At 42.6% G+C, this 72,089-nt stretch overlaps 1 protein-coding gene across 1 annotated transcript; it reads right to left on the reverse strand.

Moving 5' to 3' along the window:
- Positions 1-5,483: 5,483 nt before the first annotated feature.
- On the reverse strand, positions 5,484-40,061 carry SLC22A15 (solute carrier family 22 member 15; the record flags this gene model as incomplete). Its single annotated transcript, XM_082011327.1, has 12 exons — positions 39,916-40,061; positions 26,645-26,857; positions 23,429-23,561; positions 22,236-22,400; positions 21,105-21,234; positions 19,231-19,446; positions 17,772-17,912; positions 16,872-16,957; positions 14,700-14,820; positions 13,677-13,749; positions 8,598-8,786; positions 5,484-5,570 (listed from the first exon to the last, which is right to left on the reverse strand). The coding sequence occupies exons 1-12, from the start codon at positions 40,000-40,002 to the stop codon at positions 5,484-5,486; spliced, it is 1,641 nt and encodes a 546-aa protein (XP_081867453.1). The 5' UTR covers positions 40,003-40,061.
- Positions 40,062-72,089: the final 32,028 nt, after the last annotated feature.

Consider the following 72,089-nt stretch of genomic DNA (forward strand, 5'->3'; position numbering starts at 1 on the left):
TAACCACGTTTTATCAGTCTTAGAATAGGCTTTGACATTTGCAACTCAGAAGCAAACAGGCTCTGCAGATTTTTCTGTAATGCCTACATGGTATAAATTCTGCATGTTCTACAAACCCTACACTTCATCTTAAATCCTTCATTTAATTTCTTTGGTTTCTCAGAAACAAAAGCTACTTAAGTGGACTGAGCAATGAAAGACAAGCAAAGGTAATGCTCCTTCTGTCCCCTAAAGCTCAAGAGATACTTGTTTTAGCAGATTGCATGGAAGAATTCCAAATGAATGCAGCTAGAACTAGTTTTGGACCATTGCTTTTCAGCAAAACCTGTCTTTGGCACTTATATAATGCAATTCTATGATATTACTTTACACACAGTCCCACATCAAGTTGACTGAGGAAATTAAAGATGATTTTTATAAAACAGGCATTTCAAATTAGAACAGAAAAATCTGCTCCCCATTAGGCAATACAGGAACTTTTTTCCAGAATGACAAAACCAGCAAGTATTACCAAAAATAAGAGCACTCAGTAAATTCAGACTGACAGGGTGAGAGTTTTACCCAGCTCTGTTAGACCTAAATAGTAGCACCTGGAAAATCTGAAGGCTACAATAGACTGGACAAGGCATTAAAAACATATAGCATGGAAAAATTATGTATAAATTTGTCCACTCTCCAGTTCTACATTTAGATCTGTCACAGAGGTTTTCTTACATAGGTAACTTTCTTCCACTTAACACATCTTGTAATAAGATACATGCAGTGAGACTCAAAATACAGCTATACCCTAAGTGTCCTGTTTGGTAAACAGCTCAATACAGACCTTTCTGACACGGGTGTTAATTGTGTCAGCCCAGGCTAACTTCTACCATCAAACAGCAGCACCGCTCTTGAGCTTTTCTGACATATTTACTGCAAGGCTCACAACTTGCAGACACAGATGCCTAGATTCAGTTGTGCATGTTCAAAGAAGCTCTAAATAGGGTGAGAAAAGATATACACAGCAAATGCTAAACTGCATTCCCCATGATTCTGCAAAGGATTTTCTGCTAACCTCAGTACATCCATACAGGCTGGAAACCCTGGCATGGATTGTGCACTGTGAGCTGAGGAGCATGTGGCTGCAATCCTTAAAGCCTTGACTGTAACCAAGGTGGCAACTGGCTACAAACTGCTCCATGTTAATTCAATGTCTCTGAAGAGGTGTGGACATGTTCTTCACTCAGCACCCTGACCTGAACACCAAGTCACCTGTGGCCCTCCTTTAACACAGAGCTAAGTTTCTGGTGTGTCAGGGAGTCTCTGAATAGCACTTTCCCAATCCCTAAATAGAGGGCACCGGCTTTCTTTTCAGGGGAAGTAGCGTAAAAAATAAAATTGTCAAATCACTTTCGTATTCTATTCCCCTCAGCCTATCAAAAATAGCCAGGTAGTAAAATCTTTTTAGAAGGGTCAAGCATCACTTCACAAGAAGTTGTGAGACAAACATGCATCAAGTAATTATAATCTTCCTATCTTTCTAAAGGGAAGCTGGCAAATTAAGCTGTGACCAGTTATACAGCATTCTCCAAAAGAGGGCTTTACAAACTTTCATTATTTCAGTAATATGTCATTTCCTAGAAAAGCCAAGTCCAAAAGAAAACTGAAGCATGCCATATTTTATACTGATCAAAAGAAATGTTTCATCACTAAAGTAGTGCTGAACAAAGTTGACATTAAAAAGGAAGTGATGAAACTGGTGTCCCCAGTGGGACATCCTGGAATCAATGCTAGCTCTGAAAGGAGAAGTCAACACCAAGCAGCAAGAAGGGTATTTTCACCCAACAACTACTATCTTGTGTTTCATTTCATTTGCCCTAAAGTGTTTCTGTTGAATCCTCTATTCTTTCAACTCCCTCCAGCTAATTCTCATCCATGCTGTCTGACATGACCTGTCACTGTCCTTTACTCCTAAGCGTATTCAAGTACCACTTGGGAGGTCTCCAGACAGTAGAATCCCAAACATACCTCACCTGAGACAGTATTAAGGTCTGACTAATCATCACCATGGGAAAGCCTCTCTCATCTCTAGCATAATCCCACTGAGCTGGCTGGAAAAAAACCAGCTACAAACCCAAAGGAATCCAGGGAAGGAATTCTCATCTTGGGGGTGGGTATCCTAGTGCCTGCACAACACAGAAACCAGTTAATAGCACAGGCTGCTTAATATAAAAAGCTGCTCTTGTAAAAAATGTGGGATGAGATTGTCATACTTCACTCAACTATAGCAAGGATATTGGGTCTCAGACTCTTAGCATTAGTAGGTCATAAACTGTGATATATCTAGTGCTTTATCAGCCTCTACTCTCCAGTAGCTCCTCAGGGCAAACTTACTGCCCAAACACTGAGATTTATTAATTGGGCCTATGCAGACTGCTTACATATAACTTCAAAGTCACAAGTTCTCTCTGACCTTCTGACTTGGGCTTTCAAGTAACATGGTTGTGAGACCCATCACAGCAGGCACTGTTCAACTGAGTAACTTCTGCTTAGCAAAAATGCTCCATCTAGATACAGAAAATACTGACCACATTGGCTACAAAATACTATGCAGCAGCTCCCCAGTGAATGCTACGTATAGCACAAGATATAGCACAAGTCTCAATATTATAAAGCATTACACTCTATAGGTAAGAAAAGTGATCCTACAGGTTTATCAGAAGGCCAGTTCTTATAAAGCAAACCTCTCTGAAAAGAAACTTAATGCACCTAACCGATTTGGACTTCAGACCACAAAGTGGGAAAGCAAGTAATTGTAAGAAGCCTGATACTACATTGCTGAGCTCCTCTTGGAGGGGTTCTTTCCTATAAAACTTCTGAATTAACTGGCATCGGAAAGTAACATCAGAGTTCCTATGGTTGACAGAAAAAAAGACGCTGTCTTTTAAAATTCTAAAGGTGTAAACATAGGACAGATTTAGAGTTAAAAAGAGCAGCAAGTTTTATGGAAAAAAATTGCTGATGTTTTCTTCAGTCTTGTTTTTGCAATTTTACATATGTATATTTATGATATAAAAGTGCATGAATGGAGAGATAAGTTTTAATTAAAAGTTGAGGATTGTCACAAAATCCATCTCAGGTCCTGCAAACAGTGATCTCCTCCACCTGAACCATTACAGCATGCTAACATTCTAATGACTATGTTGAGGTGTCCCATGGCATGACCAGGGTTGCCAGTAGCAGATATTAACAGTAAAGTTATGGAGGGAAGAAAGCTAACAGTTCTTGTCTGCCTCAGGTGACTTACTCCACCTACCGTCCAAAGAGAGACAGAGGCAGCAAACATCTAAAAACACTGTTGGGTCTTGGCAGCATGTTAATGCCACCAGGCTTATGACTGTTTGCTTCTAAACAGGTTTTATTTATTTTGTTGCTGATGGCTTCTAAAAGTAATTTTTCCAGCTGTCCAGAATTCAAAATGTGAGTGTAAAACTAAAAGAATTCTTTGAGCAAATAGATTCAACCTTTCCAGGTATTTCCAGCCACTTTATTTGGACCAATTTTCTTGCAGACAAAATGGCCAAATAAGGCAGAAAGACTACCCAGCTGGGTTTAAGAGTGCCCTGCCACATCCACCACAACTGTTCAACAGTCTGGAAACAAAGTGAAGATTGCCGGCTGGAGTTCTTCTAGTAGAGCTCATAACACAGGCAAAAATCACAACAATACTGACACATTGTCCATAGGGACTGAAGTTCCCAACTCTGCTCACAGTCAAGGCTTGGATCAACTTCAGGCCAAGTGGGAGTACTGCAAGCGTGAATCTGCGGTCTCTGGGCTGCTCTCTGCACCAACCAGAGTCGTTGTGCTTTGTTCAGCGTTACAGTTCCCAATGAACAAAATTGAAGCAGCTTGCTGCAAACTTCAGATGCTGTTTATTTTCACTTCTTTTGAGAGTAAAGGAACTTCCCAATTTAACCAGAAAATATTCAGCAGTCAGTTTTTTGGTTTATTTTAATTCTTTTTTTCAGTCTAACATCCACAAAAATGACCAGTGAGCCTGACAATATACTTGCTGCCATTGTGTGGCACTTTGCTAGGAACTCCAAGTATAAAGATTAACCAGTATTTTATGGAAATCAGTCTTAGAGAGCCACAGGTTAGAGGACTAAGATGATATACTCAAGAAAACTGAATCCTTGCAAGGCTTCACTTTTTTGTAGTTGGAACATTTAATGCGTTCATGTTTCAGATTTCAAGATTCTACATCCTTCTAATGAAGCACTTAGAGAAAGTTCAGTGTAAACAGGAGAATGAAGTTGTCTTAAGGTCAAGTAACCAAGTGTTTGAGCAAGCACCTGGTTAAGAAACATCATCAAGTAACCAAATGCTGTCTCAAATAGGTTTGCCCTTTTAAAAAAAAAAAAAAAAGAGAACTTTATCTACACACAAATAAATACTAGCAGCTTCCTGGCAATAATCCCAAAAATGTAACAGCAACCCATAGTTCCTCTTACCACTTCAGAGTTAAGTTTCTTCCAGAAATAAAGACACAGATAGGTCCACAAAAATGAGCTACATATTCTAACACACACCTCACACAATGTGATAAATACCTCACATATGTCCCACTCATGAAATTATATCCTTCACAGAATGGTTTCACTGCACAGAGAAGTTGCCAAGCTTCAATATTTATGGCAAAGTGAGGACACGATAGAAGTAGGCAAAGCTATAAACAGCCGTGCTGAAATGGGTGGAACATGTGGCAAATGTATAAGATAGCCCAAGAAAATGCCTGGTGGATAAAAAGAAAAAAATCAGTAATGTCCTTTACACCTGCAGGCATTATGGTTGCTCTTTTCTGTAGTCCTTCCTCCCAGCCTGCCATTAGCACTAAGTTAACACACAGCTCATGACTAACCAGCTGCACCCTGTAACTCTATACAGGTGTCTGTGTGCACAGAGAGAAACCTTATGTTCATAGTTGCCTCTCTCCTATTCAATATGCAGAAGCTATTTTAACATACAATTTCAGGAGTTTGTTCCCACTGGCGCAGCACAGAGCACATTCTGTGACCACTTTCACTCTACAGAAACAAACAGTGGATTCTTTCAAGTTTATCGATTTATACTGAATCAAAATCAACCACCTTAAAAATAAAATATGAACATTCATTGATGATCTCTCCAAATCTGTCTAAGCCTAGGTAATTTCCTAGGCTTCAGAAATACATGATCCCACCCTCGCTGACTCACCTGGCTTCAAGTGCTGTCTGTGCACCGTCATTCTGAACCACAAGAATTTGAACAGCTCTCTATATGAGAGCATCAGTGGTGTAATTAGTCTGAACAATACTCAAACCCCTCTCCTAGTCAGGAAAAACACAGGCACTTGCCCAATTACATTCCCTGACAGGCAAGGTCCTCAGTACTCGTCTTACAGCTGGACAGACTGAACAAGTAAGAAAAGGCATAAAATAGGCCAGCATTTCTTCTTTTCATTACTTGATCATATGAGTCTCTTCATCAGCATCATAAAACTCCTCATCTTCACTTCCACTCCCTGCAGAGCTGTCTTTGTCTCCAGACTAGAAATAAAAATGAAGTCACTGGTTAGCGCAGAAGCCACAAGATCAATCTCAAAATACATAAGCATGAACCATTACACCTCTGTTGGAATGCTGGTAGAGAAAAAGAAAGAAAAGACAGGTCAAATCACTATCTTAAAACTTTGTAAAGAAATCTTAATTCACATAATGTCTTTTGTGTCCTTGGTTCTCCAAAACCTCTTTTAAGAGATCGGCTTCTAGTGGATGGACTTTCTCTGCTCCATCAGTACACTTGAGAATACAAGCAGGAGAGAGACGGGCTAGAATGTTCTGAAGTGATAATCTACTCAGCTTTCCTAATGTAAGTCTAAGGTCCCTACTCTGTGGTAAGCTACTGGAAACAGGGGCTCAGAACACACAGGTTACTTGATTAGGTCAAAGCTTCTCCACCCTGAATTATTACTTTTCCATGCTTAGCATGAGCATTTTCCTATGCAAGTTTAATTAAAAAGATCCCCCTGCAATATTAAATGTGTTACAGAAAAGGGGAAAAAAAAAACTTTACCACTTCCTATGGTCAGAAAGTAAACTTTCTACTATAGGCATACCTACTCCAGCAGAGTCCTTTCAACAACATAATTTATATCATATACCCAAACTAAAGTCAGCTATTACAGCTAATTGATTTTTATTTGGCCAGTGTAGCATTTTTCCATGGAACCAATGCAAGTTATTGCAGTTCAAAGAATTTTCTTGATAGTACAAACTCCATCTAGTTTGAATATTTAGGATTTTTTTCCAGTATGCTTGCATCTACTCTAAGACTTCTGCCTGCCTAGTCGTATGCAAAGAAGGGTGAGAGAGGGTAAAAAACAGAGAAGTGGGAATCATGTTCCTGACTGACAGTAGCATGCAAGCAAAATCTGTAGCTTTAGACCTGTCTTCAGAGAAGTTTTGCTACAGCACTATGCGTTAACTGCAAAGGAATTTCAAACAGTTTGAGCACTAAGACCTGTCAGAAGATAAAGCAAATCATGTTATGCTTTTTTGTGGATTTCTAAAATTATTTGAGGAAAGTCAGGCTATCACTGGATGCTGTCCAACTTGAATATCACATTCATGTATGTTAACAGGGACTAAACCTCCATTCTGGGCAACCAGAATGCGTGTTAGTTATCCTGAAAGTGGTACAAAAGGACAATAGATTCCACAGGGGGAATTCAGAGTATGCCAAATAAATTCTACATCTTTCTTACAGCAGCTTTGTAAGGCCTCTCCATGGCCTTGTCAAATAGGGTTAATGTTTAAGAGCTTTCCATTTTATCAGCACTTTCTTTGTGAGCTTTAAAATAAACCCCTAATGTGTCACAGACATTCCAGATACTTCAGTGAAGTTGTAACAGGATTACTTCAGGCCTGAACCAACAACTTTTTCCTTTGGATTCAATAATTTTAATCCATCTGGGGAAAGAGTTCCTGAAGAACATTCTCAATTTTTTTTTTCTTTTGTGGATCCTGTTCAGCTTGGGATTTTTAAGAAGCCTGCAGAAGTGCAAACAGGGAAGATTGAGACCTGAGAAGACTGCTTGACATAAGTGAATCAAGTTGTACAAATACTGATAGGCAGACAATACTTGTCACTCCGAAGGGCAATACTGACCCTACTTGGTTAGAAAGGAAAATAAAAATGTGACTTTCCCCCACTCTAAGTTATAACACCTGCACTGTTTGCTAGCATTGTTTTTGTAAGCCATCTGTGCAGTTAAGGTGTAATAATGATGTAATTACCAAAATAACAGATGGTGTAAACTTGATTTAAATGTATATGATGGATTTATCTAGCCAGCAAGAATGTGGTGCCATGACACATTATCCAGTATGGTTAAAAATTTTTATAACATGTGCATGTAAAGTACCTAAAGTATAAAATTGTTACAGGGCTGCCTCTTTCAAGCTTTCTTCAAGGGTGCTTTTGTCACTAAACTGTCCTGTCAAGAATTATTACAGTTAAAATTGCTAAACAAAGCACCATGTTGAAGCCTTTGAAAGGGAGCAACTGTTGTCATTCTAGAAATGTTACCCTGCCTCCTGATTTTTATGAAAGTAAGTTTATGACTACCTGTGAATCTCAGGCTGCATGACCAAAAGTTAATCAAATGTAAGTAAAACATGTTATAAGAATCCTGTCTCATCTCAGCCTAATGAGACAACTAACATTTTTTTGTTATGAGTTTTCCTTCAAGTCTTCTGACCACTTTTTCAATTTTTATTAGTCCATCGATACTTAATTTTAGGACCAGGATTTAAACGTTAAATTTTACACAAATTCAAACACCCACTTCCAGCTCTCTAGCTACTTCTCTCCAATCCCACTCCATTCACAGGAGGAGCAGCCATGTAAAAAAGCTTCCACACAACTGGAAGATGTACGCACCTCAAGAGTGGTCCAGGAGTTTGACAAAATTAAATAAAGTGGTATGAAAAAACAACATTCAAACCTCACTGAAAAACATCCTGCTTACACATTTATTTATGCTTATGCCTCGGAGTTTTGTAGTTCCAACATTCTCAATGAATCTCATTTCCCAGAATCAACAGTGGGACATATCTCAGAGGTCAGTATAGCTTTAACCCATTTAAAGACTCTCTAGGATAGACTTAACAATTGACATTGCAGTGTACTGCCTTTGAGAACAGCCCTTCATAAACAGGCTTCTGTTTTCTTTAACGTCTAAGGTTTCTCAAACTTCAATGGCTGGCTTTGCATGAAGCATGCTGCAGCAATCCATCTTAGAGGTTAGAGAGCCACAGACATCACCGCATCATTTATCCTAAAGGAAGATTGTAAGCTTTTGGCCTTGAAGGGATGAATTAACACACCCATGTTTCAGCCTGCATTTCCAGACACCACTTCAGACACAATAGTAAGGTTACTAAACTATCTTTTCTATCTCCTTGGGGCCTGTCCTTCACAGGCCAAGAATCACTATCCTAATCTATTTAGAGTGGCATATTCAAGATGACAGCTGAAATAAACACAAAAGTACTAGGGAAAAAAATTTATACCTGTGAGCCATCTAGTGCTTGCAATGACATGGCTTCATCACCCAGCCTCCAGTATGAGCATACCTGCAGGTCTGAAATAGTTTCCAGCAAAGGGCTGTTTAAGGTCTCTGGCAACAATAAACTTAAGAGCCCAGACAAAAGACCAGTCGCTCCAAACACAATGTAAGGCAGAGACCACTGTACAGACTTCTGGAAAAAAGAACAGAGAGAGTTAGGTTGAGATTAGCTCCTTCTAGTTCATACTTGTACATTAAAGCACTTAACTTTTACAACCATTCCATCTGGCAAGTGTTTGTGTTCATTATTTAGCATAAGTTACCAATCCCACTGTTTCTTTTTTTAACCAATATTGTCAATTGTATCTTATCAATACTATTAGATCCATACAAATTTTGGTATGGACTTTAAAAGAAATGCCTGCTGAATTTATACTCAATTCTTGTCTATAACATATGTACTCTCAATGACTGACTCGGTCTTCAGTGGCAAGTGCTCAAGCCACACTGCCCAAGTCGCAGAAGGCAAAGGCAGGTACTGGGAGAATGAAGAACCGCCCACTGTAAGAGAAGATCGGGTTCAAGACCATCTAAGGAACCTGAAGGTACACAAGTCCATGGGGCCCAGTGAGGTGCATCTATGGGTCCTGAGGGAACTGGCAGAGGAAGTTGCTATGCCACTATACTTGAGAAGTTGTGGCAGTCAGGTGAAGTTTCCATTGACTGGAAAAGGGGAAACATAACCCTCATTTTTAAAAAGGGAAAAAAGAAAGGCCCAGGGAACCACAAGCCAGTCAGTCTCACCTCTGTGCCCAGCAAGATCGCAAAGCAAATCCTCCAGGAAACTATGCTAAGGCACATGGAAAATAAAGAGATAATTGGTGACAGCCAACATGGCTTCACTAAGGGCAAATTATGACTGACAAATTTGGTGGCCTTCTACAACAGGGTTACAGCTTTGGTGGATAAGGGAAGAGCAACTGACATCATCTACCTGGACTTGGGCAAAGCATTTGACACTGTCCCATCCTTGTCTCTAAATAGGAGAGAGAGATTTGATGGATGGACCACTCAGTGGATATGGAATTGGCTGGATGGTTGCACACAAGTAACCGTGGTCAAGGATAGATATCCAAGTGGAGACCAGTGACAAGCGGCATTCCTCAGGGGTTGGTATTAGTACCGGTGCTGTTTAACATCTTTGTTGGTGACATGGACAGTGGGATTGAATGTACCCTCAGCAAGTTTGTCAACGACACCAGTCATGTGGTCAACATACTGGACGGAAGGGGCCTTGACAGGCTTGAGAGGTGGGCCATGCAAACCACATGAAGTTCAACGAGGCCAACTACAAGGTCCTGCACATGGGGCAGGGCAATCCCAAGCACAAACACAGGCTAGGCAGATAATGGATTGAGAGCAGCCCTGAGAAGGACGCAGGGGTGTTGGCTGATAAGAAGCTCAACATGAGCCAGCAATGTGCGCTTGCAGCCCAGAAAGCCAACCATATCCTAGGCCGCAAAAGCGGCGTGACCAGCAGGTCAAGGGAGGTGATTCTCCCTCTCTGCTCTTGTGAGACCTCACCTGGAGTACTGCAACCAGCTCTGGGGCCCCCTCGCCTGTTGAAGCAAGTCCAGAAGAGGGCCATGAAGATGATCAGAGGGCTGGAGCACCTGTCCTATGAAGATTGGCTAAGACAGTTGGGGTTGTTGAAGCCTAGAGAAGAGAAGGGTCTGGGGAGACCTTATAGCAGCCTTCCAGTAACTGAAGGGGGCCTACAAAAAAAAGCTGGAGAGGGACTTTTTACAAGGGCATGTAGTGATAGGACAAGGGGTAATGGTTTTAAACTGAAAGAGGGTGGATTTAGATTAGATATAAAGAAGAAATTTTTCACTATGAGGGTGGTGAGACAGTGGAACAGGCTGCCCAGAGAAGTTGTGGATGCCCCATCCCTGGAAGTGTTCAAGGCCAGGTTGGGCAGGTCTTTGAGCAACCTGATCTAGTGGAAGGTGTCCCTGCCCATGGCAGAGGGGTTGGAACTAAATTATCTTTAAGGTCCTTTCCAAACCAAACCATTCTATGATTCTACTTCTTAACACATACAGCATCACTTTTTAGTAAGAAAGAGGTATCACAGAATCACAGACATGCTGGTTAGAAGAGATCTCTTGAGGTCACCTAGGCTAACCACCTACTCTAAGCATGACTACAGCCAACACTAGACCAGGTCAATCATAGCTTTGTGTAACCAACTATTGAAAAAACCTCCAAGGATGGAGATTCCCCCCGCCTCTGAGTGGACTGTTCCAGGGCTCCATTAAGCCTCAGAATATTTTCCAAATTTTCTATCTAACCCCCAAGCCAAAACTTGTAGCCATTGACCCCTGCTGAACTGTTCCACACTACTGAGAAGATCAAAGGTGCAATATTCCCTCAAGCTTTCATGTGAAGCCATGTGTTCTAGGCCCCTGACCACCTTGGCTACCCTCCACTGGACCCTCCCCAAATTTTTGAACATCCCTCTAGAACTGGGAGGGAACTCAATCTGTGGGCCACATACTGAATTTGGCCTGATTTAGTTCAGTGTGAAGTTTGCCTGTTTGTGATGAGAGGACACTGCTAGCTCCCATTTAACTTGTCATCCATTGTCATCCCCAGGCCTCTTCCAGCCAGGCTGCTACTCAGCCAGTTGGATCCCAGCCTGTACCGACCATGTAATTAGTCCACACGAGAAACAGAATTTTATTCTTCTTGTTGGCCTTCATGGGATTTCTGTTGGCTCAAAAGGTCCCACTGGATTAAAGATCTACTATTTGGTGTGTCGATCACTCCTCATTTTGCATTCTCTAAATACGAGGATGTATTCTGTCTTATCTTCCACTTGTCACCAGCCAACAAATACTGAGCCTGTCACTATCCTTTTCAGCCTGGTGGTCCATGGAACATTCAAATCTAATATTCCTTTCACAGCTTCCAAACAAGAATGCTGTGATAGTGTCAAAAGCTTTACAAAAACTTTTCCTACTCTCCTCCCTTTCACCACAGAGGGTAATATGGGTGAGGAAATGGCTGACCATCAAATAAAACTGGCTGAGAATGAACTGTCCTTAGTAAATTCATATTTACTGATCTCAGTTACCTTCTTGACCTTCACATGCTTAGAAACACACTCTGAAAGGTCACGTCCCATGAGACTGAGTTTGAGTTGCTCAGTCTGTAACTCCCTGGATCGACATCCTGATCTTACAGACACACATAGCATTAGCTTTTTCCCCCACAGTTATCAGTGACCTTTCTCTACATCAACGGTTTATCACAGATTGACACTTGCCTCACTATCACAGCCAGCTCTTTCACCACCTCTTAGGGAATCCTATCCCATGGAATGGAAAGCTTTCCGCTTTAAGTGTTCTTGAACCTATTGCTCCTCCACTGTTTACTGGCCCTCTGCCTCCTCAACTGTGCTGATATGCACAGAGTCTTGGGGTCAGGCTTTGCCTATGAAGACTAACGCAAAAGTGTTAAGTATTTTAGCTTATTCCATCTCATCCACAATAGGTCATCCATCCCATTCAACAACAGGCTAAACTTTCTCTAGATTTCCCTTAGCTGACAGAATCCCTATTTATATTTCTTGCTAGTTTTAGCTTCAACTGAGCTTTGACCTTCCTGTCATCATCCCTGACAGCCTAAGCCACGTTTATACTCCTTTGATGCCTGTTCCTGTTTTCACATGTCCTGTTACAAGCAAAACTACACTGGGGAAAGGTGTGTGCAAAAATATGAGTAATCTACAATATAGCTCCAAATTGTGTACATTCACTTTCAAATGACCAGTAAAGCAGGCTCATTTAAAAGGCAAGAGTTTAGCTGTTTGTTTCAAAAACTCACTTTGTATAGTAAAGAACAATTCTAAATTAATAACAGGCTGTGATCAAATAGAAGAGTAACACTTCATGTCTTACCTCAGCAATTAACTTTTCCCACTCCCACCCTTTTTATAAGATCCCCAGACAAAAGTTACTGAAAAATGCAATAGTTGAAGAAATTCCAAAACACAAAAATACTTAATTCCTTCTTCAAATCAATGTTGTTTTTTTTTTTTTTAAAACAGAGCTATTTTCAGTTTCATGGGACTCCTTCAAACATGATCCAAGACTTCCATCTCCTGTAGTGCCAAATCTCTGCTAGTTACAACATAATAGATGCCTCACCCGTTACATAAGAGCTGCCTATTAAATCTACCTGGGAGATCTGCACCAGTCTTGGCTTTGTCTGTTGTACCCGAGAGGTGCTCACATTCTCATCTACCCCATGTTTCATTCTTCAGATTAAAAGGCTCACTATGCTCTTCTGCCCTTTCGCTAGCCTTCTGCATGACATAAGATGGCAAATGGCACAGAGGAAAGTTATTCCAGATGAAGTTTGTAACATTAAAGGAATTGTCACTTGACCTGCACAAGCAGTTTGTGTGAAACAAACAGGCACACTATTCTACCTGCATACACATAAGACTATGAACAGAGGAAAATGACAGTATCATCCCCATGTTTCGTTCTTCAGAATTTCTTTGCTTTGACAGACTTCTGTGAAGTTTGTGCTCAAAAGCCTTGCTGGTATATCAGATCTCCACAACAACATCTTCATTCATTGAAAGATAAACTGCTTTGCTGATAGTTACAACCCATGGATATTCAATAAAGTGCACTGATGGTAAAACTAATTTCTTCTCAGAAGTATGAGTTATTGAGCTCTTATGCTTTATCTTAGTAGAGTATATCTTTTAACTATGTAGGTTTTTCGCTATTGCTCGCTTAGGGTATCACTATCTTGGTATTTTGAAACTACCATATTGCTAAAGTCCACTAGCTAAATCCCAAAATTCTTATAGGGCTAAATGATATTCAGTTTTTGTCTAACTACACAGATTATATCACAGTGCCTTTGGTCTACCACGATACTGTTAAGACATCCAATTTACATAGTTTATATACATGTTTTATCCAAAATATTCCCACCTCTGTAAGCCTCTGACAGATTACAGCCACAAAAATATACAGAACAGTGAGAAATTGAGACAAACCAATGAAGGGACGAAAGGAGCAATGATTCCACCAACACGGGAAAACATGGAGCAGGCACCCATTCCAACATTCCTAACAAAACAAAAATCATTCATCAGTGACAGTTGCATAGGAGAAATTATAACTTTTGAAAAGTGCTATTGAGCAAGAAAAAAAAAAATCTGTCATGACCCTGACCACATTAACTGGCAAAGAAAAGGCAAATGTAACTGAAAGTATCAAGATAGGAATTAAAACATGCTTTGTGCTTAAAGAGAAGCAAAAAATCCTCTGCATGTTCAGAATTCTTATATACATACACACAGAGAGAAAAAAGTGTGATTTCAATTAATGTATAATGTTTCTGCCTGAAACTTTGGCTAAATCCTTTTATCCAAATCCTATTTATCAGGAGATTTGCCCACCCATGAAAAACACCACAGTATAGTTTCACTGGTGGCTGATCATCAACAGTAATACCTGGTTAAAATATCTATTAAAAATTGCACCCATATGATAGTTGCTTGTCTACTCTGTCAGCACAAGCACAAGGTACTTCTGCCTCTAGTGAGTGAAACCTTACTAGTGCTTACATATGGCCTATGAAGCATCAATTTTACAAAGCTTATTGACCAGTCATCTTCAGTGTTGCTGGTTAAGCAAGTATGAATGATTAATACAGTTCTCTGGTTTAGAGAGTACTGAAAAAGTCAGATATCACCCATTAAAGAAGTATCATCAAAACTATTGTTATCCTCATTAGTGGAGAGGGCTGTAAGCACACAAAGCAGCCAAATGACTATTTTACTATTATATAAAAAATATGGTTAGTCTGAAGAGAACACTGCAAATTTGAGGGAAGCGAAGTGAGAAGAAGAAAAGGGAAGAAATTTAGCATATAGAACTACAGATAATCATTATACATAACTGAAAATCTCAAATGAAAAGGTATAGTTAATAGAAAAAAAGTAAGTAAGAGACAATAAAAGGTGATCAGGTAAGAGAATCAGAAAAATGAAGACCATAAAATTAACTCGTGTTACCTGATCACTGTGGGATAAAGTTCTGATGTGTAGATGTAGACAATGTTAAATGCAGCACTGATTGTCAGTTTCCCCAGCAAAGACAGAGAGCGACTATTCACCACTGCAAACACTCCAGTATCTGATAAAGAAAATGTGACCCTTGTAAAGTTTTCAGGCACTCAAATACATCCCCATAATAATTTCAACCACATAACAGTACGAAGTAAAAAGGAATCTACTGAAGAAACTGCTACGACAACCAAGTGTTTTTCTATTAAAGGGCAGTATTTGCCAGAGGTGATCTGTACCTTCAGGAAAACTCTCAAAACTCGAGAGAATCCAAGGAGCCTTCTTTCAGGAAGCACTGGCAGAAATCAACATAATTTAAATTCTGTGTCTATGGTTTTTTTACCTTTATCCACACAATCAATTTTGTACAAAGAAGAAAACTCTCCATGTAACACACTATGAAATAAACTGAAAAAATTTATTTTAAACGCATAGCAGACTTACTACTAGCCCAAAACTGTTTCCATTCTATTAAGTATAATCCAATAGAAAAAGACTAGGTTAAATGCCTGAACAGTACCAGAGACTACAGAATGGAAATACTGCTCAATACCAGAAGAGAGAGAAACTGAGTTTTCCTTCCCTTGTCCTCAGTGTTACAAGAGATGACATCTTTAAAGTGTTGAAATCCTGCATTAAGGGTCTACTAGAACATCAAATTTTAGAAATGCAAGATAAAAATCCTATAAACATAGTAAAAGCTGAAACTAAAACCCAACATTTTGAGTCTACCACTAATAAAATACTAAACTAGTCCTGTCAGCATGTTGAAGAAAAGAGTAACATATATTTTTCAAAAGTGAGCAAGTTTTCTTTTAGTGAAAAAAGCCTTATTCAATGTCAATTCCACAGCATGATAACATGCTTGTAACATCATTACTTTGGAAGAAAAACAAAAGACAGGAAGGTGCTGTGAAGAACTATACCAAATATCCCCTCCATCTCAGTTTTGTCAGAACAGCCAGTGCTTATTTGCTTATACCAGGCACATCAGAATATGCGTTAAATGCCTACCAAGGAAGGCTACAGCATAAGCCATCGCTGCTTTGAACAAGTCATGGTCAGTAGAGACAGGTGCTTGCTTCTGGCCAGTTAGCCATTTCACTTCCTAAGGTACTCAGCTCCTGGCTGACTTTGGCAGTTCAGCACACAGCTGGTTTCCTGGGTTCTCACAGTTCTATCCTCTGAAAAAATCCCTTTCTTTTCATATATTATACTTGGACTGATATGCAAAAACTACTCGTCTGGGCTCTACCACCTGGAATACTCCTGCAAACTTCAATTGCATCCCTTTAAAGAAAGTTTTACCTATTAGGTTCACTGCTATCTAGACCAACTTACGCATACGCTCATCATAAATGCTTAAGCTTTTTGAATCATGCTTCAAATGTTTGAAGCATTTTCTCTCCTTATAACAGATGTTGTACATGCACAAATCTTAGAAGCTGAGATGAATTTATGTACCTAGTTTTCAAAGGAAAAATTGCTCACTGTGCAATTTTGTTTATATCATTTTGAAAAACATCTGAAAATGAAGAAATGAACATTAGTGTGTCTTTACAAAAAAGACATTTCATTTCACATTTCTTAAAGACCCTTTCCTTCAGAAGATTTTCAGAATGCTCTTCGAACTATAAATTATATGGCCACATTAATATCACAATCACACCAGTCTTGAAGATTACAGAGCAGTGAGGGAAAGACGGAAGCTTGCCCCAAGATTCAATTCTTAGGGCCTTTTGACATTGGTCTTTCACTTTGAGATACACATACAAGTTGCACAGGTACTATTTACGTTGACCTATCGTTTGGCTAGAAATAACTCCAAAGAATGATGTTTCTTGGGGTAAATCAGAAACACTGGAAAGGAGTGATTGATGTGATCAGAAGTAAAGGGCAGAATCCAAAGACAAAAGTTCAAATCCAAGTCTTTCTAAAAAGCTTTCCTTAAGGTCTTAGGAATGCTTATCCTTTTTGCAAGTTAGCGTCTCTGCCTTCAAAAATTAAGACTTGCATTTGGTATGAACCTCATCTACTGGCAACCATCAAATTCTTAGGCTATAGGATGCTGTGTTTACAACTTCTTATCACATAATCCAGAAAAAAAAAGGAAATATTTACCTTTTTTTTTAGGAAGAAACATGACAATAAGACAAGCCAATCCTCCCAGGAACAGAAATGCACTCAATGTTCGCTTCCGACCAAACCTGATGTGCAAGGATAACAAAGCTTTATTCTGCATTAGATCTGTAGTTTGCAGAGCAATGAGTCCTCTAAACTCACGTTGCCTCTTTATTTGCAGTTGGAAATTCTGAATGCCATCTCTCAAACACTTCCTCTCACACTGTTTTTAAACAAGCTTCTACTTCACTCTTAACAAAATGAGCATCAAGAAGTCTTTATGCAGTGGCTGACAGTTTCTAGGACTTTGATTTGCTTCCCACTGTATGTGCACATTTGTAAAACTTCTCAGGAGACATGTAGAGAAGAGATTGGGAGGTGAATTCTACAAAGTGAAAGACATTGTCCACAGTATCATGGCTCAGAAAAAGGCTAAATATCTGAATCAACAGTTCAGTTCACATACTAGTGCACGCAGCAGCTACTACATAAAACCACACGACAGCTTCAGTTGAGTTTAATTGCAAAAGCTCTGACATAACAGTGAGAATGGGGATTACAAGACAGAGGTGGGAAGAATGCCATCTTGTGTTAGTGTGGACTCAGCACAGCCAAGTTCAACTGATAGAGGAGCTCAGCCTCACCTCCGAGACAAATTTAGGCAGCTCATTAATAAGTGAGCTACTGAGAACAAGTTAAACTTATTTGAAATAAAAATATATCAATGGCACTTTCAAATAAAAATGCATTTCCCAGAAGAATATAATGAAGTAGTAACATTGAAGCAGGAAGCCCCACACAACAGATACAAAGCTAGGAGATACAATATACAGTAAACCTATAATTTTTCTCAAAGATAACAAAAAAAGCACTGAATGAGTTAATAAATTTCATACTTACCATTTTTGGTTAATCAAGTAAATACAGATTGGATATGCTGGGATTTCTATCAACCCTGAAAGGGCTAAGTTAGCATAAATACTTCCACCTAAGTCACCCACATTAAGGGTAAGACCATAGTAAACCAAGCTGCAAACAAACCTGCAAAAGACAGAAAAAGAGTAAAATCAGAGTTGCTGCTTTGCCTGTCAAATCAAAGCACTAGCATGGCACAATATACTATAAACTATATTTAGTGTTTCAGAAAATAGGTCTAAAATGTTTCTCTACAACTGTACAACACTTTCTAGGTAAAGAAACCATTTTATCTCTGCACAGACCCAATTCCTGACTTCAGGTAAACTTAAGACTACACTTAAGACAACTGTGCATAAACCAGAATAAAGTTAAAATATGATCATGATTATATTATTTGACTTGAAATATTATGTCTTTGTCTTTTTTGTTTTTATCAGGTTTCACTTTGGTCCATACTTTTCCAATTGTGTGTAAACCCTTTCTCAAACAGTTTAGATGACACTTCTGCCTTTTAATTTCTACACCCCAGTCCAGTTTTATTCATTCTCCAATTCTGATTTTTTACTTTTCTTTTGTAGCCCTGACTGGCTGTCGTCTTTAGAGAAGGAAATGAACAGGTCACTAATTCATTCTGCAGGAAATCAGCAATTCTCACTTAAGAAACACAAGAATCAACTGTTGTGCAGTAAGAATTTGGAAAAGCAACAGGAAAACAGCTCTGTGTTGTCTGCTGACAAAATCACGCCACTTGTTTTTTTTTAAATCAATACATCATTCCCAAATATATGCATTATAAAAGCAACAGCATGAACAGTAATGCCAGAGGACTCACATACTATGTAATACATAAGGTTTATTTCAAAGTGGCAGCAAAAGACCTCAGGCCTAGCAGAGCTATCTGAAACAAAATATGCACTTTTGGAGAGTCAAATTTCTGCTAGTGACTAGAGGTAACTCCTGCTCCTTACTACAGCAACTGCTAGCAGTGGCAGCACTTTCTCTTAAGAAAATAAACACTCATTAGACAAGGTAGGCCACTCACCTTCTAACGGGCTCCTTACACATACACACAAACAAAGAATAATCCATGTGACTAAAAGTACTGACACATAGCACCAGGCCAAAGAGGACAGCATGACTAATATCAGCAGCCTTTGCGGGTCAGAAAGCAAGAGATAGTTCTCAACTATTCTGAGACTCAAAAAGCACGACAGAAATGCAAAGATAAGACCTCAGAACTAGATAGTAAAAATGGCTTCATATTAGAAACGCACAAAGGAAATACTATAATACAAGGATCCTTTTTAGGTACAGTGTCCCTAATAATACTGGCTGAGACTAAGTACAATCTGCAGCATAAGCCAATTCTCAGCAGTATGTTCTCTCAAAGACTTAAAGAGGCAACAGTAGCACTGCTGGGCCTACAAAGTATTTCAAGTACCAGGTAAACATCATGATCAAGGTGCGTCCCAGGAGAATCTTATATCGGAACAGATCCAAGAAACTTCCAGCCTCTCTGGAGCTCCTCTCTGCTGGGAGTTTTAATGAAAAAGTGCACTTCTGCTTGCGGTTCCTCTTTGCAATGAGGTAGAGGGCATCTTCTGCTTCATTCAGACGGCCTTGTGAATAGAGCCAGCGAGGGGACTCTGGAATGAATCTGAAACACATACACACAGAGAAAGCTTTAGGGTTTTTGTCTTCTATGAGGCTGGACTTGCCTATGGGAACAAGGCTGAAATACAATTCAGTAAACAACCCTTCAGGTATAGAATTCACTTACAGAAACAGAGACGAAGCATGTTGAAAGGAAAGGGAACACAAGTCAAATGTAATACCAAGAAATTAGGTTGAGTATATACATATACACACAATACTACAAGTTACAGTATCATTAGGATTGTCTTAGGATAATTCAGAATTAAGGAGGCACCACATTACTACAAGTAACCACAAGATGGTTTTGTAACATTAACTAGTTGTCTTCCTTTTTTCATTTTCCAGCTTTCCCCAAATTCTCTCCTGTAGACAGGAAAGCAGAGGATGTGCAAAGGTCCTGCTCTCGCTCCCCACGTGCACTGTGCACGTGGTAGGTCTGTAACTCCAACACAGCCTACAAAACAAATCTTCTATTACTTCAATTCCCAAAACTAATTTAAACTTCAGTCTTTTGCCAGAAGCTTTAAGATTTTTTCCTCTGACCAGAAGTGACATTTTTCCCTCTAAAATTAAAGGAAAGTGATTATGTGCTTTTATAAAAGAAAAGAGCTTAGAAAGGAACATGTTTTCTTCCTCATCATAAAAAAAATCTGATTGCTTAAATTGCTCTGCAGAAAATGCTAAGTGGAATGAAGGCAGTGTGAAATTTGGAATAAAAAAAACGTTTCTTACAGTAAGATGGGCCTCTGAGCGCAGCTCTGAAGTCCCAAGCATAAAGCACTTAAGAAACTGTATGTATCAATCTGAAAGATTTTTTTCTAAAGGCCCCAAACACCACTTTAAGTTTTGAAAAGGCAGAGATGACATTTCTGATATTTACCTCATGAACAGTCTCTAAAACCTGAGTTCGAATGCTTCCTTTGAAAGGGTGTGTTGACTCTTTAGCAAAGAGCCTTAGTCAAAAAGTTAGTTACTGAAGTTAAATAGAAGTTGGAAGGAAAAAAGCCTTAAGTTTAAACAGCGGCTAAAGTTATTTTCTTCTTTCAGTTACTGAGATTTTGCTGTAAGGAAGCATATAAGAGCACACTGCATCATAAAGCTTTCAGCACTGAAGTCCACACATACAAAACCCCTACTATCTCAGTAAAGAAGCCTTCTTCTATTCTTTCCTAATCACATTTGAAAAAAGGAAGCTGCCCAATTTTAATTTTGCATGTCACCTTTAAGAATGTATGCACATGCAATTTTGATGCTGTTCCTTCTGTGCAAGCACAATTGTAAGAGAAACGTCACGTTATCACATAACCACAAAAATGTTTCTGTATCTTTTAGCATACTAGACAACAGTTTAGATCATCTACATATACCAGTTAAAGAACAGGATGTGCTTCTACACTCTAGAAATTGTTCCCATCTACAGTAATAATGCATATACGATATGATATACACTTACATTCAAATACTGCAACACTGCTATTTAAAGATAACACAGAAAATGGGGTGGTAGAATTTGAGAGAAATACGTTAGTTATACCATTTCATGCCACCCCAGAAAAGCACCTTGACTTGTTTGGGGGTTTTTTTGGTTTGGTTTTGTTTTTTTTTTAATTTTCTTACTTTTGACATCTTGATGAAACTCAGTTTGAAAAAATAACTTACAGAGATAGAAGAAAGACAACTGTTCCTTCCAGGTTAACCACAACAGCCAGCATCCTCCAGGAACGAATGAAGTAGCCTAGTAAAGCGTACTGGGCAATTCCCACAGCAAAGAACAAGCCACCAATAGATCCTAATATACAATGAAAACCAAAACATCATCAGTCCTTTAAGGAACATTAATTCTCAACACATGGGATCAGACAGAAACTAACTTCATTAAGAAAAATTCACTCAGCAATACAGGTAAAACCACAGGTATTTGACCAAAGAACATTCTGTCCTTCACCCATTCAGGGCAGAAGTTTTATATCTAATTGCAAAGATCAATACAAGCACAAAAAGCACCCTTCTATATCCTCCTCACCCAAAGCCCCATAAGGAATTAAGTCTTGTAATTCCAAATATAAGTATGTTTGAGCTTTCTATGTGTAAAAATACTATAAGCCATTGGAAAATTGGCATTTTTTAGGAATATATAGTATTCATTTGTAGCTCTCATAATTTGTAAGATATTCCATTTTAAAATACTCTCAGTTCTTTGGCACTTGTCACAGGCTAGGTAAGTTAGGCTCCAGTACTGTAACGCGACAATTTATATGTATCACATCTGAAGGACAGCTTCAACACTAGCGACCAAGACAGTTAAGGGTGTCTGTACCTTTTGTTCTAAATTCTAAGGTTGATTACCACATAGGACAACTTTTTTTTTTTAAACATATAAACAATAGTTGTCTCATCTTCCCATCATATAAAACCACTTTTGATTTCTTTGAGAACTGCCAGGAATGAAAGAATTTATATCTAGCATACAAACACTAAGCTCTGCTTAGCAGAGTCCAAAATTCTGATGGCTAGAACTCAGTTATGAACCTTGGATGAGTATTTAGCTGTGTAACATTCACAGGGGATATTTCAACTGGACCTTTGTCAACTTGAGTGATGGAGAAATCTGAATGGCCCCAAGTCATCTACTGTGCTTGTCTAAAGTTCATAATAACAAAGCAGGATTCAAAGGCTGGTCACAGATCCTCAAGCAGACTTAAATTCACAACTGCTATGGTGTTAGCTTTGGTGTGTGAGACTGAAATCTATAGATTCTGACAATAAAGACACTGACACTCAAACTTTTACCTGCTAATGCCCAGTAGGCAGTACCCACACACTCATTCAGTAGAACAAAGGCCACCAGTGACATCCCACCATTCATCATCCCTACCAAGAAGCGAGAGATGGCAAAGAATTCATATGAGGGTGAGAATCCATTTGCAATGGCAAACAAGATGTCAAGGGCAAAGCCTGGAAAACAAGGCAAAAGGTTTCATTTCAGAAGAGTATCTAAAGAAAAACGGAAGCATTTATCAGTATCTTCACATGACATTCAGTGGCATCTGTCCTAAGTATTCACAGTCAACAACTACAACACACTGCTACATACCACAGGCTTGGGCAGAAGTTTAGGTATCTAAAATCAGTATAATAAGGGGGGCGGGGGGGAACAGAAAAGGAGTGGTTTCCAATACATCATTTGCAGTGCTAAACCTTCAAATTCAGTTCACAGCAGATGGTTTTTTCCACCTACTCAGAACTACTGTCTGGCTCCAGTTAAGATGGCTTGATATTTATTCCCATACAGAAGCAACAGATTAAACACATGACCAAATATCTGCTCTCATTCTTGGAAAGTAGTCCATATAAACTAGAGAAATGTTACCAGGGGACAGTACATGGGGAGTTTGCACTGCATAGCAGGACCACCTTTATCTGCTTTGAATGAGGTTGTTCCTTTAAAAAAATAATATATTTTTTAATTCTACATGCTCATCCATTGACACACAACTTTATAAATACATACAGAAAACATCAAGTTTCAAATGCTGTTTGATCTGGGGACAGTAAAAAAGCTTGAGCTTTTTAACACAATGAGGACCACAACTATATAAGAATTAAAACACGCAGACAGGAGATAAAAGGTGCAAATTCCTAGCAGGTTATACGTGCAAGAACATTACTAACAAATTACTAGAAATATTAATTGCAACCTGTGGAGATCCCACAAGCATGACATGCATGAGTGTAGGCTCTTATGGTATGATTACTAAATCCAGAACACCTCCCAGATATTCAGATGGTGACTGAACAGTCAAATATGAATTTCTTGTCCCTACTAATATTCCTGAAGTATATTGGAAGGACAAAAAAAAAAAATCACAGCACACTATTCACTGCTGCAGACCAAGCTCTCCACAGAAACTGCACTTTTGTCACTGATCTTCAGAGACATGACACCTCCCGTTCATTCATTTTTATTAGGTGGCAGTGGTTACCTGTGAGATAGACCTTCTTCCTCCCAAAGCGATCTGAGAGCTGGCCAAATGAGATTGCTCCAACAAACACACCACTGAAGTAAAAAGAACTGGCAGCACTGACTTTGTATGATGTGTTACCAATCAAAAACCACTGGATGGAGATAAAAAAAGGAGAATTATCCAGAATCCAAGCAGTTCACCAACAGCTAGTAGATGGAGGGGGATGACACACACTTCAAGGAAGATCAAACTTTGCCTAAGTCTCCTAAGTATGACATTCAGTCAGTCATCAGATAAGTCACCAAAACACAACTCCTCCCAGACTCACCGGGTCATACTAATCAATTGCACAGTTCCCCCAAATCATGAGCAGTCTTTGGTTCTGAAATCAAGGACAGATCTCTCAGAATACTAACTTTTGCAGCCTTCTCCCACTCTCCCTTTTATTGCCTTTTCTCACATAAATCTATTAGCTTAAATAGACTCAGTCCTACCTCGACATGTGTCACTGCAGTGTGTAGGCATGCTATGCAAAAATAAAAACTGTGGTTTATGTCCAAAGAGAAAACTGCATATGCTCCTCCTCATGAACTGTCCTGTCACTGAGAAACACTTTGGTAGCATTAGACAGGTTTTCTGGTATTGCAAATACTCATCCTTTTTACAGTCTACTTTGTGTCATTTCCAATCCTCCTCAATTCCAAATAGAAACCCAATCTTCATATGTTTGATTCTTACAGAGTTATGTCTCACATTGAACCTGAAGGGAAATTCTTTCCCCCACAAAACTGCAGAATGAAAATATGCCATGCTCTCACTGTTCAAGAGTTATTTCCTTTTGTATTCTAAAAAACTCCACACCTTGCGTTCTTTTCTTTTTCTACTCATCTTGCATCTTGAGATAATGTTTCCTTTTAATGACAGCCCAACTTTCCTTCCTGTGCTGGTAAGCTGGTGATTATGTCATTATCCCTGCAATAACACTCTAATCTTCTCCTCATAATCTTCTCTTCCTCTACCAAAACCCCATTAGATATCCTTTCTAGCAAAGCTTATATTATTTCAAAGATCAGATATAAACTACCTCACCATGAGAACAGAGCCATGCAATTAAACCTCACCAGGATTACAGAGCTGGTAAAACAGAACAAAACAAAATCATTCAGAAGCTCCAAGAAAATAACTTGCTTACTCTCAGTATACACTTCATTTTGAATTGTCACTTTAATGGTGAGGTGTTTACTGATATAGTAGGTAATGTGCCCATAAAGTGTCAAGACTGACAAAATTCAATTCTAAAACTAACCATGTGACCACAAATCTGCTTTTGAAGCTTCTCTAGAATTTAAAAACAATTCCCAGAAAAATACATTTGTATAATAGCATATGACATTACTTTTATCTTGAAACAACGTGGTCAGTTTGTTCTGAGAGCTACAAGAATCTTGCCCTAACTTTTGGTATAAACATTTTAAAAGCTGCCAACACTGAAACCCAGTGACATTAGATGCTTTCTGAATTATTCAGGGATTAAGGGATAATTTGGATGTGAAGCAAATTTGTCCTGCAAATTAATCTCAACAGCTAAGAGGCCTTTCAAAGGGCTCAAGGCCTTTCTCTTCTACATAAAGGATGTTACACATATATTCTTGATATTCATGAATCAAGCTTTTTACATAAGCAATGGTCATGTTATTAGTAAGTGATGCCACAAGATAAGCATTTAAAAAATCCTCTTCAAATGTAGAAAAAGCTTTTTTACACATCAGTAATGAGATTAGATAGTGATGAGATATTCCCCCAAATAAGTGCAATGTCACTAAAGTCTTTATATTTAGTACATAACTTCCAAATATCACACATTCAGCTAACAAATTTTGAAAAAAAAAAAATTAACAGTGGGAAATAATAAAGGCAACAAGATTTTATGCACATGGACCTTTACTGAGAAGTATGTTAAAGAACTTCAAAGCAGAATCTACACAAGTTGCCTTGGGAATTTTTTTTTTTATTTTTCAACTGAATTCTGTTTTTTACCTGCATTTCTTATCTAGGCAACTATATTTTATAAAGATTGCTAGGCATTTTATGTCCTAAAACACTGCTAGGCTCCACAAACATGTCTGGCTTGACAAGTATGAAAGAATAAGAGATTCTTGGATAAATTAAAATGCAAAAAAGAAAAAGCCCAGAGAAAGTTTTAAAACCTTACTGAGCTTTAAATAATGCTTAAATAATCTACTGTCCATTAGGATTTCAATTTAAATAGTGGCATAAGTACTCATATTCTCTCTACTACCAGAATAAGAAGCAATGCCTGTTACACACAACTGCTTGGTACTATTCCAAAGCTGGCAGTTTTTATTAATATGCTCATAACCAATAAAGTTAAGTGCTTTACAGGACTAATTCAGATAGTATTAATGCCTCTGGACAATAGCCATGAATTATCAAGTGGTACTACACTTGAATCAACTGTACAGCTCTAAATTCAGATCTTATAACAGATGCACTTGGGTAGGGCTCTTGCACAGAAGAATTTGACATTAACAGATACTGAAGGCCCCAGGAAGGGCAGGTGTTGCACACATCTGCGCAGAGCCTGAAATAATTTCTGTAGGGACTGTGGCTAGACCATGAAAGAAGACACTTACAAAACACAGAGGCCACACCAATAAAGCTAAAGCTTGTTTTGGGATAGAATGGGGGGAGTTGCTTTGCCCACCTGACTCCTCACTGCTCATGCCTTCCCTCATACCTGGAGTTGCAAAGATTGTAGAAGTCACCTCCTCTCCTGCGGTTCCTCCACTGCTTGCTAACAGCATGATGGTGGCACTACATGCATTTGAACTTAGCCAGAGAATCACAAGAGGTGTCTAGAAAGAGCTCAGGGTCCATAAAGGATTTTTAGCACATTAGTACAGTGAATGGCAAGATTCCAGCTCTATTGTGGAACCAAGCTACAGGATCCAATACATAACTTGCACATGGAAAAGGTGGGAAGTTTTAGAGCAGAACTTTAGTCAAGATCTGTATAGCAAATAAAGCTAGTTCTTGTTGCCAGTAAAGATATGAATAAATCACCTGTTCTCTACCTGGAGGTAGCACCTATTTCATTTGCTATGCAAAAATGCATTAGTATGGAAAAAAGGCGCAGTACAATCAGCCCCCCACAACTGACCAAATAAGATTTACTACTCCCACATGAGGCAGTGAAACACATTTCAGACTTACCTCAGAGACTATTGATGTGAAGCTGCTGCTGAAGTGTACATGCTTATGCACCTCGCTGCCATTGGCAGTCAGAAGCCATTCCCCGAGAGCTCTCTGCTCAGTCACTGACTGGTTGCTATGGCTCTGATTAGCTGATAGCTCTTGGAGATCCCAGTGGTAGGGAGGAATTGCACCCACCAATGCAATGAGGATGGCTTCAGTGGCCACATAGAGCTGGCACGAAAGACAAAAACCAGAGATGCTAAACATACATCCAAGCAATGTATTAAATCAGTATTAAAAAATAGTCCTATTTTATATTCACCTTCCACCACTACGAGATGCCCCCATCTACCAAATATCACACACTGAAGAACCATAACCTCACAACAGTGGTTCCTGCATTTTCTATCTGTTGATTATTACTCTTAAAAAATGACAGGCACACATGTGAATGCATATATGCATTTTTTAATGTATCTACACATTTATACAGACACACAAGGTCTAAATACAGTGATTAACATCTGGCTTTAAGAAAGAATAAATAAAACTGCTGGAAAACCAGACATTTCAAGCCTGGTCTAGAGCTAGGTCACTGCTGCTTGCTCAGAACAACATTAACAGGCCACTGCTTTAACAGTCTACACTACAACTCCATCTTAAAACCCAGTGTGTTTAGACCTGTTTGAACATAGAAGTGCCACAAGTTCTGCAACAGAAGACAAATGATAAAGCCTGACAGACAAAAGGAGTTGTTGGTTACAACACAAAGAGCCCCCCAGGCTCCAAATAAAACTGCCTCTTGTCTTAAGCCCTCACTGAGGAACAATAACTCAGCACAGTATCTTCTGACAAAAAAAAAAAAGATCCTGTTGCTTCACCTGCTTACTACTTCCTCCATAAAAAACCCTCAGCCATGCCACTCCATTCCTCAAACCTTGCTTCAGCCACCTCCTGAACACAGTCCTCCTAGCACCACCTCTGTATGTTCTTGGGAAGAATGTACTCACAGGAAGTGTGTTCTCTCAGAATGTTGCTACACAAATAATTCTCAAAACTGGGAAGACCATAGATAGGCACAAAAAAAGGAGTCTGAGGATCTCTGAATTCTGATGCAAACAACACCAGACAATCTGATTCTGTGCTGTACAACAGCCAAGCAGAGTTAGACCCAGATCTAAATAAGAATTACTGCTGAATTAGCATAGATACCAGAGTTACTACCTGAAAGCATTTTCTTGCCATCAGCTCCTTTTTGCATTCTACATGATAAACTGCTACTGTAGTGGCAGGAGGTAAATAACTTAAAAAATCATTATCTTTCCTTTTTTAAATATAAAATTACAAAATATCAAATTTGGTAATTTGATATTTCAAATATTCCAAATTTGTAATATGTGGAAGAAAAGACACAGTCTGTTAACTATGTTATTATTTAAGCTAAAGAACAACTTCCAGATAGACAAGGATGAGAAGTTAAAAGATCTCATGTGCGCAAGAAGGCAATGACTAAGATTACATGGAGAAAGAGGTGTTAAAAAGCTGAGTGGCCATGTTGCTAGGGATGTATGGATACAGTATTCTGAAGAACAGTTTGAAATTACTGAGAAATAAGAATTACAGGTCATGGTCTGTGGTATGTCCCTGTACTCTGACTTGCTCAGACAATTCTGTGTCAGCACTAAGTGATAATATCCTTGCTTTTGTCTTGTGAAATAAACATATTTTTGAAGTAGTTCAGGAAATGAAATCCTCAAGGCATAACGCTTTTCATTTTTGCTCTAGGTGAAACCCACCCCAGCTACAAAAAACTAAATTGAAAAATAAGTGATTGCAGGCACACAAAGAAACCCTACAGATATTTTTTCAATAAAAAAAAAAATTCAGCCTTAAGCATCCTAGTGGCTGCAGCAAGCAGGGATATAACAAAGATAGAAACACTTTCAATTGATCTGCTGAATCAGAAAAATGTATGAAGATGGAGACATGTTTTGATGTTATCAAATAGTATTGTTCTATATTCAAGTTCACTGGAGAAACTGCTGATACAAGACTGTTTTTCTTAGTGATCATTTGCATTGTACTTTGGGTAACAGGTATGGTAAACTCTCTTCATTTCATTGCAAAACCCAAAACCAAACCAAGGCCCACAAAACACAGCCCAAAATTCATTTATAATTCTGAAGACCAGAAGCACTTTCTGAAATTGGCCCTTAACATGATGAAGCAAACTCTAAACTTAAAGAAATTCAAATTACAGTTTTTAATCACTCAAGTGAGAGGCAGGAATTTGTTAATGAATCTGGAAATCCTCCCATAAGAATTCTAAATGCTTGCACTTACCAGTAACATACTTGTGTAGACTGGTGACCAATACAAAATGCTATCAAATCAAATAGAAATATATATAACATAAGATATAAAATGCCTATATTATATGCACTTTGGCAAACAAAGCCCTTAATTTTCTAATTTTTTCTATAACCCAGGTCAAGTCAAATTTATGTCATTTAATGTATCCCTTCTATTCAGAAAACATTTTAATTGGCTCTATATGGATGTTAACAGTCCCCTATGAATTCCCTGCACTGATCTGTATTAATCAAGAGGAATACCAAGCACAGGGGGAGGAGGCAGCAGCTCATAGTCACTGATGATGAAATGCTAAGAATTTTGTTAGTTTGGTTTAAGTTTTTCCTGTTTATATTCTCTGTAGGTTAAAATTTTACAGTCTGTCTAGATTAGAAGTCTATGGTGTAGGGAGATTTATTGAAAGGCAACACTTTAATAACCTGTAAACTTTTACTTCCTCTGCTAAGTAGAAGGAATTCTAGTCAGCCATTTACAGCTATTTCTTTAACAGGTTTTGAAATAAACTTAAAATTAATGTTTAAATTAATATTAATAGAAATGCCTGGAATGTCTTGACCAGCTTTCTTGGTGTTCATTTTCATAATAAATTATTTCCAAGAAAAATGTAGAATCGCTAATAAGACTAGCAAGGGAGGGGGAGGAAGAGCTTAGATTCTTTTGTGTATAATGAAAACACACACACAAAAATATTTAAGAACCTCTTTTGGACCCTATAATTTACCCATTATGAAGCAGAACCAAAAAACAAAAGCAAAACTTAAATTCTACTAAGTGCTTTCAACCTTTTCAATTAGCTCATCAGCAATTTACAACTAGCCTGGTCATTCTAGACAAATACCAGCTGAAACATTCACTGTTGAACGAAATAGTGAATAAGCCACTAACTTCTGACCTTTCACATATAGAAACATTAAAACTGCACCATGAGGAAAGACAGAAATTAAGGAAGAACACGAATTACCTTGCTCTGGTAGAAGCCTATGATGAAGAGATGGTTACATTTTAGGATTAGAGTCATTTCTCCTGAACCCATGACAAGCCGCTGAAAAGCTGGAGAGCCACCTTATTTCTGAAAGTCTGATGATCTCATCTGCTCTGAGTTATTTCAAAAGGATGATTTCACATGATTTTTTTCTCTTCTCAATAACTCTTATGTAGAAAAGCCCTAAAACATCTTCCTGCTGCAAAATTATTATCTGCTCCTGACAACACACTCTTCTACCAAAGTAACTTTCCCCCTCTTGGTAGCACAATAAGAGAGAACACCACAAGACAGAAGGAAAGGCTGTTGTAGTTAGAGCACAGAATCACCATGTGCAGAAGAACACAATGTAATCTCTCAGACACTTAACAACCCCAACCCCACTCTGACAGTAAATATTCCCCATGAAGAAAGTAACCACTGTTGATTATTACCTGTGTCAATGACAGAGAGGACACACTTTAAAAGAATGTAGGGTTTCTATAGAGAAACTGAGAAAACCTACCCAATTTAGAGTTTTTCAACCTTAAAATGTAGGCCTCCAGAATCCACAGAAGAGTCCAAACCCTGTCCAAACCCATACATAACTTTATTCCAGAAATTCTTTAACATCTACATGGAAAACTAACACTGTACAGCAAACCACAACTCAGAGCCTCGTTTCCTGCAAGTTTGCAGAAAATGTGCCCTAAGCTTCCCCTTCTTATCTGTTCCAAACATCCGAATGCATACATCTCAACTCTGTTTCATGCTCAGTATCATTCTGGTGGGCAATGGCAGGAGTAGGGCTTTGGTGCTCCTTCTGCTCAGACTGCCAGCCATGTGCCAGTCAGTCAGGTGACGGCTGCCACCAAACAGCACATGCACAGACAAGGCCTGCTTTACTTCCCATCAGCACAGGCAAACATTTGAGTCTCAAGAGCAAATAACTTCATCATACAAGTTTTCCGCAAAGACAGTCCAAACAGTAGCCAACTTCTCTCTACATACCTTTGCCTGACAGGGCCATGGGAATGCTGCACACACCTTGTACCTGTACTCCTGCCCACCTAACAGTGACAAAACCAGCATTGGTGATAGAACTGCAGGACGCATTACCTAGGATCTCACCTCCTCAGCTCAAGTTGCTTTAATAATTATTTTGTAGTCTATTACAAGAAAATTCATCTACCCTTTTTCTGCCAACATGCAGAAGTGACCTTTACCAACAAAATTTAGTTAAGTACTTTCAGCTCTGCACTTTTTTCACTAGTGTCATCCTAGAGATCCTGTATTTCTAGGTAAATTGACACCATCTGAGATTTCAGTTACTGTCAATGACCCAAGACAGAGGGTATGTCAGAGTCTGCTTATAATTGGAGAAGAAAACAGAAGGTAGAATGCAGACAGTGACAAAGGAAAGTCAGAAAGTTCCACAAAGGGGTCTCCAAGAACAAAACAATATTCTTCATACAACAAGATCACATGAGTGAATTTAATTCTGAAGACACATGCTTCATTAAATTGTGACAATAGCATTAGATTCTTCTACCTCCTCCATCACCCCATTCTCCCAAACAAGAATAAACAAGTAAGAACTTACCATCAGGAGACAGGTTGCTATCACTTTCTGCAAGCCAGATTTCTTCACAGTGCTATAGATATATATGATGAGCTTGCTGTTAAGAAGTCAGCTGTCAGTCTTGCACTGAAGCAAAGTCTTGCAAGACAGTTTGCTCTGGGACAGATGAAAACTTACAGCATTGAAAAGAGCTCAACAGGATTCCTCTATCAGTCTCTTGCTTAAAGTAACACCTAGTGTGTTACGTACCACAGAAACATTAAAAATTGCCATAAATACTTTTTTTCTTCAAAATAATATAGGAGGTACAAGCAATGCACATGATCCTAAGGAGACCTTAGGATCTCACACATTACTTACACATAAAGTTCCAGTTCCTCTCTGCCAAAAATGCACACACAGTGGTAAGTTAGAGAACCAAGCACCAAAATTATGAAAAGCACTATAAATACTACTTCTGCTTGAACAGGAATATTCAAGAAGACTCCTCAGTTGAACACCAGCTATACAGTTTCATGAATACCACATCAGAAGTGCCACTCCCCTCTTCTGATGTAAAGAAGGACTTATAGGAGAACAAAGAAAAGAAGTACCAGAAGTTCCTATTTCAGTTTATGAAGATACTATAAACCAAGCCAGGACTGAACCGTCTCACTGGCATTATAGGATAACATGAAGTAAAAGTCAACAACTTCTGGTAAAAAAAAAGCAGGCTTTATGGACTGACAAGTATGTCAGAGTTTAGTCCTGCTTTCACAAGCATGATTATTCTTCTGCCTGCATTTCATCTTTGTTCTCCTTTCTGTCCATATCTTCCAACCTGCTTTGGCTACCAACATATTTTGAGTCACAGTGCATACCATGAGATCAAAGTTCACACCTTAGCATGCTGGTTTGGGACACTGCCAAAGAATATTGGGTGAGCATCTTGGTCTCACAGAGGGAGTTCTGCTAAGTCTCTAAGACCACATTCTCAGCTGTGCCTGGACTTCCTCACTACCAAATGACAAAAGCATTTAACTTGGTAAAAGGGTACAATAAAAGCATATACTGATTACTTCAGACATTTCTGCTATTTAAGTATCCAGACTAAAAGACATTGCCAACATTTTGTATAAGCTGCTTTCATTCATCTATTCATTTTAAGGACTTGCCTGAGGACAAGCAATTGGATCTACTTGTGCTTTGTTGCCCTTTTTTTAATTAAAAAAGTCTTGGATTTACTGCTATTTTAGAGCAACACGATGCTCCAGAATGGAAGAACAGTTTTTTCCAATTGTGGTGAAACTTGCTAAACCACTGATTTTCAACTTACAGCCTACAGGCCTCAGAAGTCCCTGAATTGCTTCTTAAAATTCTGGGAAAAATAATCAAGAAAAACAAAGGTGTCAGCAGCCTTAAATTTACTGTACAAGGATTTAACATCTTCAGTGTTAAGATGTCTTGCGGTGAGGTTAAGAAGTCTGTGGGGGGGGTCTGCAAATTGAAAGAGACGGAAGAGGTCTGGTCTTTCTATATTTTTAAAGACACCAATAAGCAAACAGCATTCCACAAACAGAAAGCTGCAATAAGCTATGCATACAACTCTTCAGCTTTCCTTAACCGGGGATCTCAAAAGCTTCATTGTGCCTTCCAAGGCAAATTCTTAACACCCTTTCCACCAAGCCCACCAGAATCAGGAAAATGACTAGGGGAAGAGAGATACAATGTTTAACCAGTTTAAGTCCCAAGCTTAGTCACAGATCATATTGTAAACAAACAAGACCTAGAAAACAGATGCTATTACTCCAGAGGGACTCCAGTCGCACTGAGCTGGTACTCGCAAAAAGCAAGTGGGGGTTTTACTTAGTGCAAACAATGCACATGAAACACTATATCACCTATAAATAGAAGTAGTTATATTAACTACTCAGTTGAAAAATAAACATTTGTGAGCACAAAACTTTATTTGGGTCAGAAATAAAGAGCAACAATCATGTGCAACCTAGAAACAATTATTCTGAGTTCAATTACATATCCACCAGTTTATCGCCTGAGAGAAAAAGAAATTAAGAGTCTCTAAAAATGGCGGAAGTGGCAGTGAGGACAGCTGTGATGATGTGGCTTGTTAGTGGAAAAATACAGGTAATTTATTGCCTACAGAGCATAGGAAGTTAGAGACCGTGTGTACACATGAGCAGAGAAAGAGGAAATTGAGATAATATGTCATAATACAAATATTTTTAATCCATAGTCTTTGCTATCCAGTGGAATTATGCTTGCTAACTCCCAGGCTCATCTTCTGAGGGTACCCAAACAACAGACTGGCTACATGGATTGTTTCAACAGAGTTTGCCAGGCTGAAAGCCATCTTGATTAATGGCAGAAGATGGGATTGCTTCAGCTCCCACTGAATCCAAATACCATCCCATTGTACAAAATATTCTTATTAACAACAACTTTGTTAATAATATTAAAACATCCCCCCATATGTTTTACCCACACTCCATATGAAGATGCCAGTCACCATTGACACACTGCCTCCCAGGAACCTTCCATTCCTAGTTGTTAAAAAGACCCTGCAAAAGCAAGGCATTCAGCACAGCTAGAGTAAAGCACCCCAGAGCTAGTTTCTTCTGACAACTTCACTCGTTACACAGTATGTAGTGATCTGAGAAGAGCAAGACGACCTGGCACACCTTGCTCGTGTTTCTTCTATACCTCAAGCTTGCTCTGATCATACATTTCCCCTGCATACAAGCATAAATTTAAAGTTTAGCTTTATGGATGATGCACACATTTGGATTAAGACACAATGTAATTTTGAGGGAAGATGGAGATATAGGCAGCTGATAAGGGATTCATGACTCCCCTCCACTCAGGAATATTTTTGGAAAAAATGATAGCAATTTAGCTATTTAAAATTAATTGGCAAGGAAGCAGTTATTAGAATTTAGGCTTCTGCATTATATCTGAGAGTTAAGGACCCCACTGCTAATGAAGCATGTCACAACTCAGCATTGTTATTTCAGGTTTTATGCAGAACACAGTGCAATGTCTGCATCAGCTGCATTCATATTTTTAAAGTTATAGTTATAATATCAGAAAAGATAAATCATTGTTTCTTTTAAGGAACAGTTAAGGATCTGAAAGAAGTAATTACACAAAGACAGATCACACTGTCTTGACTACATTTCTGATTCTTCTGTTTTATTTACCGAAGGCCACTAAAGGACCAAGGAGTCTTGGTTAGCATCTAAATCACTGAAATGAAATGTAACATGTGACCAAAGCACTACCTTTTTTTCCTTAAAAGATTTCCCCCCACCCAACTGGAATAAATGGTAGGATTGGTCTTCACTTAGAAGTTCCACCAACTTCCAGGTAGAAATATTCTTAGCTAAATGAGTAGCAGCATATCTTTCTGTGTAATTAGTTTACATACGTACACCCACCTAGTTTATTTTTCTTCCCAAGCAGGAATAAGCTATACCGGAATAAGCTATACCAGAACAAAGAATTCAATTCAGTGAATCTGCTACTCTAAAAGCCTTCATCACTTCTAGAAGGCAGGCAATACCATCCTTTAGCATAAGTATGTTCTCAGTAAGATACAATGCACAACAAGATGTGGGAATACAAAGTTTACCTCAAGAGATAAATTTTGGCCCCTACTTCTTACGTTTGCATTCATGCCGCATTTGAGCCCACACTTCATGTAAGTGGCTGCACATATTTGACGCACGTTCTGCAACTGCTTTCTTGAGAATCAGAGTGACTTAAAACTCTTACTTCTCCCATAGACATAAAAGAAAAAAGCCAAACAGTGAAGTAATCAAAGTGAAGGAAAGTCACACAGCAATTCTGTAAATCCTTTTTATATCTGCTACCTTGTTTACATACCTTACAGGTACTTATAGTTGAACTATGTCTAAGTTACAGTGCAAGTAACTTTGGGTAAACAGCATGCTTGTCATGAAGCCCCCAGAACACCTTCAGCACCCTATACTAGCAATTGTAATGCAATTCGTGTAATATCCATCTCTTTCCTTAATTGTAAATTGCTCATTACATTTCAAATTTGTTTTGCACTTTCTATTCAGATAAAGTCCTAATAACATACCTCATCAAGGACTGGGAGTAAGCTGTCCAATTTATGATCAATTCTGGCTAGTTCAAAGAACGGCTTAATAGACTCAAGCAAACTTAAGTATTAAAAGAAGATTCAGTGACAAAGTATTTCATTACTGTCATTACAACTACAGCATGATGTCTCATGCCATTAAAGAGGTAGAATGCGTACAGAGGGGTAGATAAGAAAAGTCAAGAAACAGAGTTAAACAGGGCTATGTATGGGATCACATCTGTATCATATCTGAAGACAGACACCAAACCATTTCTTTCAAATTATTTCTAAAGATTTGGGATGAGCCTACCCTACTTAAGCCACATGTCCCAGAACCTGCTTTCCCTCAAAACATTTGTGCAGATGGGCTGATTAAAAAGCAGCTTTCTGCATTGGGATATTCAAATGAAGTCATACATGATCTTGCTGTCAACAGCAAAGAGATGTTAGCAGCACCACTCATTACAGCTGCACTGCATCAAGAACACCTTTGCATAACAGGAATGCATTTGATAGTAACTTGATGTTACCATCTTAACTGTTTTTCCATCTTCCTTGCAGTTAGTAATGAGTCCCTGAGATGGAGGGAAGCACCATGCTTGGTAATTATGCATAGTGCCATGCAATGCACATCACCCAATTTTAGGCAAAGTCTTTTTCAGCTCTGCAAACAAGACTTCCTCTTTAAACTCTAACATGTTTAACAGCCTTTTAATAGACATATAGTAGGAGCGCACTTCCATTCTCAGATTTCTGCAGGTTCCGTTTGGACTTGGGCAATCCTGTAGCTTAGATTCACTGGCAAGGCAAACCTCTTTCAACTGCATATGCTGAGTCCCAAGAGACCACAAAACTTTTTTTTTTTTTTAATATGCTTGTACACTCACAAAGATCTGATCAAGATGGGCTATTTTAGCTAATGTTGCTACACACACTAAACAAACACCAAAAGACACCATTCTTTAATAATGCTTCAATATAATTTCTTCAAAAGGTAGTGAGCACCTTCCTAGTAATCAAGCAATAGCGTCAAGCAATTACTTTTAGTTCAAAGTCCCAAGTATTTTAAGAGTTATGAGGTCCCTTTATTCCTCCCTCATTCTCTTAAAGAGAAATCTGGAAATGCAAGACTAATGCATCCTCAAATTCAGATCATTAGTCTACTCCCACATTGTTCAAATTAAGTCCAGTCTTTGTGTAATTCCATAGATTTTGGAAAAAATGTTTCTCTACATTAGCTGTTATCACTCCATTATAAAGTTAGCAACCACTGCTACAGGACATTCCTAAAAATCTTCCAAAGTCCTATTAAGTTGGTAGTGAATAAGCCAGGCATACCTTAATACAGTAACATCTCAACAAGTTAACGAATAACAGCAGCAGGTAGCAGAGGAATAATATAAATCAGTGAAGAAGTGAAGATGAAAGAAGCAGCCCACAAGACTTACACTTCACCTAGTTTTACACTGATGACATACAAAAACATTTTTCTGACTACAGGCAACCTGGAGGTTTTTTGCCAGTGTCAGTAAGCACAGGTCGAGTACCAGTTCACTCAAGCCCACATGAAAATTGAGAATCATGTGGAAAGTCTCACCCATACAGACACAAGTACAACTTGCCTCAAAGAAGTTCTGAGCTAAACTGTGTTTATAATTAGAATTCAGAGACCAGATACATTGGTATATCAGTAAGGCCACATGGTAGAAGTAGTTTACTGTAGAAATTTATGAGAAGAAAAACACTAAGATGAGGGAAAATACCTATAAAGTGTGAAACTCAAGAGATTAGAAACATACAGAGGTGAAAAAGCACAAAAGTCTACAAGGAAAGCAAGACCATCTGCTGGGAATCTTACAGGGCAGGGAAAGGAGAGAGTTTAAGCTGAGTATATTAGCATCAGCGATTCAGGGACTTGACACAGCAAAGACAAAAAGAGTTTTCACCTATGTGGTATTCTTATCTTTAAGAATGTAGAAATATTTTTTATACCACTAAGCCAATGTGACAATACTCCCAACTGAGGGAGCACATGGGAAGGGACAGGGAAACGAACAATTAGATGGAATAATCAGTCCATGGCGGAGCCAGTGACATAGACTAACCGGAGGTCTCATTCTGCAGCCAGACGCTGCATCTAATCCTCTAAAGGAGCCCACAATTACCTAAATCTACATCACACACACACACCAGACACATGACTTACCTTTGTGTCTATCCTCCAAAGACTGACAATAAACCAACCAAAAGACTCACACCAGTCGTGGAACCTGCCTTCAGTCTTGCTCTTGCACATCCCAGTGACACATTATATAACTTGGCACCAACAAAGGAACACCAAAAGCAATCAACCACCCAAGCAGGAACCAGCTGTGTAAGTCCAAATCTATTCATGGACTGAAAGACAACAAGCTTCATACCTAAAACCCTTACAAACTCCTGCGCCTGCATGATCTGAAGCAAAGAAAATATATCAGTCAGGGAACGACCCTCATTGGTATAGTCCAAGAATTAAAGTTAACATGAGAAGAAAAAAACAGATCTGCAAACCTGGTACTTTTCTTTCTTTAGTTATTCTGAATTAGTTCCAGGATTTGCAAAGATCTTTCTTTACTTCTCCCATGAGAAATGCAAATTAATCCATTAAAAAGAAAACAAACAAAATCATAACAGAACAGCTGACCCATACTAATTCCAACTCTGGCAATACAGAGCACTTGTCATGGTTGCAGTTTGTGCCAGAACATGACCAGCACTGGAAGAAAAAAATAACTACTGCTTCCTTAATCTCTAATCTTCAGTGAGCATACAAATTATCTTGCCAGTCAGCCAGTAGAACAAGCTCTAAGCAATGTCTAATTTTAAAGGATTAATCAGATAAATCAGTTAAAAAAAGTGAGCTAGAGAAACAGTACACGGAAACAGAAACCTACAAAGCTTTTGCTGTTCATCATCATAGCTTTGCAACCAAGTACAGAGATCCCAGCTGACAGAACTGGGCATCTAAATTTTCTTTGGTCATTTCATAAAGCTTCTTAATACTTCTGTCAGTCTCACAGCTGCCAGAAGAAAACATCTTCAGTCTCACAGCTCATGACCTGGAAGTTCTTCATTACTACAAAATGCCACTCAGCAGAGGCAGGAGGATACAAAGTTCCCTTCATCCCTCCTGCAGCTGCTAAGTTTCCACAGTGGCAGTAACCCAGCATGTGTCAGCCTGGCTGAATTCACTACGATTAAGTTTTTGAAGAGTTAACGTGGTGTAAACCAAACTTCTGACAGATTCAAACTATACTTTATGCCTAGGCCTGACTGCGAAGGTGCATATATTATCCTCATCTCCCCTCCTCACCCACACAGGAATAGACACAAAGAAGCAAAGACAACAAACCTGGTTGCAGAGCACACCACTTGATCATGCAGTGTCTGAATTGTATTGTATCACTCAGTTGTTCCTTTGGACTCCATTTTAATCACAAAACTTAAGAGAGTTCCAGTTTTGTATTTCAGAGAATACAAACCTGACCACCCAAAATGTCGAGCCTTGTCCAAATACCTAATGCAGAGACACTGCTCCTACACTGAGTTAAGGCAAGGCAAACCAAAGTACCATAAGCAGTCATAGCCTATCAGCAGAGAGCTCTATACACAGAAGTATCAGTGACCACCTACAGCTTTTCAAACATTTCCACCACAAACAAGCCACATGCAACCTAGAAACCATCAGCCTAGACCACTAACTCTAAGTTGTGTAGGATTCCCAGCAGTCTCTGGCAGAAGTCACTCTCTTCTAGTCTAGCTCATAGAAATCTCAGTTTAATTTCACTTCAACCAGCCTTTCACCTGACAAACTACATACTCCTGATTTGCTCACTAAGCGACACAAGGCATAACACCTCAGGCAACGTGGCACATATGGCACCAGCCATTTGCCCCAAATTCCCTCTGCAGAAGTTCACTCTGCCTTTGGACAGAGGTCACCTCTGCCCCAGGAGCACTGCAAAGTGCTGCAGGCTACATCCAGAGCAGACCAGTTACTGCCACCAGCAGCCCGCAGCACAAGGGTTCCAACACCAACCTTCACACCAGGCAACACTCACCACAGGCACACCCATCCAGCCACTTGAGGGCAACTGCCCACAGCACCCGCATTGTGCTAGTGGGGTCATTCCCCTCCCAGCACTGCCTCCCCCACGGGTGATCCCACGCGAGTCAGGGCGCTGCACCCCACCCTTAGGAAAGGGGCGGGAGGGGAGGCGACGTCTCACCTGGAGAAGCACAGCCAGCAAGACGCATAGATACACCTGGTAGGGCCCCATCTGCCCCACCAGCGGGAACGCCTCCTCCACCTCCATCCTGCTCCCCACCCGCCGCGTAGCTCCTACGAGCGGCCGCCGAGGAGCGCATCCCCGGCCCGAGGCGGGGCGCGGAGCAACGGCCGGGCCCTCGCGTAGGAGGAGGAAAGGGCGGGAGGCGCGAGGCGGAGCTCATGCGCAGGCGCCGGGGAGAGCCGCTAGGAAGCCACCCGCCCAGGGACGCACGCGCAGCCTTCCCCAGCGCCCGGCAGGGAAGCGGAAGCGCAATGGCCAGCGCATCGCCGTTATGAGCGTTGGCGCATGCGCATGCCCCTGTTTTAAATAGTGTGGGAGGGGGAGGAAGGGGTGTTCCTGTGCTCGCCATGAGGCGAACACGGGGGAGAGGGGCGGTGTGGAGTGTGGGAGGGGTTCGGGATGTGGGGTTGTGAGACGCGTGTGAGGGGTGAAACGTCTGTGCGGGCTGCGTGAGGTGGGGGGTGTGAGGAGGTTTGCGAGAGGACTGAAGGGTTTTGGGAGGGGTGCCGGGAGGGCAGCGCGGAGGTGCCTTGGGCAGATGGGTTGCTTATAGCGAGCGGGCGCAGGACTGGAGAGGTGGGTACTAGGCGGAGGGGGGTGGTGTTCCTCTTGAGGTGGAGCAGCCCTGGTCAGCTCTTTGAAAGGGGAAAGAGGCATTACTCCGGACCCTTGGGTAGACCAAGGCAGTGTGCTGTCCCTCCTGCTCTGGGTCCGTGCTAGCGAGGTGGTTCTGGGTTTTATGGCATTCTTATGGCATGCAGTGCAGCAGCTCAGCTCAGATCCAGTCTCATCATAAGAGCACAGCTGAGTTGCAGCCTGTGCTGAGTGGGTTTGCACCTCCACTGAACAGTGTTAGCCCTGTGCCTGGGAAACTGTACCCACATAGTGTACGCTGCTTAAGCAGGGCCCCTAAATGCTGACATAACCTCAGCTGTGGAATATTCTGTAATTATAATTCATAGCATACCTGCTGGTAGTTGAAAAAAACCCAAAATTTGACATGAGACTTAAGTAGGTGCCACTAGAGTTCAGTCCTGGATCTCCCCAGATCTTGCTGTTCTTGATTGAACGCCTAGTGAGGACATGCCTCTGTCTTTTACAACTTTCATAAAACTGTAATACCTGCCATGTGCTTTATGAAAAGTATTTACCATTTATTTGGGGAGCCTCTATTGTGAATGCGTGGTACAAGTTCTTGCTTAGCGGTAATGAGGCTGGTTTTGTGAAGGAAGGTGAACTCTACTGAGTAGAAAGGAATATAAATATATCTGTGAAATAATAATATCCATGCAAAGTGGTGATGAGGTTTTCATGGTCCATTTTCATTCCACCGTTACAATAAAGCTCCAAGAACAAGAAACAACTTAGACTGCTGAGACTTTTTTACCTGGTGGTACCAAAAAGCAGCAGCAATGTCTTTATGCTTGTGGCTTTTATTGTATGAACAACAGCTGGAGAAAAAGGAAGACAGTTGTGTCGTGAGATGTGACCTTTAGGGCCGTGCCAGGAGCCTGGGAAATAATACCATTTCCTTGCTGTAAAAATCTCAGCAAATTGACAAGCATCAAAGCAATTTACCCTTAATATGAAAGTCACCTTTGCCCTAAGCACTTCTTTTCATATTTGAGGCTTAGTACAGACAGATTAAAGGCAAAACAGCAAAGGATTTCTGAAATGTCAGGACCTTTTTGGTGTTCATCCAACCACACTCGTCTCATTTTATTACTCGACTAAGATGCAGAGGAGGTGTCCCTGTGCTCAGAATCACAGAAACACAGTATCACAGAATGGTAGGGGTTGGAAGGGACCTCTGAAGATAATCGGGTCCAACCCCTCAGCCACAGCAGGATCACCTAGGGCAGGTTGCACAGGAACGCGTCCAGTCAGGTTTTGAAGGCCTCCAGAGAGGGAGACTCCACAAGCTCTGGGCAGCCTGTTCCGGTGCTCCATCACCTTCACAGGAAAGAAGTTTTTCTTCATACTGAGGTGGAACTTCCTGTGCTGCAGTTTATGCCCATTGCCCCTCGTCCTATCACTGGGCACTACTGAAAAGAGACTGGCTTCATCCTCCTGACAGCCACCCTTCAGATACTTATAGACATTGATAAGGTCCCCTCTCAGCCTTCTCTTCTGCAGACTAAACAGCCCCAGGTCTCTCAGCCTTTCCTCATACGAGAGATGTTCCAGTCCCTTAATCATCCTGATAGCCCTCTGTTGGACTCTCTCCAAAAGTCCCCTGTCTCTCTTGAACTGGGAAGCCCAGAACTGGACACAATACTCCAGATGAGGCCTCACCAGTACAGAGTAGAGGGGGAGGATAGCCTCTTTCAACTTGCTGGTCACACTCTTCTTAATGCACCCCAGGATACCATTGGCCTCCTTGGCCACCAGGGCACATTGTCGTTCCATGGATAACTCATTGTCTACCAGGACTCCAAGGTCCTCCTCCATGGAGCTGCTTTCCAGCAGGTCAACCCCTAACCTGTACTGGTGCATGGGGTCGTTCCTCCCCAGGTGCAGAACTCTACACTTGTCCTTGTTAAATTTCTTGAGGTTCCCCTCCGCCCAACTCTCCAGTCTTTCCAGATCCCGTTGAATGGCCGCACAGCCTTCTGGTGTATCAGCCACTCCTCCCAGTTTTGTATCACCAGCAAACTTGCTGAGGGTACATTCCAACCCTTCATCTAGGTCATTGAAGATGAAGATGTTGAACAAAACTGGGCCCAGCAGTGATCCCTAGGGAACACCACTAGCTACAGGCCTCCAGTTGCACTCTGCGCCACTGACCACAACGCTTTGAGCTCTGTTGCTTAGCCAGTTCTCAATCCATCTCACAGTCCACTCATCCAACCCATGATGAGCTTCACTATGATGATGTTAGGTGAGACAGTGTCAAAAGCCTTACTGAAGTCAAGGTAAACCACATCCACTGCTCTCCCTTCATCTACCCAGCTAGTCACTCCATCATAGAAGGCTATCAGGTTGGTCAAGCACAATCTCCCCTTGCTGAATCCATGCTGACTATTCCTGATAACTTTCTTTTCATCCATGTGCCTAAAGATGGCCTCCAGAAGGAGCTGTTCCATCACCTTCCCAGGGATGGACACAAGGCTGACTGGTCTATAATTTCCCGGGTTTTCCTTCTTGCCCTTTTTGAAGACTGGGGTGACATTGGCTTTTCTCCAGTCCTCCCGTTCTCCATGATTTTTCAAAAATGATGGAGAGAAGTATTGCAACAACGCTCTACGTTCCCCTCCCCTGCACCCTTTCCATTGTCCCAGACAGTTCAACCGCACACTGTGGCGACCACAGCTTTATTCCTGCTTGCCCAGCGCCAGAGCGGGCTGTTGCCTTTGCCATCAGCTCAGCCCCTCCTCGTCTCTGGGGTCAAGGTAAGCAGGGTTAGGGGAAGGTGACAGTACTCGCTCCCGGTCAGGAAGGTACTGCCTCCCAAATTAGCTGTACTCTGTTCAGCCTCCAGGCGCTTCCTGTCTTTTTTCTCTCACTTGGGACCTCAAGGACCACTGCCTGGGAGTTCTCCTTCCTATGTCACCTGCTTCCTCACAGCCACACAAAGCTACAGGCTCTGCTTGGGCAGCAATGAGCACTAGCAGGTCTCTGCTGTATTCACCTCCCTGTGGTGCCACCTTCCAGACAATGCTCTTGCTCTGCTTCTGCCACGGTCTGCTGAGGTAATGCATCTGACTGCCGCTGCCTCCACCAAAGTTACCGGGTTGGCTTTAGGTATCTCCATACCATTCAGTAATGTCTGATGCCTGGGGAAAACAGCTATCGGGGAGATGTCTTCTCTTCTCTTGCATGGGTGGTTCCTCAGCAGAGGACAGTGAAGATGATGAAGGGACTGGAGCATCATCGTGAGAGGAGAGGCTGAGAGGGCCAAAAATGTTCAGCCTAGAGCAGAGAAGGCTCAGGGAGGAATTTCCCAATGTGTATAAATACCTGACGGGAGAGAATGAAGAGGAGGGAGGCAGGCTCTTCTTAATGGTGCCTCCTGACAGGACAAGAAGCAATGGGCATAAATTAAAAAAAAAAAAACCAAACATCAATTTGAATACAATCATTTTTAAACTGTTTCTTTGGTTTTGGTTTTGGAGTTTTTTTTTACGGTGAGGGTGATCAAACACTGGAGCAGGTTGCCCAGACAGGTTATGGAGTCTCTGTCTGTGGAGATAGTCAACATCCAACTGGACATGGTCCTGGGCAACCTGCTGTAGCTGACCCTACTTGAGCAGGGGGGTTGGACTAGATGATCTCCAGAGGTCACTTCCAAGCTCAACCATTTTGTGATTCTGTAGCTAGCATGCCCCAGCTATGACTGAGCCTCTCATATTTCCACTTCATTCTAAACCTTACAGATTTTGGTCACACCACCAAAATCACCTGATTGTAGTAGGGATTTAGCTTTTCAATTTTCACAACAAAACCTGAGTGTTGGCAGAAAGGTGTTTCAGGGTCGGCCTGAAGGATGGGACTTGGCAGGAATGGGTGCAAAGAGTATACCTGTGGGACGCTGACCAGAGCTATGAAGCAAGGAACTCCAGGTGGAGTGTAGAGGGAGGAAAGGAAGAACTGGCTGGGTGAAGTAAAATACCCATTAACCATCACCCTAAACCCCAAACATGCAGGTCACCTGATGGCATGTTCTGCAATGACCATACGGTGAATTTAGAGGCAAATGGACTTTTTCATCTTCCTGATTCTCACCGACAATGAAAGATGTCTGCTCTGTGAGGCCGGTGTTTTTGGAAAGGATTGGATGCAATGTTCAGAGGTTTCAGCATTTTGTCAACATAATGATAGCACTGCACTCCAGTTGGCCAATGATCTCTCTTCACTGGAGCCCTCAGATCTTCCCAAAGGTCTGTGAAGTTCATTAATACGCAATTTGCTCCCTCCTCCTCCTCATTAATAACGATATCAAATAAGAATAGTCTTAACAATCCTGTCTGTGGGGAATTTTTCTTTTAATGAGAGTGATTCAGGCTTTGTACTCAGCTATAAATATAGTGTCCCTTAGGTTTTCCCACACGGCTCCCAGCCCGCCCCTCTGTTACTACTGCTTCATGGTACTGTTGCTCTTGGCTTACGTGTCCAATTCATGTGGGCACCCCAAAACTGAGCCAGCTGCATGGCTTCTTTTTCAGCCTTTCTGGAAGAATAGTTCCATATATGTTCAGCCCCTTTCTGTCTGTATGTAATGATGACTCAGAGCATTCAAGGCACTAGGTATATGTAAATGCAAAGGGATAACCCTAAGCTAAGTTTCTCTCTAAGGAAAAAAAAAAGTTAAATCAGATCTCTTAGAGCTAAAATCTCATTTTGCTTCATTGGCACTGTGTTTCCATATTTGTTGTATGCATTTGTGGTAGATTCTGACACGGATGTTAATTCTGCCTTGGAAACACAATCAATAATAGTCTGGAAAAAAGATCTTAAAAGAAATATTGAAGTTCCCACCTTCTAGATGGGCATTTCTCACCCATTCAAAGGGTGGCCACACAAATCATTGATTCAGCACTTAGCACAGATGAAATCTAAAGATCTGTTCCTGATGGAGGAAGTTTCCGCTAGTCCATCAGTGGATGTTGTAAGCTGTGAAACTCCTTAGCCCAGGCTGCTGCAGATGCCAGAAGATCAAGTGGGTTCAAGTGAAAGCTGAACAAGAAGAAAAGTCCACTGAGGTTTATTAAATGCAAAGAGGAAATACCTCTGACTCCAAAACGTCCCTGAGACACCTATTATTCAAAGCTGATACCTGGAGGAAATCCTTACCCTCTCTTCTTATATTCTTTCCTAGGCATTGGCTGTTGGCCACAGCAGGAGATGGGATTTGGGGCAAAAAGGACATTCTCTCCCCTGCTGCACAGCCACCTTTGTGATCTCGCACTTCATCAGGTCCCCACCCCCTCCTGACCTCCATCCTCCTACCTCACAGGAGGTTTCCACCGCATCAGCTGAGCTGCATGCTGAATGACTGAGCTCTGACTGAGGCAATGAGAATGGCAGCTGTGGATAGAGGTAGTAGAAACCTCTTCCATAAGAAAATAAAAGGGTTATGGTTCATAAAACCAGTTACTATTAAACAAGCCTAGGGCTAAAGGAGGGTCCCTCCTTTAGGGTGAAAATAAAGCAGAGGTTCTCTTGCTCTCCTCTCTTCATCTGATCCACAGCAAGATGACAGGAGCAGTCCGAGGGGCTGATGGTACCTGCCAGAATGATTGCCTTTGCTGTCCTCCTGTTATGGAAAATGAAGATTTTTCCAACCGGACTAATCAGCTGCACGTTGCAGCTGTTTTATCCCATAATACTTTGCAAAGCTAGCATATGGCTCATTACAATATACCCTGACTAAGTGTTCAGCCAAACAATCCACTGAGGCATTTTTGCTCCTCTGATGTGCCGTTTGCACTTTTTGCAAACAAAGCAACAAACAGTTCCTTTGGAGGCTCTTTTCAATTTTAGATGAGGCTCAGGGATGCTGAATGTCTGGTTGTACTGTGAATGATGTTACAAGCTGATTACATATCCCTTGCTAGATGGACAGTTGTCTATTGCAAACCAGCTGCAGTTCAGGTTCCAGAGAGACCTAAGCTTCCTCACACACCATGTATCTCTGACAGTAGGTAGTTGCTCTCAAGACGTCTCCCCTGGTCATGTCCCAAGGTGCTCATCTGCGTTCAACATCCTTCTTGGCCAACGGCATCTGTAACTACTGTCCTGATCCTGCTCAGTTTCCCATCACTTAGACATTACCTGCAGTGTCCACCCTGGGATGGGAGCTCTGGTTTCACCACAAACACATTCAGGGGTTTCAGGCTGAGCAATGGAGTTTATGAACCACACTTTTGTGTTCAAACATACTGAAAACTTAGACATAAAAAAAAAGAAAAACAATGTAGTCCTAAGAGGCAGGATTGGCCATTGTGATCTCTCAGCAGTGACTGAGACAAAGATAACAATGTTGAACATAAAGGTGAGTGCTTGTATTTCAAAATGGTTCTCTTCAACAGTTGTGCCACACTGCCTTTGAGAGAACCCATGTGTTCTTCATAGACTCTTTTCTTTCCAAGCAGTCATCATTTGGCTGGAGTTGTGCTCATAATCTTGACAGTTATACCCTTCGTTCTCTGCCTTATCACCAGCGTACAGAAGACTTGTTTGGACCATGTCTCTCACTCTGAATACTGCCGAAGATCCCACAGAAGCACTTACAGGTGGTTCGTCTGACAGAAGCAACAGTGCTCTGATTTGGAGGCAGAGAGGGCATTTGGCAGGTGGTAGCGTCCTCACAATGCCCTCAAAATGCAAAAAGCCCTTAACAAGGACCATCGCATGGATTTCATCAGCTATTGCTACCTGAGGTGTGCCATGTAGTGCAGTACTGGTACTCTGCTCAGTATGTTTGGCCCCTACTAAATTTCTTAATCACCGCTGCTGCAGGTTTTCACAGGAGTAACTTGTCCTTCAATAGCAACTTCAAACTGCAAAATAAGGCTTTTGGTCCTGTCCTGCCCTTGCAAAAGAAGTGAGACAACTTAGGAAAACCCCTGAGAAATGAAGGTGTAAAGACAGCCAGACATCAGACAGGTGCTGCTGAGTGTCAGGTAGAAGCTCACAGTGAAAATTAACAGAAGTTTGGAGACCTAAGAGCCCTGTGGCAGCAACATGGAAAGTCTCATGAGGCCTTGCTTCTCTGACCTGATGCATTTGCACCAAATGTGGACTGCCAGACGCTGGCTGGCACTAGCTCAGGGCTATCCAAAGTATGATCTATTGAACTGTGGAGACATACCTTAGGCTTCTGCACAAAAAGAGAAAGCATCCACGGGTGATGGGATTCAGCATTTTTAGCTCTAGACACAGGAGGTAGGAGATACTCATTATGTCAATAATCAGGGTTCCATGAAGAGATTTTCTGCAGGTACTAGTAGAGCATTTCTCCAGCAAACAGGTTTGCACCTTGGGGGAGTTCCCAAGACACAAAGGTCTTGTGGACTTTGTTTCTCCAAAGAGCTGTAGTGATCTTGGGATCATGTAGGAGCATCTACAAAAGGTGTCTGCAAGGGAAGACCCTCACTCAAAAATACCAGGAAGAGACACTGCAGGGGTTTCACAGCAAAGAACGCTTTTGAAGCTTGTGCAGCTTGGCAGTGGAAAAGGAGAATTTCAGGTGCTTCCCATTACCCAGGGAAACAGGAGGTTTCAAGTCATCTTTGTGTTCAGACATTCCAGTTGATATGTGGCGAAAAGTAAGACACCAAATCCCTTACCCAGCACAGCATCCCAGAGAAACAGCTGGCTTTGCCCTGCAGCTCCTGGACACCTACAGTCAGAAGGATCTCTCAGTCATCCACGATACTAGTTTTTATTTTCCTGAGTTGATTGTTGCCTCAGAAATCTACTGTCTGGTGGAAGACATGAGTCAATGAGAGCAATGAGGGACAGTGAAACAGGGAGGCAGTAATGTGAATCCAAATGAGTACACAAGTTAGATGGATGCAGAAAACATGGAGACAATGGGTTTTAGCACTGAGGTAAATGGTACAATACAAATGAGAGAAATATGCTGGCACTGAACTGCCCATTACAGCAGTGCTGGAAGATTTCCACAGGCACTCAGGTAGAAAGAGGTCCCAAGAAAGGCTTTGACATGGAGTGGATTTGGACTATATGGGGTTTCTCCATCAGAGGCAATGGCGGGGGCTGTTACGTATCCTGGATGTGAAGGTGCAGACGGCGTGATAGCTGATATTACAGTGCCCTGACAGCATGAAAGATGCTTGACTGCCTACCTGCTAAGGACCTCAGGAAGCCTGGAGGTCTCAAATGGCACCTTCTTGTACATTTGGTTCAGGACGACCTGCAAACCAGTGCAACAGGATGGACATCCAGCCGGGGTCAAAACGTTCAGCTGTCTGTACAAAGGAACAACATGGCTACATCTGAATTTGGAGAAGGTCAGCTCTGTACCAAGGCTGGCTGTCCCACCAGTCATAGTCTGCACATTAGTAGCTGTTTGGCGAGTCTGGGAAGGAACTTCTGTATTCAAAACACTTCAGTCTCACCTCTTTTTTACTATGCAGTTACAACCAGCTTTAACACAAGCTTAAATCACCCAGACACCAAAGTTGAGCGTAACTGTTGGAGTAATTCCTAAGATAGGCCCAAGGACGGGGCTTTGCAACTTGGCTGGGCAGGGTTAGTGTAATTTTTTGGACAGGGCACAGTTTCTCATGCTCCTGCTCAGCCTCCTCAGCAATTCGCACTTCTGAAAAAAAACCACCTGGGTGCTCGGAAAGCAAAGCGTGCCTCACCGAGGTGGGGGTGAGCCTCCCTCCGAGCCCCAGCGCTCGCCCCACGCAAGTGAAACGAACGCGGGAGGGTGGAAGCCCTTCCGCCGGCAAAAAAAGGCCGCGCAGAGGAACCGAGGAAAATGCCTACATCACTTTTCAGGAGGTGAAAAGAACATAAATAAATAAATTGCTGCTGGTTTGCGTCTCTCCGCGCTGCGAACAAAAGAGTGCCTGCGGCGCCGGCCGCGGCCAGCAGGGGGCGGCCGAGCGCTGCCGCGCCCGCGGGGCCGGGCCGGGGCCGCTCTCTCTCCGCGGCGCCGGCGGCGGCGGGGCTGGGGCTCCCCGCTGGTCGCAGGCCCCGGGATCCCGCCCCGGTGGCCGCAGGCCCCGGCAGTTGTGGCGGTCGGGAGGATCGTTGCGGATGTAAATCTCCCCATAGGTTTTCTCCCTCACCCGGCAGGTTTTCTGCACGTGCTTGAGTTCAGCCCTGCACTGAAGAAGGCGGCGGGGGGTGGTGGAGGGAACTCCAGTGCACTGTGGCGTTTATTTAATCGCTGCGAATTAGTGCTGCGGCCACAGGAGTGTGGGCACCGGCAGCAGTAAAGCCATGGGTCCTCGTTGGCATGTTTCCTGAAGCAGGAGTGGCGTGGGGCGTTGCAACAACTTTCACATCTTGCTGCTTAAATACGCCATTTAAGTATGACGGCGCTGGCATGCCTGAAACCTGGGTTTGGATGCTGTAGCCTGGATTAATCTTTGTCGGAATATGAAGGCGGTCTCCTCAGATGTTTCTGGCAAAAGATAACGCAAATTTGCTGTTCAGACTTGTAAAGAGCTAGTTCTTAATTGCTGTTGCTATCAGTCACTGTGCCCATCACTGTGCCACGCTCTACATAAGGAGCTATAATATACAATAAAAACCAAACCACATTTTTCTACCAGAGATGAGAGAAGCAGCTGCTCTGTAGAGGATTGACTTCCTCTACATGGCAATGCCAAGTACCAAGCTTACCAGCATATTAGTCACTCGGCCATGATGGTCACATTTTCCAGACTGCTGGGGAGTATTAAATTAACTTAACAGGTACAGAACAGATGCAAAATTTGTTTAGGATGGCAAAACCTAGGAAAGGGTCAGAGAGAGAATGTGGCCATTCCAACTCTAAATCACATAGTTGAATTCCTGCAGGTAAATGCATGCTGTATTTTTATACCCATTTAAGCCTCTAGGCTATCACACAGAAGCAAATTTTTCTTCTTTGCGTTAGCTTAGGCTGAATGGGAGAAATTGTTACAGAACAATGAAATAGAGGAATCCCACTTTTTAGACAATATGGATGATGCCAAAGTCTGAGAGAGTTACCCTTGTTCTCCAAAAGGAGAAGAACGTCTTCACATTAAAAATGCATGCTCTTCTGGTACAATGCATTCTAGAGGAATTTAAAATACATTCAACAAGAGGCAAGCAAATTTCTGGTCTTTCTGGATTTGTGTGATAAGGGAAAGGGAGATCTTAATTCCACTAATATTTTTATCCTGGAAAATTGTGAGCGATTCCCTGAACAAAATTTGGCGAGACTGCTGCACGCATTCCAGGACAGATTCTGTTCTCTGTAGGTCTGTTGAAAATGTGGATGGTCTCTCCAAAACTTAGTGTTGTTGTTCTGGGTGGATTTCAGTAAAAGTTCTTATGTAGCTCCATGGGAGTGAGTTTGGACGTCCCCCTCAATCCAGAGTCAAAAGCCGTGAATGCCTGCACTGCTATTCCTATGAATACCTTATGGCCACAGGGAAGGCATACTCTACCCATGTTAGCCAGGGTGGGCTATCTGACTTTGAAATGAGCTCCTTCTAGGACCTAGCTAATCTTGTTCACTCTTACCAGTATCATTAGTATGTACTTCATATAAAAGTAGTTGTACTGGGTTTGACTGAAGATCAGAACCAACTCCACCACTGACAGTTGCAGATATCAAAGGAATAGTATAGGTAAGAGGGAAAGCATACCCCAAGACTTCCCAGCCCCTTTTCCCCATCTTCTTGCAATGTGTGGCTGGTTCAGCCACAGCTGATAACTTTATGCTTGGTAGGTCTGTACAGGTTTTCTTCCATTGCCCAATGGCCTTTGGGAGTCCTGCCAACTCTTTTGTTCGGTGTGTCCTGTGGCAAGGATTTCAACTGTGTAACTGCATGTTCTGTGAAAGCGGACCTCCTTTTGTTATCCTGGGACCCTCCACAATGCCATGTTCTTTGTTTGGTGAAATGGAGGAGAGTTCACACCCTCCATGCCACTTGTAGTTATAAAACTTTGATGAGCACTGTTAGGTCTCCTGCTATTCTTCTGGGACAGTACACAGAGGAAGCACTTCCTGGGGAAAACTCCTTAGCTGGAAACGCAGGGAAAACGCATGTAAAAGGTTCTCAGGTGTGTGATTTTCCATGACCAGCTCACAAACCACTTTGCTTAGTCCAGAGCTGGCCATTTGGAGCAATCTGATTTCAGACCATTGCTATAAATGAAATGAAAGCTGGAGAGCATTTCTGCTGGCAGAGTTGGCAGTGGTGCTGAGTTCAAACTACACATAGCCTTCATATCTACAGACTTCCCAGTGAAGGTTGCAGGCAGTGCTCCTGCTCCATTTCCTCCTACTGGGAGCTCTGGATTGTGAGAGTAGTCCATCCAACCAAGTTTGGTTTCCCAGTGTAATTCTCTCTGACAGTAGCAAGCAGGCAGAGAAGGTGGGATACACATTCCTTCCCCCCAAAATCTGGACATCCACAAGTTGTACTTGTCAGCTGGTCCCAAACCCTGCAGTTCTTGGGATTGCTCTGTCCATCCACCCCCAGACCTGTCTCCAGGAGACCTATGAAGAGCCAAGGAAAGTAGTTTCCTGAGCAAGAGACAGTTCACACAAGCAGCTCTGTCGGATTCTGGTGACAAGCAACATTAATAGGAGCTGACATCAACTCCAAGCCCCAGCAGGCAGCAGCAATAGAGAAATTCCCTTCTGCAGTTTCCACCACTGCCACTCAGGGCCTGAGGCCTCCTCTTGGAGACCGAGTTCGTTCTTCATCACTTAGCTCCTCATTGACTCGAACTGCCAAAAAGGACATCTGGTAGCAAAGGGAGCTGGTGCTTTTTCTGAGGCAGAAAGACAGTATCTTTATTAGCAGCTGCATTTAGACTTCTAACTAATTTCATCTAGGCCACAGAACAGTTGGAGGATGACAGCAACTCCACTGAGTTTTGAGGGTACAAGTGCACCTAAAGACTTCAGCTGTATTAACATGTTTGGCTACTGTGTGACAGATCTGCCATCGGGTATGAATTCAGGGATGGCACTCTAAGAGGAGCTGGCATTTTTGATCGGTTCGTTGGTCATGACACCTGAGGCAGGAGTTTGCATAAGTCTCAGATCCTATTTCCAACGCCTTTAATGATTGCAGTCACTGCAGTGCGTTGTGTCGAGGGGGCAGAGGCTCCATGAGGAGGAATAAAGGAAGCACAAGTGTGAACAGCTGCGTTACTCTCCAGTTGGGTTGGGATATCCATCCTAACCCCAGGGCAGACAAGAGAAAGGGCTCCAAGCTTCTCAGCAGGGATTAACTTCCTCACTGCTTCACAGTTTATTTTTAAGATCCTTGTGTGTGGGTATTGGGAACTAAATCCCACCCTAGATTACCTGATCTCCCAATAGGTAGAGCGGAGCAAGAATTCAGAAATTGGTGTAGGAGGCTTAGGGAAATGGAAGCCATGAGCTAAACTGATTTTGTAAACTTTATGAGATGCACAGGGACTCAGCAACAGTGCTGGAAGATGTTAAGAGGCCTTTTTCCACATGTAGCTGTGAAGTGGACTGCCACTATCCATGGTCTTGTTGCAAAGTAAGAGAGTGTAGCGAACAGAAACAGATATGATATTTGATGAGGAAGGACATGGCATGCTCTGGGCTGGCTGGCAACCTTCCTGCAGGAGGAGGGCCAACAGTAGAAAACTCCCAATAAGGGTAGACACAGTAGGACAACAGAGATCTAGGAGGATAAAATAAGGTCTCTACAGGGATTTGGATTTTAAATAATTTGAGATGCATAGGAAGCCAGAAGAGTTTTAAACAAGGATTGTAGGGACAAGCTTGTTGCTCAAGCAAAGAGAAACCTTATCCAGCTGATACCTTAGATGCATGCCACGTTTTTTATACTGAGTGGAAAAAGAAACCTGACTTCTTGGACTTGACTTGTTTTGCTTCCTGTGTAATGTGTTTCTCAGGATCGGTTTGTGGAGCTGAAGGAGATGCATGGGACACAAATGGAGCATGGTGCAGTGATTCTAACATGCTATAGCATTTCCAGTACCCTGCATCAAGTATCTCTGCATGGCACAGTGTGGACCTACCAGCTCATTAAACACCAACATACATCTCTTAACCTTGACATCCACTTGTGTAAGACTCAGCCATTCTGTGCTTGCTGAGAGTGACTTTGCTTGTTATTTCTTCAATAGACATTTTTTCCTCGTCAAAAACTCCATGTCAGTTCAGTCCTGTTCAGTTCAAGTTATAGTGGTGGGAGAGGGAAAGCTACCAATGTTTGCTTTCTGTACCAAGAACAATAATGTTGGAAGCACTAATGAAGAGTAGGAGGGGTGTTTTCATAGAAAACGTTGCCTACGTTTCATCTGAGAATGCGAAAAACACCTGTAGTTGCCAGCTCTGAACTTGACAGGTTGCTGCCAAAACAGAAGCATTGCCAATAAAAGCAAAGAAAGATTTGCTAAGAATACAGGCAGAACTGCCTTTGCTCCTTGTGAGTGGAGACTAATTGGGGAGTGATTAGTCTACAGTGCCACTTAGAACAACTTTTGTCATATGTGCTGTATGGACTGCAACCCAAACTTCTCTATAGTTTAATATTTGCTAATAAAGAAAGAAGTTGACCAGATGGGCCAGAACATGTTAGTTAAGCTAGATTCCTAATAGAAAAAGAGGAACCACGCTCCATAATTCAGATGGGGATCTAGTTTTTCAGCTATTTGAAAGTAAATAGAGACTTGTCAGTTGAGTCAATTGAGAGCTGTGATCATAGCCAGATCAGTCCTATGCAGAAACCACAGCACCTGAGGAAGTCAGTTCCTAGATTTTAGGTTGGGGGATCGAGCTTTTCCCCAAGCCAGGAAAAGCTGGGACCAGATTTGGATAGTCTAAGGTATTTTCACCCCATGTGCTAGAATGTATCTGCTGCCATCCCATTATTGCCTCTAAGCCAGATTGTTTTAAGTATACGCTCATCAATTGATGATTTATTTGGAGTTCCAGTTGGGCTCATTGAATGAATTTATATTCCATTTCCAGGTATCTGTAAATAAAACATAACAGCTACACAGACACCAAAGGAGGAGGAAGGCAGAAATGGAAGAGAGAAGAGTCAAGGGAGCTTTTTGGATTCAATTATAAGAAGTGTGTCCTTAATTTATGCTATACCAAATCTGTACAAGGCTTTGGGATTTTTTTAAATTGAGAAGTTTCTTGAAGTTATTTGAATTTGCACTTTGAAGATTAGCCCATTTCACATCAAATGAACATCCTCACTCTGTGGTCAGTACTTCCTAAAACATATGTATTTACCTAGTGTCGATCTCAGATTATCCAAGCAGCACCAGACAAGCCGTTTCACCTCTGTGCCTCTGTCCCCCTGCCAAAAGGAAATAGATGATTCTTCTTGCCAGGATTTTCCAGAACCTGCACATTTCCTTATTTTGGCACCGATCCAAAAGCCGCTTAAGGTCAATGCAAAGATTTCAACTGATTTCCCTGGGCTTTACCTTAGTTAATAAATATACTCTGAAGTCTTTGGACAAATAGCACCATTTAAACACACTGTGTTAGTACCAGGGTGTCTTACACTGTCTTCAGTCAGCTTTGGCTGGCAATATTCTCACAGAAGACAGACTGAGCGAAAGCCAGATGTGAGCTCCGCATTTCACCCGTTGTCTTCTAAAACAACTGACTTGTAATGCAAATTGTTCTGCTTTGTTAGGAATAAAGTGTAACAACTCACCAAAAGTGTTTATTCCCAGGGACACTTCTTGACAGGCAAGAACCCAGGCAGTGGGGCTAACACCCAAGGAAGTTTAATGGCCACAGGAGATCTAGATTTTTGTTACATCTTAGGCAGTGCGAGCCTGGAGAGAGTTTCCCTAATGAGCAGAACTGTCCTTATTTCCTAAGTAGGGAAGAGGAGGCAATGACAGTGTAAAGCCAAGCTCCTGGCAGACAGCAGGAAAACTCCCATTAGCCTCAGAAGTGCCCAAATTTATCTAATGAATCAGTAGCACAGGCAGGGAACTGACCCAATCCTCACATGAACGACAGTAGCTCTGCAGATTGGCCCCATGACTCTGCTCCAGAAGGAGCTAAAAGAATTTAACGTTGTCTAAATTCCTTGCATTCATTTGGTCATGTTGATGAATGGTTGTCGGCTTTGGCCATTAGTCAGTGCTGATGCTGGGAAACAGTGTGGAGGCACTTCAGGCCTTTTAGGTCCCCCTTGGTTTAACTCTGATCTGCTGAGTTCTGTCTAGTGTTCAAAACCCTGACAGGAGCCTTTCTGTGGTGAAGATGCAGCGCTAGTTAAAACTGGAAAAGAATCCTGCCAGACAGAAATCCTGCAAGATTTCCTCAGTGTCTCCCAGGCTGTAAGGGTTTTACCTCTTAACAAGATAGCCGAGATGAACAGATGCGCCCTGACCTGAAAATTCTGAGCATTTTAATCAGTGTATTAACACACAGCACTTGAATTGTCAAAATCATTTATACCTCCAAACACATTTCTTTTGCCAGGCAGTTGGAAGAAGTGTGTTGAACGTCTAAACAAAGGCACTGACCTATATGTGAGTCTCAACTAGCTCTCTGGATCATACACCCTGTAATGTTGCTGTCAAAGTAGGACAGAGGTATAGTCCCTGAGTCTGAATTGCCATGCTGGAGTCACACTAGCCATGACAGATGTTTCTTTCTGGCCTAGAAGAGGTGCCACATGCAGAGAACCCCCTGTTAGCTTTCAGTGGTGCCGCTTGTGCAAGCGCACCGTGTCAGGTGAGTAGGCAGGGAACGTCAATCACGCTGCTTCTCACAAGCTGCTTTCCAGGGCTGGGCAAGAGGAACAGCATTTATGGTCAGATAAAAGTCAGGAATCAGTAGGTTTCAGGGCACATTTCTACGATCTGTTAATCAGCAAGTTCATCAGCAGTTCCTGTTACAAAAATGTGCTGCAGCATTCATCCTCAGGGGCTGTCTTTGAAGGACAGATATTGAAGATTACAGTTTCTGTAGCCTAGGAGATCTTCAAGAAGCTGCCAACATCTTACTTCTGTCTGTCAAGTAATATACCAAAGCCATCGGCTCATTTCAGAGAGGACCCAAAGAGTGAGGAAGGAATGGGTAACAATAGTTTGTTGTTAGACCTGGGCTGTTGACTCCTTCCACAGATGTACAGTTAAGCTGTCAGGGAGCAAAGACATTGCCTCCAACAGGAGGGATTTGCACACACATCTGCTTGGCACTAACAAAATTACTACTAAATAAAGTGGAGTCTCCAGCCTTTGGAATCTACCCATCTATTGTTTGGGGCTCACAGTTCCTTGAACATCATTTGCAGTGATTTTGAGGATCCAACAAAGACATCTCTGATGAAGCATTCTGAAATATTGGGGGAACTGGTAAGTCAGTCTATGCGTGTATTTTAATGCTGGCTGCCATATCATTGTAAAGAGCTATCTTCAACCCTAAGGAGACTTGTTTTTTATATATGGAGCCCTTTCTAGTTCTCACCCAGTGAGCATGTGGCAATGTGGAAGAGGATGACTGCCTGCAGTCCTGCGAGATCCACGGCAAGAATGAGACTACATGGAAAGAAAGTAACTTGCAGAAAATGGTGCAGGGATACTCTTATTTCCAGTCTCAAAGCCATGCAAGGCAGCATTCCTGTTTTGGTGCTAAGACCGTTGGTCAAGGGGTACATAGACACAAAAGTTACGCTACCCCTTTCTCATCTCACTGGAGGAAAAGGTTAAGGAGTGAAATGGATACACTCGTTGTGGGGAAACATCCCACGTGATATAGGGAAGCCTGCAATGTATTTGATGAGTACAATGACCACAGGGAAATTATAGTTCAGAGAGCTGCGTTTGGGGAAGTTATAATGTATTGGTGCTTATACAAACATATAATACAGAAGAATCATACACAGAAGAAACATATACTTAAAGCTACAACAATAAAACTGGCATTGAGACTCACTAAAGATCCCTGCCAAGTGATCCCACCGCTGAACTGAGACTCCAGTTTGTCCAGAGACACAGACCCATGCTTAGGAAAAGAGTAGCAAGGGCTGCTGACCCAAACCAAACCAAAGACAGCATCAAAACCATGGCTGCTACAGCAGAACAAGTGTGTTTGCCAGAGCTAAGAGTTTTCATGAAGCAGGAAAGCTGACTAATAAATCATAATCCAGTGCACAGCCCACAGAAACAATTCAAGAGACAAGGAGGATAACATGCAGGTCATGAGCAGGTGTGGAACATGTTCGAGAAACAGCACCATTTCACCTCCCAGTGGGGTATCTTCTGTGGAAGGAAAGCGCAGCTGTGTAATGGATGGTAAGGTACATGACACAGACTTCCAGTGAAGATGATTTCTGTAGTGTGATAACAGAGCCAGGAAGATTCACACATGCTAGGCACAACTCTGAAGACTGCTAGCCATTCAGCTACCATTGTATTAACTCCGCTCTAAGATCAATGACCAATTTCATTTCTGCTGGACTGCAGACCCAGCTGCTGTGTAGTACTAACAAAAATGATAAGCAGGAAAATGAGCTGGGAGAAATACATCAGTGTGCTGATGATATGCACTGGCCAGTGCAGGGCAAATGCAATTCCTAGTAGGAAATGCATTATTCTGTACAAGAAATGGCAACCTATTATGTGCTTGAAACAGTTAAACACATCCTGCTCTCAGGAAGCATTGAAAGGAAGCCACAACCATGCCTCAGAAAAGTAGAGAGCAAAACTACAACAATGGGAAGAATTTCAGTATTGATGGGTGCAGCGTAATAAAGCAAGCTTGCCTGGGTGCAACAGCTCCCTGAAGGCTATAGGCACGATGACTTCCTCGTCTCTCTGGATCTATCATAGCAACATTCAGCCATTTCTTCCAAAGAGAAACAGAAAGTTGACTGCCTTTTATTGCCATGGAGTTGACTAGACAGGACACATCCGGCCAACGTACCAACATGACACCTGTCCAGGAGCAGCGGGATAAGGTCCACAAGGGAGGGCAGGCAGGGAGTTGAGGGTGACCTCATCACTTGTTATTCAGCAGGGCAGCGCCTTCACCAACACAGAACAGTCCCATGGCACCTGAGCAGGGCAGAGCAGTGACAGTCCCAGACAAGGTGAAGCGATGGCTCAAGAAGCCTGGTCAGGAGCATGAGGAGACCGAGTCAGAGCCAGGACTTGGAACAAAACTGCTTACAACACAGGTCTGGAACCCAGCCTTGAAAACCAGACAGTAAAGGAGGACAAGACAGAGGTACACCTAGGACGCAGCTCTGGATATACCTAGGCACCTGTGCCCTGAGCTTGTAGAGAGTCCTTGGGCCTATGAGCAGAGGGTGTGTTGATAGAGAGCCTAATAAGGGCTGGGCAGGGCAATTAAAGTTAATTGGTGCGCTCTGGGTCCTAATAGCACACAGAAACACCCTTGTCATGTAGTGAGCATTTCAGACTTCCAGTTTGAAAACCTCAGGAAACAAAGAGATGCTATCACTTAGTTTATGATATAGGACCGTAGTGGAATGCTAGAACATCCACACCACATGTAGGGATGGAGACATTAATGTAAATCGTATCCAGCATTGTAGCAAAGTATTTCAAGAAGATGAAAGCCTTGCAAGGCTAAGATAAAGTTAGATATTGACCCCTTTGTGCCACCTGTGAGACTACTGAAGTATAGAGTGCTGTTGGCCTTGACTGTCAAGCCAGCAAACAATGAAGAACAGATCCACATCTATAGACTTTTTATGCCAACATAAGAGGAAAAGCCAGTGGCAAGACAAGCCCTGGTTGTATAATGAAAATTGAGCATGTGGTCTGCCACAAACAGGCCTGGAGTTCATGACCATACACAGCATTAAAATGGTAATTTCCACGAATTACTGGACCCGTAGAAACTGCGACACATGAAGGTTGTGATGGGAATCCAAGAACTTATGAGACTAATAGATTCTGCCTACACCACTGACATGCATACAAGCCCCTGAATCAGACCACATACCGTGGGTACATCTACTGTATTTCAAGTGCAAATTTGGATATACGCTTAAAATCAAACTTACCTCGTGTCTTCAGCACTCATCTAAGCAGCATCTGCCTTCAGTGTGGGCAACAGGAGACACACAGTTTGCAACCTGAGGCTGCCACCATAATTCATATGTACCATTACAGTGATACCACATGGACAGTGTCGGGCAGGTAAGACCTCTGTTTGATCCTACACGGTGCCACATACCACAAGGGCCCCTGGGATTCATGGGTGGCCCAAGGTTGGAATGTCCTTCTGGCAGCATGATCAGAGGAGTCACACAGAGGCTGGTGACATACATGCATGGAGCATGGTGAGGGGAACGCACCGCAGTTTTTGCTCATTTCCCGAAAGTACGTAGACATAACCAGTGAAGCAGTGTGAGAATAGCCAGCAAAAGGACTTTTGAAAGAAAATCATGTGGAAGGACTCAAACTTGAAATGCTATGATTTCTGGGACTTTTATTGAGAGATCCTTAAAGTAGTGGCACTGAAAAAGGTTCCTCTCTCTTTATCTTGTTTTTTTACATTCTTCCCTAGCCAGCTGCTGCTGGCCACTGCTGGAGGGCTTGGAGTACATTCCATCTGATCCAGGATGGCCATGCTTGTGAGGTGTGTCAACTGAGTGAAGACTGTAGCAACTAGTAACAGAAAGAGACTCTAGGTAGACTTAAAAAACCCAACCTGTCTCTAGAAAGGGCCAGAGGGGCTCTTCACTGTTCAGTGACAAGATCAGGAAAAGTTACTCAAGCAAGGACTGTGATCAGGAAGTTGACAGTGAGTTTTGCAAGGGCTGACATGCCAGACCCACCTTACTCACACGCTGGATCAGAGGGCACTGCAAGACATGACTGATTAGCAGTAGCTGGGAACCTCTGCTCCAGGTGCTGTCCCTTTTGAATACAGCAATCTTTGGGGAAGGTAGAGTCAGTAGTGAAGGGAGCCAAGCAACAGATGATGAAAGCAAAGGGAGTAGAAAGGGATTCATGCCAGGCCAGACCATCACAAGACAACATCCCCGCATAAGAGAATCGCCCGGTGTAAAGACTTGGCCAGAAGAGCAACACTTCTTCATCTGAGTAGTCTCCTGCAATCCATGGCAGCAGTGATGTGTGGGGTGCAGAACTGCTGAAAGGGCTATCAAGATAGGCAGGCCAGCGTTATAGCAAAAGAGGCTGATACTGTGCTTAAGAGTAGGTCTGCTTCAGCTATCAAATAGTCACCCAAAGGGTGTGTGGCAGGCAACGATTTGAGCTACAGTGGCTTTTAAGTGTTGTGGTAGCTGCAGTCTCAGGACAGAGGAGTACACACCACCAAAGGCCACGGAAGAGAAGCAGCAGACAGCACACCCAAAGAAACAAGAGCCATGTCCCGAAATGGGAGCACTTACAAGTAGCCTCTGCCGTCAGCTTGCTTGACATAGGAGAGTTGGGAAGAAAAAGCTGTGGGAGCAGCAAGAAGGATTGGCAAAATGGATGCACAAGAGGAAGGAAATTGTGCCCGTGAGAACAGCAAGAGTGCAAACAGTGTGTCAGAGAGGGATTCAAAGTCTGGCAAACTTGAAAGGCAGTAATAAATGTTCTTTCTAGATGGGGCTGTGCACTAGTAACTGCAGGGTATAGCAAGCCAGCAAACATTCAAACAAAATGGAGCAACAAAAGCAGCTAAAAAGGAGGCAATAGCAAGCTGCAGGGGCCATGGAGCGGTGAGTGCAGGCTTGGAGGAGGCTAGAGTTTAGAGGGTGCCCTAGGAAGTCTCTCCAGCCATATGCGGGTACAACGCCTGCTGCAGCTGCAATGCCTCTAAAACAGCTGTTGCCAGTGAAGCAGAGGTTTAGTCTTAGAAACTTTGCATTGTTCCTTGCTGTGTGTCCTACTAAGCAGTGCAGGAAATAATCTTAAAAGCTGTACTCCAGGTTGAATTCACCGTCAGTGGCCCCAGAGAGATTTAAGGCTCTCCTCCTGCCTCAAACTGCATCAGGCCCAGGACAGGGCAGGTTTCTAGAAGAACTTCAGGTTCAAACTGTACCAGGACCCCTGATTTTCCAATTGAGTTGGCTTTTGGGCTGCTGAGGGCAAGCAAAGCTGTGAGATAAGACACACTGGAATGCCTGACCTGAAGCCCCTGTCTCCAATTCTTTCAAAACAAATAGCATGCAAAAAAGGAGTGGGTTTTAACCAGCCTTGGTTTGCAGCCAACATGGGCACATGGTTAGCTTTAGCAGGACTGGACAGCATATGGCACAGCGACCTGGCTTGTTGTGAATAATGGAGTATAATAAAACCTGTCAAACTGCTATTGGCAGCTAGGGTGAGGAAAAACTCCCTGTGCACAGACAGTTTGAGAAAACCTACTTGTCACTGCCATGCAAAATGTTTTCCAGCAGTAAATACACATTCGTAGAGTGCCTCTCAGCCTAGGGTGTTTTATCCCGAGTTCCTGAATTTCTACTGGAATCTTGCACTACTGCAGGGATGGCAAAGTGGGGAATGCTAACACCTGGTAGGAACAGAAAACAGGTGCATAGGGAGGGGAAGGAGAAGGAAAAAGAGCCAAGAAGCAGGTCCAAAAGCAAAAACAGCAGGAGGAACTAGAAGGGGTGGTGGGAGGACAGAGGAGAGTCCTGGCCACCAACAGGTGTGTTGGCTGAGAAGCATGAGGGGGCTGCCCAGTGGCCAGGATGGAAGAGGGGGCAATGGTGTGTCCTCAGTCAGGCAAAGGGAGGAGGCAGGATGCTGTTGGCGAGGCTAGCACTGGCTGGCTCTGTGATTGAGGAGGACTTTGTGGGTGATAAGAGGGCTAAAGCTTCTTCTCCTTGCCTTCAGCAAGGAATCAAGAGAGGAGTTTCTGTGTAATCCATCTACCCAGCCAGTGCTGGCAGAGGAGTGAAGGCTAGGGGAAGTGCAGCTCTTTACCTATGAAAGTTCAGCCAGTGCCTGGCTTCCACGACGTCTCTGCAGAGCGCGTGGGGCCGTGAGGTGGGCTTGCAAGTGCAACTCTGGCTGATGTGCAGGGGACTCCAAGTGTCAGTTCCACCCCCAGCCTGGAAAGGCTGAACAGAGCTCTGCCAGAGCAACACGGATCAGAATTGATCTTGAATTTTCATGCCTTGAGTCATCAGGTTGAGCTTTCATTTTAGGCTGCATCTCTGTAGAAAAGCAAGTACCACAAGGCTTAAGGGCAGCTCAGCCTGGGCTTGTTTGTGCCCCGCAACATTCTTCTCCATCTGGCCTTGGATTTTGCTGGTTTCTACAGTTGTCCTGCTCCCTGAAAGCATCACAGGGAAGCAGGAGCACTTAGTCATTACATGCTGCCATTTCAAGCATCAGTCTTGTCTTTTTTTGAAGAAAACACTGAAAGTACCTCCTTTATAGCCTCAAATGCCTTAAAATGTTGCTGCCACTGCTTGGGGTGGCTGGTTTGTAGTATCAATGGTCTGCCTTAGCTGTGCTAAATGCACCTACATGGCAGCAATAGCAACAATCTGGAATTCAGAAAGTCTACAAACAGGCAACCCTGTTTTAATTAGTTTAGTACAGAGACTAATTAATATGCAAATGAGGAGCTTACCAATATTAATCATCTGTTTTACTAGGCTGCTTTACTAAAGAGTTTCTAACGAATTTGCAGATGAAGTTTCCATGACATTAAAAATCAGCTAAATACCTATCTGAGAAATACTATCCACTTAATACAAAGAAAAGAGAGAAAGGGAGAGTGGGGCTTTGGTTTTTTGGAAGGAACACAGCAGTGGCTGAAACTAATTTTCCTTTTGGCAAGTGTCGCATAGGCTGACTGAGCCAACCTTTTCCAAACCCTAATTGAAAGCATTTCAGTAAGCTAGACACCAGGAAGCACTTGGACCGGTAGCCACGCACGCGCGTCTGTATGTGCAGGTGTGCATAGGTGCTTGTGAAGCACATATTAACTAAAAAATAGCACGATTGACTAAAATCATGATTGACTAAAATATAGCTGTCTACCTTTGACATCTATCGATAGCTGTCAGCGCTGTGGAACATAAGCCCCAAGTAAAATCACACTGGGATGTGTCTTCTGTGATTTTCCTAGCTCTACTCCTAGCTCTACTCCTAATGCCTTAAAACACGGTGACTGAAATCCTGCCCCTGAGCTGTGCCACTCTTCACTCTGCTAGGTTTACATTTTGCACTTCGCTGAGCTTCTAGGTGAGTTTGGTGGAGCTTCTTGTCAAATTCACTTTCTGATTCTCATACGTTACTTCAATGCAATTGCATATGGGTTCCCCTCACTGCCCCAGGGAATGCAGAAATCAAATAAAGAATGTTTTCATTGCTAACAAATCTGCCAAAGCATTTCTGTACCTCCTAGTTTTCTTTTCATATCCCTTTACTCCCATGTTCCCTCTATTAAAAGCGGAGCCTAAATTCTTGGCATGATGTGTCCCTTTAAATGACTGAAAAAGTGAGAATGAGATTTGCAAATCTTTTCCTGAGTCACAGGTGGGACCAAAAATCCGCCAGCAAGGTACTTCAAAAAATTAAAGACAGCCTTAAAAATGAATCCAAAAACACTGGCTGATCTTCAGTGCCAGTGAATGGAGCCTGGCGGGTGGTTTGGATTAAAGAGGTTCCTGAGGTTGCAGAGCTGGAAAATGGAAATAGCTCAGCAGCACCTGCCATCACTCCTGAGATAGGCTTCTCCCTCCCAGCTGACCATGTGGAAGATACACGTTTCATTTATTCAGAAACAAGACCCAGGCTGAGGCTGCCCTTGCTCTTGATTCACCTGCACTTAAGTGACAGCCAGGGCATGTTTCCTTCCTGAGCTGGGGATTCTGAGACAAGAAGGATAGCTGAGCCCTGTGCTCCCTCCCAACATCACCTGAAAAATCCTACCTCTGCTCTCTGGTAACCAGTTTTCCTGTAGCTGTCTGCAACATGGAAAATTGCTTTAATTTATTTTTTGCATTTGATGCAGGAGCATTGCTCATTCTTCCTCCCAGCACTGTCTCTTCTCATCACTCTTTCCACAATGCTTTTAGCTCCTGGCCTCAGGAGTTCTTGGGGCAGTGCAGTAGTGGCAGGGGAGCGCCAGGGACGGGGGTCACCCTGAGGTGCTTGCAGGACCTTGTGGGAGACACAGCAGGGGCAAAGGGGAAAGGACAGGCTGTGGGTGCGTGTCTGCAAGGTCTCAGTGTGCCTGGGAGTAAAGAGGGGAAGCAAAGGTGGGGAAGTGAGGACTCGGAGATGACATGTTAGTGTGGGAGGGTCTACAGGCTTTGAATGCACCTCAGGAACAGGGTTTAATACCGACTGCCCCACTGTTGTGAGTGCATGAGCTCCGATATTCCTCATCGTCCTAACTAACCCAAATCTGGCTTTCATGGAAAGAGCTGAGGTGTGCTTTCAAATCAAGGATGCTCCCCTGGATGTTTCAGCTCTTTCAGAGGGACTGGGGTTTTAGGCGGGTGCGTAGTCTCTCCTTCCATACTCCATGCAATTACAAAGAGCTTTGCTTTCTTCTTTCTTCTTTCAAAATGTTTTTGGGTAAGGCTTCCCTTGTTTGCTCCTGTCCCAACACCACTTGGAGAGGACCCTCCTCTTGATGTCAGGAGCATGCTGGAAAGATTGTGCCCTTCTCAGCCTACCCTGTCCCACCTTACACAACCCTTCCCCTTGGGTGCATGCCTTCCCTACCCTCCTGGCACAAACCCACCATGGACTTCATCCCCATGCACACCTCCCACATGCATGAAGATCTGAGCCTCATCCCTTTGGGTACTTGGGGCACATCCCATCTCCTCTCCCCAGCTTTTGCTTCCTACCTCTCCCTACCTTCTGCCTGCGGAGCTAGAAACACTGATCCTGGCACCCACCGAGTCCTGAGCTGCAGCCTAGGGAGGGAGCAATGCGGGGGACAGGAGGCTGGCAACCTCCCCACATCGGTTAAGGGTCCTCTTCTCCCTGAGGGATGCCTTCCTGCTACCTCTCAGCCTCATCCCCCTAGTCACCGAGGTGATAGAATCACAGAATCACAGAATCGTTAAGGTTGGAAAAGACCTTTAAGATCATCAAGTCCAACCATCAACCCAACACCACCATACCCCACTAAACCATGTCCCGAAGTGAAATATCTCCTTCTACAGAACTGCTGAAAGGCTTGGGCTTGTCTTTCCCAGATAAATCCACCTTTGAGTGGTCATGAGGAACTGGCAGGTTGCAGTCCCCCGAATGAACATTTTAGAAAGTTACAAGTGACTGAAAATTGGCGGCTGGAACAAAAATATTTAGCTGGCTTCAGCTGCAGCTGTTGCTAGCACGACACCCACATCAGCAGGCAGAAAGAAGGCGAGTGCAAGAGACAGGGAGGTGCAATAAATACAGCCAAGTAGTCTAAAAGCAAAGACCTACCACTTTGCTGATCTGAGCAAGTTAAAAGTAGCCTCAAAATTTAGGGTCTGTGAAACAAGCTCTTTCTAAGCTTAAGACTAATAACAATATTCCCATAGGGGAAAAAAGACACCATTGATTGGAGAGATTTTTAACAGGGAAATGTTTTCGCTCAGTATTAGCAATGCAAATAACAGCACGGTGCTAGAGTTTGGTAATGGAAGGATGAACTCGTGTAGAAACCGACTGAGGAAAAAACAGAAAGCATGTCTTTTTTTTCCTTTTTTCCATGGAAAGGTAAGCAGCACCGAATGAGATTAAAAAAATCAGGCAGGATGTTTCAGGCTGTTTTATACAGGAAATTTCTGTTGTGTTACTAGCCAAACTTCTGGAGTCGTTTTGTTTTGTTTCAAGGAAAATTTGCAATTTTTAATATGGCTTTATTATTTTTACCAGTTTCAGGGGGAAATGAGGAGCAATTTTCTTGTTCTTTGAAGGAAGCAAAAAGAAAGGAGAAAAGACAGAAAGAAAAGAGCAAGTATGGATAAACAGCAGCAGTGAAGTGTCTCATCTCTGTTACAGAATCAAAGAAAAAAGACCATTGAAATGGTCTTTCCAAGCCCTGGTGTCATGTCTTTCTATAATCTCTTCAAAATAGTGTAAACCTCAGTGATTATTAATATATTTTTGTTGTTTATGTGAATCTTGAGGGGGAAAAGAAGCTTCTGCCATTTTAATTCCTTTGTTAATGTCTTTATGAATGCAATTAGCACTTCATTCACGCTTCTTTGTTTCTGGATCCCATTACGATATGGCTTATGCCAGCTTCTCTCTCCCAGGAGAGGTGAGGCATCACGCAGCACTCCACTCAGCTGTGTGGCTGAGCACTGACAAACTCAATTTACTGGAGGAGACCGTGAGGTGACACCATGTAGTTGCCATTGCTGTGATATGGGCAAATGGCCTCTTTCGTTCCAAACAAGACATCACCTATCCTGGGGAAATGTGTCTGTACGTGGGTAAGTGAAAGAAAAACACGGATGATTTACTTGATAAGAAAGTAACCTACCACAGCTGGTCTTAAAACTGAAATATCTAATTATTCAGTCCCTTTTTTTACTATTGTACCTTACCTGCTTACAAGATACCCATTCAGTTGCTTTTCATTTCTGAACACGACACTGAAGGCACCCCTCTTATAACCTTATCAGTCTCTACAGTCCTAATCCAGGGATGGATTTGGCCCCTCACATTTTTTCCTGTCTGCTCCAAACGGCTTTGACATGTGCTGAAAGCCACAAGCTCCAGCTCCTGAGGCTGCACAGCTGGAAGCCGGACCTTGACATTACCAGGGGCTTGGGCTCACTGGGGTCTGATCCTGACCCCGTGGTCCATCACTGTAAGTTAGGAGGAAGCCCAGTGAGGTGAGAGGTCTTGCAGCGGTGTGAAACCGAAGTCAGAAGGAGCCCAAGCCTGTCAGTCGGCGAGGGCAGCTTTTCAGCGCTACGTGGGCGTTTACAGACGCGGGGACTTGCAAGCATCAGGTGCTTGAGTGCTGCAGCCCCCATGGGCAGTGAGGAGCCTAGGTGTTCCTGAATAGCCCACCGGCTACCAGGTCACACCTGCGTACTTTCAGAAATTTGGTTCTGAACTACTCCAGAGCCAAGGACCAGCCCTGATTCAGGAGGATGCTAATGGCGCGCAGCCAGGAAGATCCCGAGAGATTGGAGCCTGTTGGAGCCCAGCAATGCTCCCAGCTGCAGGGTGACAAGTTTTTTGCCACCTCTGTCAGGGCAGGGGAATGAGGTGGATGCAATTTACCCACAGGATCAATTACTATATTATTTAAATTACTAAAATTACATAAAATTACATTAAAAAACCCATAAAATTACTACAAATATTCCACAAAGGGTGAAGCCTTCTCTCCCCTGACAGCAGGATGAAGGCAGTGACGGCATAAGCTCTTCCTCCTGCCAAAAACTTCTGGAGAGAGGGACTGGGGGAAGCTGGTTTACAGTTCTGCAGACCCTTTCTCCCTCTTTTTCTGCTGGTCCCACGCCACACTCTGCCTTCCCCAGCGCATCCTGGCACACAAAGCATGTCAGCAGACACTGAAGTCCAGACACTCCCTGTGGGCTCCAGATCCCCTCTAGTGCCACCCCCGTCATCCCCGAGGAACCCACTGCCAGGTAAAGAGGATCCTTGTTTCCATCACAAAACAGAAGGGAGGGAAAAACTGTGCGCTAAAAGCCCAAGGAGAAGAGACAGGAATTCTTTATCGCTTATTAAATGTGCAATTCAAAACCTGGTGAATAGGGAGATGAAAAGCTCCTGCTGAGAAATGGAGAGAGAAACTGCGTTTTGGCCTCAGGGAAACCTGTGCCTATAATATTAAAGATGTGCAAATAAATAAATAAAGGCAATAGCTAGATTTACGTGTCTAATATCCTCGCATGCCATGATCAATGTCGATATTTTACTTTTTTATGAGGTTCTCCAAAAATCTATGGCCCTTTTCTTTATTAATTGTAGATCCTCATTGCAAAGGTCTTTCGCATGTCTCCAGCAACTAGGTCTTAGCTGTCAACTCCATTAAATTCTATTATAATACGGCATGATTGAATGCTCCAGTGGGATTGGCCAGCCAGTGTGTATTAATATATTATGGAGCACACAGAGGCAGGCACCGGCACCTTGCTGCATTCACAAAGACGCTGTTGTGTTTACATTTTTTTTCCCCTCTCCATACACAGGTCTGCTGTTTCAGTGGAAACCAGCTTTCCCATAAATTATGCCTTGCAAAAAGAACAATGTAAACTGCGAGGGAGCTTTCTCTGGGACATGGAAGCCAGTGGTCGTCCCTCAAGTGAACAGATTCTCATTCTCTGTCTGGGATGTATTTGTCTGACTTTAATTAGTTTGTGTTTGTACAATATGAAAATCTAGGAGGTCCATGGTATTTAACATTAGGGAATATTGAAGAGCAGAGGGTTTCCCACCCTGCTGGTTAGAAACAGGGACATTACGCTGCTGGGAGGGAGCAGAACCAGAATTCAAATAGATGGGATCACAGATTTGTTGTTTGTTTTTTTTTTAAAGTAGGATACACTGAAACATCGCCCCTGTCCACCTACAAATGAGGAAATATTTCTAATCAAGACAGTTTTTACTGGGGCGGCGGGGGATTGTGTGACATATTTTTCAATGAATGGGAAGAGGACTTTTGTGGTACAAACACCACATCTTTCCACACCGAAAACTCTGTTTGCTGTCCCCGTGGGAGGAAGAAGTACCTGATATGGCTACAAAGCCTGTCTTCACCATCCCTTGCTTCTCTCGGAGCCTCAGCAGCCGGCTAGTGCAGAGCTCTGAGCTGGTGCGAGCTGAAACAGCCCCCTGCAAGCTGGTCCCCTCTGCAAAGGTGAGCAGAGTCCCTGACATGCCACCCTGCCCACTCCTGCCCCACCACATTTCCTGCTTCACCATCTCACGGCCAGCCTCACCCTTCCTTGCAGGGGGTGGAAGTGGCTGCGTCCTCGCACCTCTGGGATATTTGCACGAATTCAGGCTGACGTTTTGCTCCAAGAGTGGGTTGGGGCTCAGCTGCGTGCATGTCTCGTGGTCTTCTAAACCCCTATAGGATTCAGAGGGGTCTGGCGGATCATACGTATGGGTAGCAGAAGACCTGTACCACTTCGGGGCAGTGCATGTACGGTGGGTAGTATGTCACCTGCAATGACACCATTTAGACAGTTTAATCCCACTCTCAGTGCATATTTGGAGCCTGAAATGAGCAGCCCAGCCTAGGCACTTTCTGCTTTTACTAGGAAGGCAAAAGAGCAAAGCAAGACCGCAGGCTCTGACTGAAAATCAGTTTAATTCAGAATTGGGGAAAGACATGTGAAGCCATATCCAGCTCTCAAACCACCTGTAGCTCCATGAGATCTTTACTTGTCCAGGGACGCTCTGACCTGCTGCATTTCATAGTTAGTGGCCGTAAGTCAGCACTTCTAGGTCTCCAGAGAGCTCTGCTGGGTCACCAGCCTCTCAGCCCATCAGAGTCGTGTGCATTGGTGCCATTAGCTCCCTTTGCCTGTGTTTACACAAGACATTTCCAAAGCCCTGTGTGCTACCACGAGCAGGAACACCACCAGGGCAGCACCAGCCACAGGACTGCCATAGATGAGCTTTGATGAGCATTAATGCTGTGGCTGCAGCCAGAAGACAGAGACATAGCCTGATTGCCTTTCGGGGGCCAAGCTGAGGTCAAATCAAAGACTAATTCATATCTGCTCAGCCAGGATATGGCTGGCAGGGAGTCAGGCAGGGCTCTGTGTACCTTACCTGGGTGGTCCACTGTAGGCAAACCTTGTGAAATTCCTGGATTATTACAGGGGGCTGCCACAATGATATTGCCTGAAATGCAGCCTCCTCCTCCTCCTCCTTCCTCGATTCATGCAGGCTCATATTCTGTACTGCATGGTTTCAGTTCCCATGCTCCTGAGACGCTAATTGCCTTGGTCTGAGATGTTGCCTTGCCCAACTCAATCTGCTTTTAAAGACGAAAAACTCACCTAATTCCATAATTCATCGTTAGCATCACACTCCACTTGCTTCCACACAGGAATCATAGACAGATTGATTGATCTGTCACAACAAGGGCTAAAGATGGTCTAGTATTAGGGGATGAGGCCAGGGAGAAAAAGATGCTGCTCTTACTAATAGATTGCAATTCTTTTCTTTTCCCAGAGGATATCATTGCCTTTAGCCAATTCAAGAGACTAACCATCCAATTTAGAAGAATAAAAATAATCATTATGGTTACAACAGTGGCCGGGGGTGGGAGAGAAGCAAAAAATCAAACCCTTCTGAGAAGCAAAAGGGGAAAAGGGATCTTCTCCTGCTTTCCCAAAGATGTGCTTCACCTTCATGCCTGCGCTGCGCAGAGAGGAAAACCAGTCTGCTTTGTTCCTCCTGGAGCCAAGTCAAGGGCAACAGTGTAAAACAGAAGCACGAGCTACGTTCTCCTAGATCCAAGGAAGATGTAAATGCGTAAAACGTGATGGAAGAGGTTGGATTTTTTTTTTTTCTTTTTCCTTTCTTTTTTTTATTATTTCTCTCTCAGGAATGGCCTGACAGCCCCAGGCTGGAGTATGTGTCTCTCCCAACTACTCTGTCACCCGGGTAACCATGGAGACCATGACGATCGATTAGATGCCATCTGATCTCAACCTCATAAAAAAAACCCCACGTGCACCCGCGTGCGCATACGCGCACGCACTCACGGGAAAAAAAAACCACCCAAAAACAAAACAGGCAGCAGATGGCAACCAGGCCACTAGACCTGTCTCCAGAGAGAGTGAGCCGGAGAGAGGGACTGAGATGCAGACGGAGAAAGATCATGAGGGAAAGGGGAAAAAAAAGACAAAGAAAGAAAAGGTGGAGAGGGAGGAGACAAAGAAGCAAAGGGATCGGTGGAGAGAAAGGAACGAGGGAGAGATGGGTGCGGGTCCTCTGCTGGTGTGATTTCTGGGGGACCTGTTCGGGTGGAGCAGCGATCATTCACGCTGCCTAGAAGACTGACTTGCTTTGAGAGTGGGGAGAGGGGCCGAGAGAGATCAGGGAAGAGGAGAAAATGATAAAAATACCAGGTGAAATCCAAGGGAAACCCCTGGAAGTGCAGCAAATGTGCCTGTGTGTACTTCTGCCCCTGCAACAGCTAACCCCCCAGCAACTGGTCAGGCCAAACAAGGTCTCTCTCTAAAGACGTGAGAAGGGGTCCAAACAGAGATCAGAGCACCCCACCCCACCGAGGCTGGAGCGGGTATAATCTGAGAGCTCCCGTGCCAGCTCCGTGCCACCAAGAGGCTCCGGCCACCCTGCTCGGGATCTGCACACCGTGAGGGATGGAGCCGGAGGAGCCACCTCACCTGCACCTCCACCGCTGAGGACCCGTGGGTTGTCTGGGCAGACACACTCCCACTAGCCTGGAGGGGACTGGCAGGAGTTGAACTGCCTGGAACCCTTCACAGCAGGAACGCCCATGTCCGTACACCACCTACGGC

Source organism: Phaethon aethereus (genome assembly GCF_964289735.1).
Source record: "Phaethon aethereus genome assembly, chromosome: 1".
Lineage (NCBI taxonomy): Eukaryota > Metazoa > Chordata > Aves > Phaethontiformes > Phaethontidae > Phaethon > Phaethon aethereus.